The 72,089-nt window shown below is 33.4% G+C and overlaps 2 protein-coding genes across 2 annotated transcripts in view; both read left to right on the forward strand.

Moving 5' to 3' along the window:
• Nucleotides 1-887: 887 nt before the first annotated feature.
• On the forward strand, nt 888-52,671 carry LOC128031822 (gamma-2-syntrophin). Its single transcript, XM_052620283.1, has 17 exons — nt 888-1,203; nt 15,167-15,304; nt 16,427-16,483; nt 16,742-16,799; nt 18,174-18,217; nt 21,016-21,057; nt 22,866-22,953; nt 24,479-24,570; nt 26,902-27,029; nt 30,835-30,964; nt 33,348-33,386; nt 33,646-33,762; nt 36,381-36,452; nt 37,527-37,736; nt 47,824-47,916; nt 51,474-51,584; nt 51,664-52,671. The coding sequence occupies exons 1-17, from the start codon at nt 1,135-1,137 to the stop codon at nt 51,793-51,795; spliced, it is 1,620 nt and encodes a 539-aa protein (XP_052476243.1). The 5' UTR covers nt 888-1,134; the 3' UTR covers nt 51,796-52,671.
• A 3,343-nt stretch (nt 52,672-56,014) lies between these two features.
• tpo (thyroid peroxidase) overlaps nt 56,015-72,089 on the forward strand; it is a 30,504-nt gene continuing 14,429 nt past the window's right edge. Inside the window, exons 1-8 of the mRNA XM_052620281.1 lie at nt 56,015-56,100; nt 57,270-57,355; nt 59,087-59,168; nt 59,272-59,426; nt 60,901-61,024; nt 63,823-63,952; nt 65,689-65,895; nt 71,118-71,618. Coding sequence (XP_052476241.1) covers nt 57,277-57,355; nt 59,087-59,168; nt 59,272-59,426; nt 60,901-61,024; nt 63,823-63,952; nt 65,689-65,895; nt 71,118-71,618 — 1,278 coding nt within the window. The 5' untranslated portion in view covers nt 56,015-56,100; nt 57,270-57,276. The remainder of the gene's footprint in view (nt 56,101-57,269; nt 57,356-59,086; nt 59,169-59,271; nt 59,427-60,900; nt 61,025-63,822; nt 63,953-65,688; nt 65,896-71,117; nt 71,619-72,089) is intronic.

The raw sequence follows: 72,089 nt of genomic DNA on the forward strand, positions 1-72,089 counted from the left end.
GCAAACTGCCATCGTTAATCTTGCAGAGACGGAGTTCTTTGGCGTGAGTGAGCAGGAGTAAGTATTCTGATTAATTATTTTGTATAGTATTTTAAAATGTAACGCCAGTACGCCATATTAAGTTAATCGCCTGCGAGCTTCTCCTCCTGTCTGTACGGTAATGCGACAGAGAGTCGAGTGGTTATGACGCAATCGTTAGCCTATTTTTACAAAAACTGTTTCTACGGGGCAATAATGTAACATAGAAGGTAATGGAGCCCTTTATACATTGTCGTGAATCTTTAGAAATAAATAATGGACAAACTGAGCCTTTAAACGCATCAGATGTAAAGTTATTCACTGTCAAAGTTACACCAAAATGAATGGGAGTCAATGGGAATTCTAACGCAAGTGAAGTTCTGCTACAAGATGGCGGCACGCGGCCGACTTCTACTTCCGGTCGACTTCCTTGCCGCCTGGTTAAAACACCATTGAAGAGGGGCATTGCACTGAAGAAACCAGACCAATGATGCGGTGTTTTGGAAACTTAACTAAATTAAAATCGCATCGCAAAATGTTACGTTGCTCAAGTGGTAGAGCATTGCGATGGCAAGCGCAAGCTTGGGGGTTCGATTCCCCAGAACGCATAATAGGTAAAAAATTGATAGCCTGAATGCACTGTAAGTAAGTGTCTGCTAAATGCATAAATTTAATTCTACATTTTATTTAAAATGCAAACGCAGTCATCACGATGCTGCTTGATGCATCCTAAACACGCCCTGAATATCTCGACACTTCTCCCAACCCTAGCTGTGCGTGTAGAGTTCAGTCAGTGATGGGTTAAATGGGCTCGAGCTCATATCTGAGGCAGCAGGAGGAAACGCGCGCGCTCAACATTTGCGCTCCGGTCCTCGAGCGCGACGCGTCTCTTTCCAACGCGCAGGAATACGCGCGCGCATCACTCTGATCGCTTCAGCTCTGCGCGGATGCGTCTTTAAACACAGATTCACCAAGAGCCGGTGGACTCCTGAAGGGCCATTTGGATGCTGGACCCCGGAGCCGCGTCCCTCCCAACAGGCTGAGCACGATGCCCGGCCAACACTGGATATAAATGACAGATCCAAGTGTGTGTGTCAACCAGAGGCTGCATGGGAGATGAACCCAGCCGCCAAACATCAGCCTGATCTGCTGGAGAGACCCGCCAGCCTCCTGGTGCCAACATGGGTAAGACCAGCACATCCAGCTCAACTTCACGCGCGGACCACAGATCACAACAGGCGCGAAACACAGCCTGCGCGTGCACACACGGGGGGATGTCTTAGCAATGCAGTGTTTATATTACTAGAGGAACTTGCTTAACTAACTTTGTTGCGGATGAGACCACTGAGGTGCTGTGAAGTCCACGTTTTGGGGAACTGGTGGCTAATTTGTATGCATTAAATTGAAAAGATTATACTCGTTATTTATTCACAAAAACTTTATTGCAGAATGATTAAATAATTATTGCATTTTAGTCAGTTAAATGCTGTTTTTTGTAATGTTGTGGATTGGAAAAGATGGTTGGGAATGACATTTGTAGTTACAGATCTTAAATTGTGAAATGTAATATACTATACTATAAAGTGACTAATATTGACATGATTTGAAAGGATAGCTTTTTACACCTATTATTTTTTTAGGCAGCATAGGCTGTATTATTATCTATATTTTTCATATGCTGCATGCATTTTAAAAAGGTGCTTTGCAGATATGAAGGCAGCCAATTATTTTGTGTGTGAATGACACACTTGACATTTTCTGAGCACTTGGGTTTAGAGTATATTTGGGCTTTTAGACATTTTTGGTTTATACAGTATATTTATTGAATATATTGACATTTTTGCACTTAAAATAAGGTCCGAAGTCAGTCCATGCCAGAGTGTAATCATTTATTTTTATTTATGTAAATGAAGTATGGGGAAAAAAAGGCTCAGCTAATGATCTATACATGTAAAATGAATGGGATGTACAGCATTTTTTTGGTGATTAAGAAAACCAAGGTAAAACCATGCAGGAAATGTTGCATGATTGACAGAACAAATCCTGGCAGATTTGAGGTGACAGTGTAATCTCAATGCAAAATGAGTTTTTTTGTGCTATTGTTCTCATTTGCTGTATTCCTCTTTGTGGAGATAATGATGTGTGACAGCGTGGAGTAGCTTCATTCGCACTATTCTTGAGGTGTTCGGAGATGTCCTCTCAAAGGATTTCTCAGTCAATGCATTGAAACTGCTGTTAGAGATTGCTGCTTGCTTGCTTTATTTGTTTTAACACGTTCTGTCCTATATTTCTGGTGCCCGTTTGTGGTTTTTCTTAATTGGTCAATGGAGTCTTGCCAGTTGCACTGCGGTACCTTTATCAGATTGGAGGGTTTGAAGGGTTTCCCGAGGGTTTATCGATAAATGCTGGCTCACTACTTTTGGATTTGAAAAGAACTTGGAGTTTTTTTCCCCAAAAAACAGGTCTGCATGACAGAGACTGACCCAAAACTCAAACAATACCACTTACAAATTACAGATTTAAGAGTCTTTATTATGCATTTGAGCTTTCTTTCTTTTGCAAAGCTGTTCAAAGTAAAAAACAAAAACAAAAACAAAACACAACAAAAAACAATGTAATATTTATTGAGCAGTGGAGGGTTGCTTGGATGATGCAAATGCATTTTCCTGCAGATTCACACGCTCATAGAATAGAAATGATGTAAGTATAATTATTTCAAACAAATAATACTCATATGTGCATATTTTACTTTAATTTTACTAATTATATGTGGTATAATGAAAAGTATGCTTTGTCAAACCACCAAACCTTGCAAAATATATGCATTTTTTTTTATTTATTCACATATTTGATATACAATATAATGTCAAACCTTGCAATATGTATGCATATTTTTATTTGCTTATGAAACATGCAATATAATGACAAAACATAAAACCCTGCAAAGTGCATGAATACTTTTTTACTTATATATGTAATATGCAACGTAATAAATAGTATGCATTATCAAACATCAAACCTTCAGCATGCATGCATATTTTTACTTATATACTATGCAATATAAGTATTTGCATACTTTGCCAAACCATCAAACCTTGCAAAATGTATGCATATTTTTATTTTTATTTATTTACATATTTGATATACAATTAATATGCAATATAATGTCAAACCTTGCAATATTTATGCATATTTTTACTTCATGATATGTAAGTAAATGTAATTAAAGTAAGCTTTATCAAACCTTGCAGTACAGCATGCATGCATATTTTTTTTTTACCCATATTATGTTACTTTTCTAAATTGTTTGTCAATCCATCAAACCAATTGCAATATGTATGCATATTTTTATTTGTATATGAAACGTGCAACATAATGACAAAACATAAAACCTTACAAAGTGCATGAAAACTTTTTTACTTATATATGTAATATGCAACGTAATAAATAGTATGCATTATCAAACATCAAACCTTCAGCATGCATGCATATTTTTACTTATATACTATGCAATATAAGTATTTGCATACTTTGTCAAACCATCAAACCTTGCAATATGCATGCATATTTCATCTTATGTTACATATTATATAATATACTTTAAGTAATAACATGCTTTGCAATATAGTATGTATGTATATTTAATATGTATATTTACTTATATAATATGCAGTTTAAGTAACAGTGTGCTTTGTCGAATCATCAGTGCTCTAAAAACAATTTAAAATCAGTGCAAATCAATGGAAAAGCTGCAGACCTGGCAACTCTGCAAGCAAACTTGAGTATAAACTCTGTTTTTGATTTATTTATTTCATCTCTACGTCAGAATTTGTCTTGCAGCAGATGTACATTTCAGATGAACTTGCATATCTGCCGCCAGAACAAATGATGTGTGTCTTTACATGTGTACTTGTGCAGATTGGCTTTGCAAATATGTCATGTAATCTAATCAGCTCTTATTTATGTTTGTGAAATTTGACTCAGATCCAACACTGTTGGAAAGTTCTTGCGTGCTTGTCTTTGGGATTAGGAGACTCTGCTAAATACGCCCTACGGAGACTCTGATCGGCACATGAATGTGATAACCTTAAAAGTCACAAATCTTTTATTCATGTTCTGCAGGAAGGTTTTTAGCTGCTAGTTGCAGCTGTATTTCTAACAGGTTTAGTGATGAGAAAGCAATGGTTTACTGTCAACCAACGGGTCTTTATTGGGATTCATAATCCTGGTAAGAAAAAGTAGACTTTTTATAGACAATAAGAGTGATGTTTGTCTGTGTAAAACATTTCATCTGAAATGTACATCTGCTGCAAGACAAATTCTGACGTAGAGATGAAATAGCCTAAATAAATCAAAAACAGAGTTTATACTCAAGTTTGCTTGCAGAGTCGCCAGGTCTGCAGCTTTTTCATTGATTTGCACTCATTTTAAATTGTTTTCAGAGCACTGATGATTAGACAAAGCACACTGTTACTTAAACTGCATATTATATAAGTAAATATACATACATACATACTATATTGCAAAGCATATTATTACTTAAAGTATATTATATAATATGTAACATAAGATGAAATATGCATGCATATTGCAAGGTTTGATGGTTTGACAAAGTATGCAAATACTTATATTGCATAGTATATAAGTAAAAATATGCATGCATGCTGAAGGTTTGATGTTTGATAATGCATACTGTTTATTACGTTGCATATTACATAAGTAAGTAAAAAAGTTTTCATGCACTTTGCAAGGTTTTATGTTTTGTCATTATATTGCATGTTTCATAAGCAAATAAAAATATGCATACATATTGCAATTGGTTTGATGCATTGACAAACAATTTGGGAGTATTGCAACAGTAAGGGTTGTTAGCAAGGGTAGTTAGTTGCTATGTGGTTGCTAGAGTGTTTTGTGTTTTTACTGACTTCTGTGATCTTTTGGTTTCCAGATATGATTCAGGAGAAAATAGTGTGTTTTATCACTTACTAAAGCAACCTCCAGCAGCTGCTTCACGTGTTTTTCTTCTGTCAAATCTTTCCTGATTGTGATCAAGTAAAGGTCAGAATAAGGTCAGTAATGTCTCCAGATGAACTCTTCCTGGACTGAAGCAGCTCAGCTTTACTTGATTCTCCATCAATCATGTTTTAGAGTCTCAAATCTGATCCTCAGGATCTTTTGAGGAGCGTTTGTTTCACTGTTCCTCAGCGGAGGAATGATCTTCACAAGCCTCCAGAACATCTCTGCTTTATTTCTCCATCTCTCAATCAGCACTGGATTGCACTGCATTATATGTTTGGATCATCAAACTAAGCATTTAAATGACATTTACATTTACTGCACTGGGAAAATTATTACTTTAATTAAATTATTTTTAAAGTCTTGTTTTCCAAGTCAAATATCTAAACATTCTTAAATCAAGGAACATTTACATAAAGCAAAATTACATAAGATATGAAAGTTAAGAAAAAATTATTACAATTTAGTTTTGGTTTTTGCTTAAAAAATAATATATATATATATTAATTATTTATATCAAATAATGCATTTTGATGCATTTTTCATAAAATAACTTTTTATGACATTTTCTTCTCAAGTAAATATCTTTTTTTTTTTTTTTGTGAACAATTGTTTTTATTAAGGAGACATTCCAATACAATACAAAATATGAGACACCAGTCCTGTAAATATCTTTTGATTTAACAATGTTTAGACATTTCCAAGAGAAAACAAGACAAAAGTACGAAGTACGTTTTTTTTTTAGCTATATGGCATATTATTGGGGGATATAGAGTGGCAACATATTTATTATCATTATTATAATTATACTTTTTTTATTTTATCTCTGTTGCATGGTCCTCGACAAAAAAACAATGCAAACTCCGAAATGCTTCAATAGTAAAAAGACTTTCTGACCATTATTTCTTATGTCAGGTTTTATGGGTTAACACTTAGTGTTAGAAGTTTTTAATCTAGCACTGATGAACATAATGAATCTGATGCACAGCGTTTGGCCATTTTCAACACAAATCTATTACAATTGCGGCCACGGTGATTTATTTCCAGCGTGACGTGATTGATTGTAATAGAGTCACAGCCGGACAATTAGTCAACCTTAATATAAAAGTGCATGTGACGACCGGGTGTCGTCTTTATCTGTGAATGGCCACTTCGGTGTTTAATATCCCTCTCTCTCTCATCGTAATACACACTCAGCTCTTAAATTCTCCAAACAATCTATTAATACTGTCCTGATGTGTTTACTCAGTCTGTAAAAAGATGGCTCTTTTCCGCCGCATCTTTGTCACCGAGCCCAGCCTTGCCTTTTCATTTCCATTTTGATTCACGACAGAATTTTAATGAGCTGCATTTCACATTAGGAAACTTACTTTGCTTGAATGTTACTTCGTAATGCAGAGTTTGATGATTGCAGTGTTTTTAGAGAAAATGAGGATGTCAGGAGCAATCAAGGATGCGATTATTAATAAGGTTTCATTAGTTGGTTATTGATGCAGAATTGGTCAAATGAAATATTGTAGTTTAATATTGAGTTGCATGCTGGAAGCGGCTTTGACCTTTAGTGATAAAGACTCGGGAACAACTGAATGATGTGTTTCCCCTCACTGTGTGTGCAGAAAGGATTTCCAAACGAACACAAAGAGTTCGAGTTCAAAGACAAAGCCTTTATTCCCAGGAGTGGAAAAAAGTACGGAGATTTTATGCTTGAGTTGAAGTAGATGCTGTTGATTTTGCTTCATTAAAAGTCAAACTGTGTGGCCAAGAACATACTTGAGTTTAAAAGTTTTGGTAAGATTTTATTATTATTATTATTAGTAGTATTATTGTTGTTATTTTAAGAAATTAATAGTTTTATTCAGCAAGGATGCACTGAATTAATCTAAAGCGACAGTAAAGACTGTTACATTGTCGCAAATAAATTCTATTTTAAATAAATGTTGTTCTTTTGAACATTCTATAAATCAAAGAATTGTTAACCGAAATATGGTTTCAACAAAAAATTATGAACTGTTTTCAACTTTGAAACTAATAAGAAATGCTATAGATCAGCATATTAGAATGATTTTATTTATTTTCTATTTTCTTTTCTTTCTTTTTTTTATAATTTTATAAAAAATAATTTTATAAAAAAATTTTTAAACTGAAATAAAATAAAACCATACACTGGCTACTTGCCAAGGGGACATTTTTCTTTTTTTCGTTACGTTTACGTTTATTTTGAAGTAACTGCTACTAAATAAATTAGAACTAAAAACTAAAACATAATCAAATAAAACTAAATAAAATGGACAAATAAAAACACAAAATTATGAAAACACATAACCAAACCTTGGTTAATAAATTATTAAAAGTCAACTAAATTAATATGAAAACAGAAAATATAAAATAAAATCTAATTCAAAATATTTACAAAACTATAATCAACACACACACACACACACACACACACACACACACACACATATATATATATATATATATATATATATATAGTATGTTGCATATTGAAAGAAACATTTTAAAAATTTCATTAATAATAAATATCAGCATATTATAATGATTTCTGAAGGATCATGTGACACTGAAGAAAATTCAGCTTTGATCACAGAAATAAATTACATTTGAATATATATTCAAATAGAAAACAGTTATTTTAAATACTACAAATATTTCACAAAAGTACTGTTTTTACTGTGTTTTTAATTAAATAAATGCAGCCTTGGTGAGCATTTAAAAGTAAATGTTTTCTTGGCATCTTTTTTTAAATTGACTAGACTCTTTTAATTAAAGCTCTTTGCGTTAGGTCAGTGACTGATGAGACGTCTCTTCACAAGGACGACTTTATAATAACTGCACACTATTAATCATTAATTAAGCATTAGTAAACAGATGATTCATAATTTATAAAGCATTAATAGACAGTAATAAGCAGTTTATAAATACAGATATAAATGCTTTATTCTTTTTCTATATTTAAAAGCATATCTATAATGTGCTTAATAATTGTATTTTCATACTTTATTCATGATCAATTTATCATTTCTCAATGAAGTATAGAATTATTTACAAACCAGTTATTTAAGAGTTGCCAGTGATTCATAAGATCACAAGAAATTTAGTAAATTCAGGTAGTTATAAAGCATTTAGTAGTGGTCAGTTAACTATTTATGTGAGCTTATCTAAAGTGAGTCTAGTTATGCCTTGTAAAGCATTTATAAAGGATATTTAAAGGCTCAGTTATCTTCTAAACACAAAACGGAAACAAACACAACACAGTGATACAGAACATAGAAATATTAACAGCCTTTAAATCTCATTTGTAAAAGCTTTACAAGACATAAATAGTCCTCACTTTAGATGAGCTCACAAAAATAGTTAACTAACAACTACATATGTTTTATAACTACCTGAATTAACCCTGAATTACAGTAGAAATACATGTTAATAAACCATTTACTAACACTATAAGTAACTTTTACTATATGTCTGAATAAAAAGATGTATGAATGCACATTTAAATAATTTATTAATCATTTACTTACAATTTCTAAGTGATCTTATGAACCACTTACAACTCCTTAATAACTGGTGTGTAAATAATGCTATAATTAATTTAGAAACGATAAATTGATCATTAATAAAGTATGAAAAAACTATTATTAAACACATTATAGATATGCTTTTAAATCAGGTATAAAGAATTTATATCTGTATTTATAAACTGCTTATAAATGTTTATTAATGCTTTATAAATGATTAATTAACTGTTTCCTAATGCTTAACTAATGATTAATAGCATGCAGTTATTATAAGGACGAGTGACCATAGTTGTGTCTAAATGCGCTGAAACGGATGTCATTGGCTGTGTGAGTTCAGTCGGGAGTGTAATTTGATGGGTTTTGTAAGCTCAGTTTTAATGGACAAAAAGATGAAAGGAATTATGATGACCTGCAAAAACTGTGCTTCGCACTTTGGAGACATAAATGAAATTGTAGGGAATAAAATGCATCGTTTTTGACTCGGAAATGTAGCTGAGTAAAAGTACAGGGATTCAGTTTCAACGGTACTCGAGTAAAGTAAAGAAAATCCTCTGAATAATTTATATAGTTGATAGGTGAATTTAAATAAAGTGACATTTTACACACAGTACATTTGTTTCCTGAGATATGAACCTATAAATATGGAAAAAAGTCAGAAATAAAGCATGCATGATTTGAGTTTGTTAGTTTGTCAGAAGTCAGAAGAGTCTTTTTTAATGGAGCAGTTTATTAAACCTTTAGACAAAATGTAAACGAATCTAAAAAACAAAACTTTGAATGCATATGAGTATCATAATTGATACACCAGGCTGTTATGGCTCATATAATATGATATAGTGAGAATATGGAAGAGAAATCAGCTTAATTTATTCAGAGGCACAAACTATGCAATTTTGTGCAGATGCTGATATTTATATGGACAAAAAGTGATGTAATGTAAATAATGCATGAGGATTGCGTAAGTTACAGACATGCAAAAGCATCTATATTAACTCCGTCTGTCCTCAAAAGACAAAGAAAGAGAAAGGCAACATTATCGGCTGTGATCTGATCTCCAGACAACAGTTGACCTTCATTCTTCTTCTAATTATTATCTTGATTGAAGTCGTCCAGTGGCTCTCTTTGGTGCCTTTGTAGTGAATTCAAATTAGAGGCAATATTTCACAATTACAGTGGCAAACACTTAAAAGTAATCATCGTTATAATTAGATAATTGACCTTAAAGGCATTTAAAATCAGACCTAACGGATCTTAGTTTTTGTGGCTTGATAAGGTCATTTTCAGACAGCGATAGATGGGGTTTGGGCGGCGTGACTAAAGCTTTATTTTATTCTGTGAGTAATTCTGGATCGAAGTGACCGTGTGCATCACGATATAAGAGTTATCTTTAGTTAACTCTTAAATGTGATTTATATGAAAACATGTATGGTTCATGAATATTAATCACGTTGTCTGCGTTCAGTCGAACTGATTTGCTGAAATCAAAACAGGGATTGTAATAGTTGAGCGCCAGCCAATGAAATTGCCAGTTCTGCATTAGCTCCGCCCACTATCGGAGAAACTGGCATATTATCTTTTGCTTGTTCGAAAAATATGAATAATTCTAAATTAACTCCATTATTTTGACAAGAGAAGACAACAAATAATATAGTTTACATGCAGCGTGTCGACTCAGCATGGTATATGTATTTTTTTCATATGTCAGACTTTACCAGGTAAAGGAAAAATACCCACCTCAACTCTTTCATGCTCTTATGCATTGATAGCGTTTTTCATAGATGCTTCACTGGATGATCAGAACATCTTCAGATGTTTGGACACAGTTTGTGTAGTTTTTTTTTTTTGTGTGTGTGCTTCTTTAAAAAATCAGACAGAATCTGCGCTGTTTTAAAGATCATCCTCGTCTTGTTTGGGATGCGTCCCGGTCTGTTTTTTGGTTGCTCACACAAACCACTTGAATATATATATATCCAATACACTGTAGCACAGAATCTCATTCTATATAATCTTATTCCAGCCGGTCCCAAGCGTGGCTTTCTGTGGGTTTTATTCTAGAATGCACAAAAGCAAGCCAGTGCTTGATTTGAAACGGCGATGCATTTCTCCTGAGTTATTCCTGATTCAGACTTCACTGTAGGAAACATGAAAACCAATATGAACAAAAGCCATACGCCTGTTTCCCTGCAAGGGAAGATATTCAGATGGTTCTTTAGCGTAGCTCTTGTGGAAGTCACATTTATTCATATGTCACACACTGTGTTTTTTGGTAGTTTGTCTAAGTGTCCATAGAGTAGCCGCTGTCCCCAGAATGCATTGTGAAAGGTATTATAAAAACTAGATGGTTAGCAGTTGCTGAAAGAAATGTGATGCTGTTTTTCTGTGCAAGATATTTTTGGACATTTCATGAGATTTTGTTTGTTTTAAATTATAACCATGTAATATTAGTACTGTAGTATTTTTTATATGCACATATACTGTACGTATACGCACTATATTTAGATGCATTAAAAAAAAAATACCATCATGGTAATATGGTAATATAAATATATATATATATATATATATATTTTTTTTTTTTTTTTCACCTCAAAATTTTTTATGTACTAGTAATTTAAACTTTTCATAAATTTATTTAATTTAATTATGTGTGTGCATGTGCATACTGTACAGTACAGACCAAAAGTTTGGAAACATTACTATTTTTAATGTTTTTGACAGAAGTTTCTTCTGCTCATCAAGCCTGCATTTATTTGATCAAAAATACAGGAAAAAACAGTAATATTGTGAAATATTATTACAACTTAAAATAAATGATTTTAAATTTATTATACTTTAAATGATCATTTATTTCTGTGATGCAAAGCTGAATTTTTAGGATCATTATCACATGATCCTTTAGAAATCATTCTAATATGATGATTCATGATCAAAGTTGGAAACAGTTCTGCTGCTTAATATTTCTTCAGAACATGTGATACTTTTTTAGGATACTTTGATGAATATAAAGTAAAAAAAAAAAAAGCTATGTTTTTAAAAATATAAATATTTTGTAATAACAATATACACTACTGGTCAGTCATTTGGGGTCAGGAAAATTTTTTTTTATAAAATCAATACTTTTATTCAGCAAGGATGTGTTAAATTGATAAAAAGTGATAGTAAATAAAATATATTATTAGAATATATATTATTAGAATTGTTTATTTTATTTTGAATAAATGCAGTTCTTTTGAACCTTTTATTGATAAAATATATTAGACCGCAGAACTGTTTCCAACACTCATAATAAATCAGAATATTAGAATGATTTCTAAATGATCATGTGATCGACTGATGTTACATGTGACACTGAAGCTGGAGGAATGATGCTGAAAATCCAGCTTTGCATCACAGAAATAAATTATTTTTTTTAAGTATAATCAAATAGAAAACTATTATTTTAAGTTGTAATAATATTTCACAATATTACTGTTTTTTCTGTATTTTTTATCAAATAAATGCAGGCTTGATGAGCAGAAGAAACTCCTTTCAAAAACATTAAAAATAGTAATGTTTCCAAACTTTTGGTCTGTACTGTATATATATACAGTATATATATATTGCTAATAAATATTTATTGCTGATTTTAATAAATAGAAATGTGTCTTGAGTAGGTCAGCTGTAGAAACCAGCTGTTTGCATTTGCTGAAGGAGTTGTGAAGCTGTCTGATCTGATCATGTTGGACATTTCGTGATGTGTGGTGTTTTTCTCACAGTTGGCGCCCAAGGGCCGTCATGCCGAGGTGACCCTTAGCCAGATCCTTTGACCAAACCATCCGGCCGTGACAGCCCCAGTTCTGGCCTTGAGCGAAGCGTCTAAAAGCCCAGATTTCTCCAGAGTCTCTGCCGCAGAATGAAGGCTTTCCCTGATATCTTTGCAAACGCTGTTTAAATCTAGCGAGAGCTCACCTTTCCTGCATGTTGACCGTGAGCCGCGCTCTCCAACTCCAAACTTTGATTAATTATCCTCTCCCTAACGCGAGACTCACTTGACCTACATCCGGGTGTCTCCGGGGAGAAAGGGTTTAGGTGCCAGAGAGAGAACTAGGACAGAACTAGGACCATCATCATCATCATCATCATCATCACAGGATGACAAACACATGCACTGCACAAAATACAAAATACAAAATACATGACCCTTCTGCAGCTCGCTCACTCATATATACAGGATTTCACCTCTAAAGGAAAAGGAAAAAATAAGGCACATCATTTACATAATATTTAATAATAATGACATTAGGTGTGTGTGTGTATTTTTACAAATAGTGTGATGTTTTAGCATGCAGTGAATGTTGAACAACAGCCTCAATGCTCTTCATTTAATTTATGCTAAATATAATTTCTTTCTTCTTGCAAAATCACCCAGTCGTTTCATCAGCTTCATCTGCTGTATTTCTGTCATAACTTGACTTACAGTCAGTTATTCTGAAGCAAATATGAGGATTTTCTCGTCTCTGTCTCATGACGGAGTGTGTGTGTGTGTGTGTGTGTGTGTGTGTGTGTGTGTGTTCATCTGTGCGTGACCAAACGTCCCGCCGCTTGTTATTTATCTTTGGAGATTCGTGTCAGGCGATCTTCTGCTGTTTGAACGCATCTAAATGACACGGAAGCTGATGTTTGCACAGTTAAATGCCATACAGTGATGCTTTTTTCATAAGAGTGTGTTGATCTAGCCAAAGCACATCCTGCGAAGTTTATGAAGTGACAGTTGCATTGAAATTAATAATTATGTGTGTGTGTGTGAAATACAAGTCACTCTTGAGCCTGGGATTGTTCACATACTGAAAACATTAGTGATGCTTTGAACCAGTGTTATTTTAATATAATTGAGATATTGTAATAGTTTTATAAATGTTTTGAATTAGTTTTTAAATTGTTGTCCTTTAAAAAAAAAAAAAAAAAAAAAAAAACTTTTTTAATGTCTATATATATATTTTCATTATTAGTTAACATTTATTTCAAATTAGTGCTATTTTTGTATAATTTAAATACTATTATGATTTTATTAAAGTTTAAAATTTGTTATTATTTTGATAATTTCTTTTTTTATTCCGGTAAAAAATATATGTTTTTATTAATTAAATAATTAAAATTAAATTATTTAAATATATATATATATGTGTGTGTGTGTGTGTGTGTGTGTGTGTGTGTGTGTAAATATATATATATATATATATATATATATATATATATATATATATATATATATATATATATATATATATATTTATATATATATAATTATTTAAAAATATATATATATATATTTAAATTTTTTAATTTTCTGTTTTTATTTTAAATGTAGTTGAAGTTTTAGTAATATAGTTATTTTTGAAATTTGTATTAGTTGTTATTTTTGTTTGTTTTTTAATATGTTATATTTATTTGTCTATATCTTTAGTTTTAACTTTATATACCATGGTTTTAAATTCTTGTGGCTGTAAGAAAAAACTAAGTTCTCTATTTTCACCAAAGTAGTAGAGAATGTATTACGACCCTGCAGTGTTATATAAAATATATAAATACATTTCTATTATATAATCCTGTGTTTTATGCTCGTGTGGCTGCAGTTCTCAAAGCATGCTTTTGTCAGAAAGAATCCACAGAAAGCGTGATAAATAAAGATTGTTTTTGATTCCATTGTGAGGAGTGAGTATTTTTCAGCCACGAGAAGCTCCTCCGGGACTTTTTTGTGGGTTAAATGAATGAACACTTCCAGAGGAGACCGAGACATCTTCACAAAGTAGAGTCAAATACTGACAGAAAAAGAAAAGCCCGGCGTTATCACATCAGTCTCAGTCTTTTCTTGCTTTTCAGGAATAGTTCACCTGAAAAGAGAACGAGTTTCAGCGAGTTTCCTGCACAAAACTCTCATATGACTTACATTTTTACATATCCAAAGCGACTTTGAAATTGAAGAGCCAACTTTATTTATATCATGCACGAGTCAAATCTAGTACTTGTTTGTCATCTGACAAAAAACCAACATGTTTGCATGTTCACATGTAGATAAACAAATAACATATTTTTAATATCTTTTTGTAGTAAGTGCATTATTTTTACTTGTCCGTGTTGTAAAATTATTTATTCTGAATTCAAATTTAAAACTCAAATTAATTTAAAATTAAATTGTTAAAGTAGTTAATTATTCGCTTTTTATCAACTCAACTGTGGAAGAAATATTTAGGCCTAAATTTACATTTATGTATTTGAATTGATTATAAAATGTAATAAAAATTGAAAATATTATATAGATTTAATATAAACTAATAATCTTTTAAAAAACTTTTTCCTGCATGGATAAATAAATAAATATTTTCTTATTAATTATGTGCATCTATTGTGTAGATGTACTGTTCCTTTAAGACAAACAGCTTCAGTTTGAATCTTGGGTTATGCATGAATTAAGTTTTTGCATTGTTTAATTTTTTTTAACCACAGTTATCTGTCATTTTGAAATCCCTTCAGTTCTACAACATTTTTAACCATTTATTGACCAATCGAAATCTCTTAATGTCTTCTAATACATTTGTTTTCTGCTTTTTCGACAGACAAAAACCGGACTTGCCCTGTTGCACGACGACCTCACAAGTAACTCCTATGACGTTCGTCTAAAGTTAACGAAAGAGCTGCTAATCATCCAGAAACAAGATGTGGTTTGCGTGAGCGGCGGCGACTCCCATCTAAATGTAAGTACTGAGTCTTTACCTTCGATTCGATCACGATTCAGACGATTCAGCCTCAAATGTCTCATTGTGAATCACAGTTGGAAGCAGAAGAGTGTGTTTTGTTCGTGACAGATTACATTAAACAGCCTTGTCATGATGGACACGCCACTTTATTGTTTGTTGGCATGAGATGCATCATCATCATCATCATCATTCATGAATGACGTCAGTGGCTGTCAGAACACAATGAAAGTCATTATATGTGTACAATGCATGCTAGAGAACCCAATATAGTCATATTCAACATCTTTAGTGAGTTTTAATGCATATTTATTATTGTTTTATAACTACGCGTGACCTGATCCATCATTTAGAGTCACTTTGACCCACCCTTTCGATGTTATTTGACATAGTTTTATGAAATGTTCCAAATTGAAATTTTTTGTCTTTTTCAGTATTATTTAAAAAGAGTGAAATAAATGTATTTATTTATCATGACCACTGTCAAATTAATTAATTAAATAATGTATTAATTTATTAATTTATTTACCCCTGTTATTACCTGTATTTGAAATTTAAGGGTCTTTGTCTTTTTTTTAATGTTATTAAATATTAAACACATAAGCAAATACTAATTATTTATTTAATTTTATTTACTTATTTTTATTTTTCTGTTTATTTTTTTCCTGATATTACCTTTATATTATATTCCCCTGATATGAGGCTTTTTGTCTTTTTAAATCTCATTTAAAATACATTAGACACACAAACAGTAAAATACTAGAACTTCCCTTGATATTAACTGGATCTTTCTTTTTTATTTATCTATTTGTGTATTTATTTTTGCCTGAAATTACCTGTATTTGAAAGTTGATGCTTTTTGAAAAAAAAAAAAAAATGGACAAACAGTAAATTTTATTCATTTATTTATATATTTTTTTAATTATTTTGCTCAATGTTACTTGATTTTAAAATAAGTTTTTAATGCTTTTTCATAAAAACAAATATAAACTCATAAATTATTTTCTGTATATATATAAACATTTTATGTATTTAAGTGTCGTCTTATGACCTCTTCTTTAATTATGTGTCATGTGGTTGATGCTATGAATATTTTACCAATTAAATTCCCATTTTTTAAAGCACAGAACTGTTGTACTTCGAAGACAGCTGACTGGAGGTCTCGGTCTGAGTATCAAAGTAGGTCTTTTGCTACTTTTAATATTGTTCATGCACTTAATTAAACATGCTCAGGTAGTGCATGCATATCTCCACAGGCCAGATAATTATTGCATAATATTAGCCTTTTAAAGATCAAAGAGGATCTTGATATAAGGATCAAGTCTCATTAGTTTTATTCACAATAATCTTTGAAGAGGCAATGGATTTGTATTTCTGAACAGTGCTGGATGTAAGAGGTAAAAGTCGATTTCCTTGACGGCTCTTCATGTATTTCAGGGGGGAGCAGAACATAAAGTGCCTGTGGTCATCTCAAAGATTTTCAAAGATCAAGTAGGTAAGATGACAAGCGTTCCTCCCATCTGCTGTAAAGCTAAGCACAGTGCTAGCGATATCTGCTAAAGGAGTAGCTCACCCAAAAATTAAAATGTGTTGAAACTGTCCTCCCCCCTCAGGCCATCCAAGCTGTAGATGAGTTTGTTTATTTATCAGATTTGGAAAATTTGTTTTTGGAGATGTTTTTTTTTTCTTATGAACATAAATTTATTTATTTATTTATTTATTTATTTATTTATTTATTTATTCATTTATTTACTTAATTTATTTAATTAATTAATTAATTAATTAATTTTCCCTCCTGAATTCCACCTCTGATTTGAATGCTTTTTAGGAAGGGGTGTGTCTCCTGTGAGACTTCAGTGGAAACACACTGCTGTAATCGGCAAACATATTTCCATATGAAATGAGCATTACATGGGGAACTTTCTCAAACGTTTACTGCATTTTGGATGATGTTATCATGAAAAGTTTTGATTGGCTTTATAATTAGAAAACAACTCCCGTCAAGAATGCAGCCAAACAGTCATGTTTACTAATACACAAACTTACAAACACACAGCTCGTGTCTTCTCCAGATGTTAACTGATGGACTGGAGTTGTGTGGACTACTTGTGGATTATTGTGATGTTGTTATCAGCTGTTTGGACTCTCTTTCTGATGGCACCCATTAAATAGAGCATCCATTGATGAGCAACCCAGACAGCAACATAGTGTCGGCCCAGATCCGGCCCACATCTGGCCCACGTGAAATCTATGTGGGCCGGATGTGGGCCAGATCTGGGCCAAAACTGCTTGCTGTCTGGGAAGTGATGCAATGATACATTTCTCCAAATCTGAGAAAGAACAAACTTATCATCTTGGATGGCCTAAGGAAGAACTATTCCTGTTATATATGGTGTACAATCTTGTTCAGTTTTATATTTAAAATATATGCCCTGCACAGCTGAAATGTAGTCCTTTTAATATCCATATAATTAGCCCTCGTTGAACAGTATTTGAGAACAGTTTATCTTTATTGTATGCTATACAGTTCTAGTACAGTTTTAATCACAGCTAATTCAAGTCAGGCTGTGTTGCATTTTCAGTTTTATTGATTTTTATTAGCTTCCCGCTGTACTTTCTTACCTCTGAGATGCTTAGTGTAGATATATATCCACCCTTGATATCAGAAAGCATGTTTCATCATATTTGTCAAAAAACATTGAACTAAAACCCAGATTTTTGTGGAATTCATCCCAAAGTGCTTCAGTAGATCGAAATGCTCATCAAACACAAATCCTGATTCTCATGGCTTCGCATTAAAGCACTATCAAATGAGTAATTATGTCTTAATCTTTCCATTAACCTCTGGCCGGACCGTCCGGGGCTGTAGCCGATCAGACGGGGATGCTGTTTATTGGCGACGCTGTGTTGCAGGTCAGTGTTTCGGGCTTTTGCATGCTCTCGTTCCGACATGGCCCTCAGGGCATTCCCTCTGCATTTTAATGACACTTCCCTCTGATTCATTTTCTCCGGCTTGACTTGAGGTTTAACCTTTTATCTCTTTGTATGAATCAGAGGAACAGCAACAGAAAGAGGGAAAGAGCAAGAAATTGAGTAAGAGTTCCTGTGGTGCGACTGAAACAAATGGTTTTATTAAATTTTGAATGTCATCGAAGTTCTTTATGAATGGCCCTATGAATACACATACAAAACAAGTTTGAGGATGCAAGGTGAAGTAAAAATTCAAACTTTCCTCTTTACGATCACCAAGTCTGATTAATTTCTGTTAATTTAGACAGTTTATATTTAATCAATCCAAAAACTTGCAGCGTTTTAATTTCATAGTAGAGGATGTAGATAAGTACTGCTGTACTTTACTATGTTTTCAGCTTAGAGGTATATTCTTGTTAAGTTGTATTTCCTGTAAATTTACTGCTAATTGAAAGTGCAATCAGAGTTCCCTTTCATTCGGCCACTCTTGACGCCAAGTTGGGGACTGACCCGGACCGGCCTCTTCGGTGATGTGGTCGAGAGCCTGGCCCAGCAGCCCCCCACCCATCCACCGGCCGCAGCTCCCCAGCCTGTTCGTTGCAGAGGGTGGCCCCCTGCGTCCGCCCCCGCTCCCATGCCACATTCGCAGCCTCCTCCAGCAAGCGGTGCCGTGGAGCTGGGCATAGGCAGGCTGCCCCACTCGTCATGGCCACAGACCATTTTTGCGGTTTGCATTCAAAGGACGGGCATGTAAGTACAAGGTCCTGCCCTTCGGATTGTCCTTGTCTCCCCGTGTCTTCACGAAAGTTATGGTGGCAGCTCTTGTTCGCCTCAAAGAGCAGAGTATTCGCATCCTCAACTATCTTGATGATTGGATTATACTAGCACTTTGGGTCAACTGGAAAAAGAGCAAACTCTCCCCAACACAGAGGATCTCTTTTCTCGGTTTGGAATTGGATTCGGTTGAACAGACAGCACACCTTAAGGAAAGGATGGCGTTCCCACTGAAACAATTTCAGAGGCTCCTGGGCATAAGGCAGCTGCAGCGACACTTCACTACGGCTTTTGCAAATGAGACTGCTTCAGCACTCACTAGGTCCAAATTATTCCGGCCTGTCGCCAAACCTTCACCCTGTGGTCAGATCTTACATTTCTCCAGGCAGGAGTGCCCCTGGAACAGGTCTCCAGGAATGCTATGGTGTACAATAATGCCTCCACCACGGGTGGGCCACGTACAATGGGCACGCAGTATCAAGGGTATGGATACGCCCCCATCTGCACTGGCATATAAATTGCCTAGAGTTGTTAGCACTGCGCCTTGCCTTTAACCATCTCAAATGGTGCTTATGAGGTAAGCACGTGCTGGTCTCAATGGATGACACAGTGACCATTGTGTACATAACTGACAGGGTGGTCTACACTCCCGTCGCATATCCCAACTCGCAACCTTTGGAGTCAGAAGGTTCTGAGGTCACTTCATGCCATTCACTGCCTCTTACTGCCAATTGTTTTAGACTCGGCACAGATGAACTGATGCACATCTGGAGCAAGTATGCGTTTCCCCCAGTGAGCGTTCTTGCACAGATGCTGTTTATGGTCAGCGAGGACAAGAAGCAGGTCTTGCTTGTGTTGCCATATTGGCCCACTCGGACCTGGTTCCCCGAACTAGTGCTCCTAGACTAAGCCCCTACCTGGTGGATTCCTCTGAGGAAGCATCGACTGACTCAAAGAAGGGGCACCCTGTGGCACCCTCATCCAGACCTCTGGAAACTTCATGTCTCATACCTGAATGGTACACAGAGGTTCTTTTTTTTAAAGTGAAAGTGACATTCAGCCAAGTATGGTGACCCATACTCAGAATTTGTGCTCTGCATTTAACCCATCTGAAAATGCACACACACAGAGCAGTGAACACACACACACACACACACACACTGTGAGCACACACCCGGAGCAGTGGGCAGCCATTTGTGCTGCGGCGCCCGGGGAGCAGTTGGGGGTTCGATGCCTTGCTCAAGGGCACCTAAGTCGTGGTATTGAAGGTGGAGAGAGAGCTGTTCATGCACTACCCCCACCCACAATTCCGTCCGGCCCGAGACTCGAACTCACAACCTTTCAATTGGGAGTCCGACGCTCTAACCATTAGGCCACGACTTCCCCTTAAAGTCCCCTTCTTTGAGGGTAGGGTGACCTACCCCAAAAGTTAGTAGACACCCTAACTTCGGCTCTCTCCCTCCACCTTGAAAGTCAATGTCATTGCGATCGCTGCTAACCATGATCGTTTCCACAATTTCTTTCAACATTGATAATAATCAGAAATGTTTCTTGAGCAGCAAATTAGCATATTAGAATGAATTCTGAAGATAATGTGACATTGAAAATGGGAGTTATGATGCTGAAAATTCAAGTTTGATCACAGGAATAAATTACATTTTAACAGATATTCAGCTATTTAGTTTTCCCTATAATGTTAAACAAATTAATACAGCTGTAATGAGCAAAGAGACTACATTCACATTTTTCAGACGCTTTTATCCAAAGCAACTTACAGCGCATTCACGCTAACATTTTTTTTTACCTAACACGTGTTCCCCTGAGAATCGAACCCACAACCTTTTGCACTGCTAATGCAGTGCTCTGCAACTCAACCACAGACTATATATTTTTAATCATCTGATTTTGGGGTGAATTGTGATCTCAGTATGTTTATTTTAATATTTTATTTTCTTCTTTCTATGCAGGTCAATGGCATTAATGTGGAGAAGTGTACACACGAGGAAGTCGTGAGTATTTGATCGGCTCTTTCATTTGTGATCTTGAAATGACATTGATTCTGAATTAATCAGATTCCACTGAAGCGTTCGATCCTTTTATATCAGCAGTGAGTGATTCGTTTCTCCCTGTACGGCCTCAGCTGTAACTGATGGATAGCGAGTAGATTCATCACACTCAGATCTCCAGAGAGACACACTCACTCACTCACTCCAGCAGGGGTTTCTCTCTGATCCTGACAGCTGTTCCTCATATCTCCATCCGGACGTCAGAGGACGTGATTAGTGATTTCCCCGGACAGTTGCAGGCTAACTAAGACAAGATGACCAGTGACACATGAGAGAAGATGACAGAAATCATCTTGCAGGACAGAAACAGCACAAATGAGATCTGTAATGATCAGTGGAGCTTCTGATGTTTCTGACGTTATTCTGATCCCAGTGTCTGCAATCAAAATAACTCAATATGAGGTCAAACATTTCGAGTTCCTCCAAAATGAATGATCTGAGCTACTTTTTACATTCAATTTATTGGTTTATATGCTTGTTGTTGTTTTTTTTTTTGGTAACACTTTGCAATACAAACTCATTTGTTAACATTATTAATGCAAAAGCTAGAAATTTGTATTTTTCTAGCATTCCTTTAGGGCAGATCTGTTTTTCATTATTTGATATATTTATCTAGCATTCTTTGTTAATGTGCGTTTCTAAAAATACAATCACACATGGTTTGTTCATGTCAGTGTTGTTTTAGTATCGGGATACTTTTAGTTTTTTTTTATAAATATTTAGAATTTATTAAATTTTATATTTTCGGTTTTCATTTTATTTGTAGTTAAAGATATAATAATTATATTGTGTTTTATTATTATAAGTGGTTTAATAATTAAATTATTAATAATAACAAATAGTTTTTAAATTAGTTTTAGTTACTTTTGTACGTTAATTTAAACTAAATGTTGCCTTGATATCTCACTGAAAGTTTTTTTTTTTTTTTTTTGTAGTTTATTAAAATTGTATATATAATTTTTATTTGTAGTATTACAGTTAAAGTTTATTTTATATGAAGTGTTTTTTTTTTTTTTTTTTTTTTTTTTTTTTTACTCCTGAGACAAAGTTGATGCTTCAATTGAAGCAAAATTCAAAGTCTTCTTGCCAATAAAAAAGCAATAATACACATTTTTCATTCGGGATTCGAGACCAACCTCATGAGATCATTCGGAAAGATGGGAGTAGTTTCTTAAAGCAGTCTTTTAAATATGATTAAGCGATCAGAGACAGATTATAATGATGGATATTCACTCACTGAATGGTCATTATCAAGGTCATTAACACTCATTCTACATTTTATAATCTAGTTTAAAAGTCAAAATATCTCAAAAAGATTGCTTATTTAAATGAATGTCCCTGGTTTGCCCTCCAGCGATGAATGTCTGTGAGAGTAAACAGGCTTTAGATTGAAGGCATTTTGAGTTTTGAAGCACAAACACACACATGGGTTTCTTTGCCAAAGCATGGTTTCTTTCAGCATCCGCTCTCTGTGGAAATGTTGTACAAGTGTGTCATGTTTTCACCAGAGAGGAAAGCTCAGATTTGTCAAATTAAGTAATTTTTCTTGCGGTGGTATGATCAAATGAAGTCTAAAAGTAAACATGTAATCAGAATTTATCCTGTTTCTATAGCTGCATTCATATTGACTTTTGTTTTACTTGTTCTTGCATGTCATGTGACCATTAGCTGACATCAGAGGACCATAATAGGGTAAATCACTGAATCATTAAATTAAGTGAATATTAACATGATTAAATCTCTCTTTGAAGGTTCATCTTTTGCGGACGGCAGGGGATGAAGTCACCATCACTGTACGCTACCTCAGGGAAGCGCCGGCCTTCTTAAAACTCCCATTAGGTAGGTTTGCTTCACATCTGAGCTCTGTTATAAACCTCAGTGTCTGGATAGGAAGCTGCCTTCAAAGTAAGCATCCTAACTGAAATGCAACCTCATTAGTAAGTGATTTGGATGCTGTCCATAATCAGAAAAATTGCATTTAACACAAATTGCATGGCAAATGCATGGGAAACTGTTGCAATGCATTCTGCGATAGTTTTCTCTGCAAAGTATACATGTGATGCTACCCTTGTAAAGTAATGAATTATGGTTGTATTTGTCATAATTAAGTTTAATTTGTACTGTAAATTTTGCTGATGCAGTTTAGTTTTGAATGCATTTTGTGCTCTGTTGATGACGAACTGCAATAAATCTTGCCAGACGATGCCACTAATTTAACCGGTTTATTAGGAAACCGAATTTCATCTCATCATTCTCTGTAGAAACACAATAATGAAAAATTCTGCAAATATAACATTAAGTTCCAGTGTTATTTTAACAACAGCTTTTATTAAAAATTTTAATTAGCATTTTTATATTTTTCAGGTTTTTTAGGTAATGTCTTTTTAATATATTTTATGTATTTTGTTATCTTTAAGTTTTAATAATTTTTAAAAACATATTTTTATTTCAGCAGTTGAGCATTTTAAATGTAAGCTTTTCCCCCTTTATTTGCCAAAGCAAAAGCAAATTATTTTTTTCGTTTAAGATTTGAAGGTTTAGGTTTTTCATCTAATATTTGTATTTTAAAATACACAAATGTGTGTACTGTGTATATATATATATATATATATATATATATATATATATATATATATATATATATATATATATATGCATAATATTTACTTCAGATTTACTTCAATTGTATGCAATATGTATTTTAATGGATAAATGTTTTTTTATTTTATATTGATTTGATTTTTAGTTGACAATAACATCACTGTCAGTTGTACACCTATTTTTAAAGTTTAGTTTTTAGTTTTTATGTTTTTACATATTTATTTTCATGTTTGTGTGTGTGTGTGTGTGTAGATAACTCCTCTTTGTTATGTCATCATTTGAAAGCATCCTGGGTATTTGTCATGAAGTGAAAAATAGATTTTCCAAGTCATCCCTTTTTCTTCAGACTAGAATTACTTGAATGCACATCACATTTCTTCTAGCTGGATGTAGAAGTAGGAACTTCACAGACGAAGGTGAATCTCTCGGGGCTGAAGCGAGCAGCTGTGTGCTGCATGAGACAGAAAGACAACTTTCAGAATGACATGTTGTAGATTCCCCTGCATCAAATCTACTTTTTGCACTCTGCAATTTTCCAGTGACGTCCGTGTCAGAGCTCCTGCGTCTCGTGCATTTCACACTCACCTTAAACCCATAATCTCCTGTGACTTTGGTATCAATGGAATCATGACAACCCAGAAAGCAGCTTGCCAAGCTAATACATGTCATATCTCGCAGATTTATAGAGTCAGTAGAGTAGATTTGCACACAGTATCAGCTCTGATGTATATAGAATATGTAATAATCTGCCGTATTCCCTCAGGTTCACCCGGACCGTCCAGCGATCAGAGCAGCAGGGCGTCCTCGCCACTTTTCGACAGTGGTTTGCATTTAAATGGGAACTCGAACAACACGGTAAGTCACCTTTTGAATCATTGTGAGCATCACTTCCTTTAAGAAGCTTATTCATAAGCCTCGAAAGTGAGACAGATGACAGAATCGGGTTGAAAATGCCTCAATGTCAGATAGAAAGGCGAAGTGGCTCTAGTTTGAGCGCTGTAGATTAAGTCGAGCATCACTATTATTTTTGCTCATAATTAGGGTTTTCAGCCATTAGTAAGTTCTTGTTTAATTTGGAATATAAAGTCTGTACTAGAAGCTTAACTGTTTGCTATTTAGTAATTAAATCTAAGTGTTGCATCACATGTTCTTGAAGAAAACATATCTAGTAGGTTGTAGGATTGAAAAAAATACAAAAAAAAAGGTAATTGCAACCTTTTTCTCTCAGAATTGCGGGTTTAAATCCCACAGTTGCAGAAATAATACTAATAATAATAATAATAATAATAATAAATTTAGGTTGAAACCCCACTAAAAATATATTTTTATATATCGTATTTTTCAGACTATAAGTCGCACCTGAGTATAAGTCGCATCAGTCCAAAAATACGTCATGATGAGGAAAAAAACATATATAAGTCGCACTGGACTATAAGTCGCATTTATTTAGAACCAAGAGAAAGCATTACCGTCTCCAGCCGCCAGAGGGCGCTCTATGAGTGTAGACTACAGGAGAACTGAGCAGCATAGAGCGCCCTCTGGCGGCTGGAGACGGTAATGTTTTCTCTTGGTTCATTTCTCTCGGTTCATGTCAAATTAATTTTGATAAATAAGTCGCACCTGACTATAAGTCGCAGGATCAGCCAAACTATGAGAAAAATAATGACTTATAGTCCGGAAAAATACGGTATATATAATGTTAATAAGAGTAAATATCAACATTATCATATACTGTATGTCTAAATGATTCAAATCTTGTCAGGTAAAACAAAAGCATATTGATGCAATTCAGTCTGTTAATATTTAGCTTATACATATTGTTAGATTTAAACTTAGTTTAGTTGTGCAACAAGCAATAATTAGTAGTGCATAAATTGTAAGTTACATAAAACTAGGCTAAATTCAGCCCAAGCCCCAGACGATCTATACGTTTTTTTTATTTTTTTTTATACTGCTAGTTACCATTCATAACACTGCTGTCCTAAAAAGAAGCCTCAACTACACCAACGGCCCATTCGGCCCTAAAAATGAAGCTCCTCTAGACGCATCGTATGTAAAAGCTTCCAGGCACATTGTACACAGATGCAATGATTCAGATTCATTCAGTGTCATCTCTGAGCTCAACATGAAAGTCAAATCAAGTTTAATTATCCAGCCTCAGTCCGAATAAACAGCAGAGTGGAGAATATAACTGGAGAAAGACCTTAATCTAAAATTGGTGACTTTTTAAAACAAACCTAAAATGCCCTGTACATTACATCTAGCATCAAGGTCAGAAATGACTCAAAAAAAAAATAAAAAAAAAAAATAAATAAATATATATATATATATATATATATATATATATATATATATATATATATATATATATATATATATATATATCCTCATCTTAAGCATCCTGCAGCTACTGCGAAGCACCTTGTACTGATGTGTTTTGCAGAAAAATATGATTTTGATTTGATATGAGGAGATTTATAAGCTTTTGTGTATCCAAGAGATTCATGCATGTCATGCATAATGTTAATACTGATATGACTTATGGGATTTTGCATTTAAAGAGAGCATTGCACAAATGTAATAGGGATGCACATTTTGAAGACTATAAACTGTATATATATATAATATATATAATTTATATATAATATATATATATATATTTTTTTTATTGCAACATGTAAACTTAGAATTCTCAAGGGGCAAAAATTAAAAATTGCATCAAAAAGGTGTTTCTTTGTTTTAGAATAAGAAAAAAAAAAAAAAACGTAATTGCATGTTTTTATCTCACAATTTGTGAACAATTCAGAATTGCAGTGTATAAGCCCAAAATGTTTTTTCTGTAATAAAAATGTGCAGTAATTTATTTATTTTAATTCTGTGGCTGAAATGCACTCCCGTAGCTTTCAAAGTCTAACTGTGTGTATAAAGCGACAGAAACGTTCATGTGCTTTAGACTTTTCATCATGGTGCGCGTGTGAATATGCATGAAACATGCCATGCATGCTGTAATCCTCATTAATTTGTAAAATACTGCAGGATCATGTTGAGCCGGAGTTATTATCAGTCAGGTCCGAGTACCTCGGATGCTTTTGGATTGTGTCCTGCGGCTGTTGTGATCAAAGGGCACTAAAACGAGATGTTTCTGCTCCGGCCTCTGACTCTCTCCCTCTTATTTATTCCGTCCAGGCCCCGTCATCGCCCTCCTCACCTTCGGCTAATGAACCAAAGTATGAGAAGCGCTGGCTAGATGCCCTCAGCCTCCCTCTGTTCATGGCTCGGATCTCTCGACACAAAGCTGGAACCGACAAATTAAGGTACGGTAATCTGCCGTGATGCCACACAAGCTTTAAGGTTTGCCCAGTGTTTTGCATTAGGTAAGAGGATGTTAAATCCAATATCTATGCAGTGGCATGCTGTGTCTGGAAAGGTCTGCGATGCATCAGCCGCGGGTCGAGAAGAAGTGGCTCTATCTCTAGTCATCTGCTATTGAAATCAGAATTATATCACATCACATCGGCGATAAAAGAGATATCCCCTTTAAAACTCGAAGCTCGTGATTGCAGCAGGTGGAAAGCAGATCCTTAATTAGGCAGAATGCATAATCTGAATATATTTCGATGTGCGCCGGGCTCGACTCCAAGTGGAGTTTCAGGTCTGACACCTTTGATTCTAACCTTGTAAAACCTACTGCACATGTCTTCTGTCGTGCATTTTAATATAACATAATTCAATATAATGCAACATTTACTTTGACCCACAGCCCTCAGTCAAATTTGATGTTTAGCCTTCAATGTTAAAAAGTTTGGGTCTAAAGTTTCAATAAAGTATTTTGGACTATTTAAGTACCCTATGTTGTGCTATTGATCTCTAGGTAGTAATTGATTTGTTTTTCCGACCATCGACTTTACTACTTTTTTTATCTAGCAGAACTTCAAGCAAACCCCTCGAGTGATATATTTTTGGAGCGATTGAATGCATTTTAAAACTTTTAACATCTAAGAGTCCATCTTTCATGAAGGATTTTCAGCTTTTAATCTTATTAATACTCAGTTTTCACATCACAATACCCCATTCCCACTGAATGTAAGAAGTTCCCAGAAGCCGAAAGCATCTTCAGTCTCTCGTCCTTTCCTCTCGCTGCTGTCATCTCTCTCTATGTATGCGATGGCCGATGAAGACGTGCGCTCTCCAGACTAATAGATTTTTTATTGTGTTCTGTCAGTCACTCAAAGCGCTAGGCTACAGTCTGCTGCTAGTTCAAGCAGAACATTACAGTCTCCAGGCAATTTCTATCTGAAAAAGGCCAAGCGCTGAATGGACGCATCTCACACATGGTTGGCATTAATTGATATCATGCCATTTATTGCATTGCTTTATTGGAAAAGTTGGAAGCTGCTATAGATGTCGTGTTTTGAGAGCAATGCTTTAGAAATGTTCATCTCACTGCCTTTTGCCCTCTGTAGCCCTTCATAATCACCTGCACTGAGAAGGCCACAATGGAAAGGACGCACAATATTTTGACGCGACAGTCTTTTTGACAGCTATCATTAAATAGTCAGTCCTGCAAATCAGAGTGTTATTCATCTGCTGCACGCTCCAAACACACACTGAAATTACATGTCAAAGCCGCTCATTACAGACAGTTGAAGGTGGACTGAGTGTGACAACACTGTCTATCAACGAATGCATCTCATCACTGAGAATCTGAAATGATAGCTTTGAACATTTAAAACAAACGGAAATAAGCAGGTAGCAAAATCTGAACTGAAACCATGTTTGATGTCAGTCTTTTGATAATGCTGGGAGATTTGAATGCAATCTGATTCAATGGCCTGATTGATTGATTGATTGATTGCATCATCATTTGGGAATTTCTAATGGGAATACATGAATAAAAATCCCATCTTTATTAAAATTCACAATGCAATACACTTCACAAATCTACTTTGCAGGTTTGACGTTGCTATGGGATTTTTATACTGTTTGTTTTTATGACCCATTTATTTTTTATTAGTTTTGATATTGCTATAAAATTTGTGTACAGTCTATCTATCCATGCACACACCCGCTCACCCATCATCCATAAATCCATCCATCCAACCATTATCCATCCATCCATCCACACACCCACCCAACCACACCCATCCATCCTTACTTTAATCCATCCATCCATCCAACCTTCAATCCATCCATTCATCCATCCATCTATCCATCCATCCATCCATCCATCCATCCATCCATCCATCCTTCAGTCGATCCATCCATCCATCCATCCACACACCCACCCACCCATCCATCCATACTTCAATCCATCCATCCATCATTCAATTCATCCATCCATCCATCCATCCACACACCCACCCACCCATCCATCCATACTTCAATCCATCCATCCATCATTAAATTCATCCATCCATCCATCCATCCATCCATCCATCCATCCATCTATCCTTCAGTCGACCCATCCATCCATCCACACACCCACCCACCCATCCATCCATACTTCAATCCATCCATCCATCATTAAATTCATCCATCCATACATCCATCCATCCATCATTCAATTAATCCATCCATCCATCCTTCAATCAATCCATCCATCTATCTATCCATCCCCCCATAAATCCATCCATCCAACCATTATCCATCCATCCATCCATCCACACACCCACCCAACCACACCCATCCATCCTTACTTCAATCCATCCATCCATCCAACCTTCAATCCATCCATTCATCCATCCATCCATTCACCCATCCATCCATCCATCCATCCTTCAGTCGACCCATCCATCCATCCACACACCCACCCACCCATCCATCCATACTTCAATCCATCCATCCTTCAATTTATCCATTCATCCATCCATCCATTAATCCATCCATCCATCTTTCAATCAATCCATCCATCCATCCATCCATCCATCCATCCATCCATCTATCTATCCATTCCCCCATAAATCAATCCACCCACCCGTCCATCCATAGTTCAAACCATCCATCCATTAATCCATCCATCCTTTAATCCATCCATCCATTAATCCATCCATCCTTTAATCCATCCATCCATCCTTCAATCGATCCATCCCTCCATAAATCCATCCATCCAACCATTATCCATCCATCCATCCATCCATCCACACACCCATCCATTCATACTTCAATCCGTCCATTCATCCATCCATTCATTCATCCATCCATCCATCCATCCACCCATCAGTTTTGATGTTGCTATGATATTTGTATCCAGATATTTGTATATATATATATATATATATATATATATATATATATATATATATATATATATATATATATATATATATATATATATATTTACAATATATATGGATCACCATCTGGTAATTTATAATGGGAAAACATTAATGCAATGCAAAAAAATTAAATTCTCTAAAAGAGTAATGTACACTACACAGATGAACTGCACATTTTAAAAGTAATTGTATTTTATTATAATTTTATAGTTTTTTATTATTGGAAATTGGAAGGAAAGAGTACATTTGAATTTGAACAATACAATTAAAAACAATTTATATAATCTGGATTTATGGAATTTATTTGGAATTATTATTATACATTTATTTCGTTTTCAAATAGAGCATTTAAAAAAAAAAGTGTATATTGTTCACCTCACCGGTTTAATTTTCTTTATGCATACTTTCTATCATCTATCTACTAGCCTATTTTTTTTTTTTTTTTTTATTAATGTGAATCATCTGTGATTTTGTACTGTAAACCACCTGTGACCAAAAGCACTATAACATCATTATTATTTGTATATTTAATTGAATGATGATATTGAAAATATAAATAATAATAATAACAAGTATTTTTGCTAAGGTATTTGAATGTATTCATATTAATGCATCATTATTAGTATTATTATTATTAATGTATAACCATTTTAATAATAACAATTGTAATATAATAATAATAATTGTTATCAGTTTAATATATTATTATTATTATTATTATTATTATTATTATTATTATTATTTGTGTTTAATTAAACAATTACAATACTAATAGTAATTTGAAAGTTATTTAAAACAGTTGTGCTGTTATCTGTCAATTTTATTTGTATGTCTCTTTATCCAGATCGAACAGTTTTGAAGTCATTGCCTTAGATGGAGTTTGCACGCATGCTCTTCAGTTTTGCACTGCAGCTGAAAGCACAGACTGGCTTCAAGCAATATCAACAAATATCAACGATTTGACCCAGGAGAGCGTAAGTGACATGCATTATCTGCCGCGGCATTAGTGTAAGTGAAACCATGAGACATGTAATGTGGAAGAAGACAATTAGACCCGATGCCGCTTGTGATGCACTGATGTACACTGGACTAGAAGCCAGTGAGATTTAATGACCGGTTTCACAATGAAATATGAATATGCAACTGGAATTTGCCTTGTCTTGACATTTTCTTTTATTATAATTATGAAAAATTGTTGATTGATTGATTAATTGATTAATTTATTTAGTTATATATTCTTAAAATAGACTACACTCACATATGTACTTCACAATTTAAAAAGTACACATTATTATTATTATTATTATTATTATTATTATTATTATAAAAGAGATGTATTCATTTATTAATTTTTACTTACATTTATGATTATTATGATTAACATTTTTGTATACTTGACAGATGTTCTTTAATTTTAAAAACAGTTATTATTAACCAAATGTATTTATTATTATTTTACTTTAATTTACTCTTTTGTACTCTACACAGATGTAGTTTACAATTTAAAACAATTTAAAATAATACTTTTTAGATTATTATTTTAGAACTATAATAATATTGCTTTGTTGGGTTATTATTATATTATATTTTTTATAATAAATATTGTTATTAAACCATTATTATTATTATTATTATTATTATTATTATTATTATTATTATTATTATTATTATTAGACTGGTATAATATGGAATTTATTTCCAGATTATTATTCTATTTTAATTATTTATTTTCTCCTTGTACAATGATCTTGAGCTTGGGAAAGGCGTGTTATAAATAAAACATATTATTATTAAAATGTATTATTAATTTTGATAATTACCTATAACTATAATGAAGTGAGTTAATAAGTCACATTGAAACATATATTTATAATAAGTCATAATTTTTAGTGTTTTGGAGGCTGTAATAATGTTTCTAAATCAATCTGTTTGTCAGCAGTGATTGACAGTAACCTGGAGCGCCAGTGAATAGCAGCCAAACTCGTCTTATCAGCCCATAATACGCCAAACGACACTCATCTCCTGCTCAAGCATGTGTCACTCGCTCTATTTATAGGTTATAGGTCAGCACAATAACACATCCGCTTCCACGCGCACGTACAATCAGCTGGTAATTGGACGTTTAGCAATCAGCGTCTGTCTCCATCATTAGCTGACGTCAGCGCAGTAATTGCACGTAAAGCAGGCAGCTGTGTGACAGCTTCAGAAAAAGCCCATTGGATCATCAGCGCATGCACTAATTAAAACAACGCACAGGAAATGAGATCGTTAGGCGATATTATTTGAGAGCGCTGGAATCAAGGCCAAAGAGCAATGATCTAGAGAAACTCAATAGATCTGCATGCTGCATTTTTACAAAAACAGAGTGAAACTCTCCCTCACAAGGGTGAATCGCCCAAAACATTTCTGCTATTGTGCTGGCAATATTTAACAATGAAATAAAATAAATAGTTTGCATAAAAATTTACAGTTTTTAATACTTTGTTCAAAACAAATTTAAACCTTCCCTCTCATGCTTAATAGCATAATGTAATGCAAAATAAATGAATAAATACATTTTTCCGTTGTTGTTTTTATTATTATTATTATTATTATTATTATTATAATCACAATAATCATATTATAACAATTGTAAAATAAAGTAAAAATAATTTAAGTAAAATGAATCTGTTTATAATAATCATATAATAATAATAATAATAATAATAATAATAATAATAATTAAATGCATTTTCCTGACAACATTTAACAACATAACAAAATGTTAATATATAGTTGGATTAAAGCATTTTTAATACTTTTTTATTGCTTTCATGACAATGAAGCAAATTTAAACATTCCTCTATTTTTTTAAAGCATTATGTAATGCAAAATTAATGAATTAATTAATTAATACTTCTGAATAAAATAATATTACATTATTAATAATATATAATTAATTATTATTATTATTATTATTATTATTATTATTATTATTATTATTATTATTATTATTATTATTATTATTATTATTATTATTTTATTGTGAAGAACATCTGTGAAGAAAGTGTACAACTTTAAGCATAAAATAATAATAAATAAATAAATAAATAAATTTGATACTAATTGTAGTGTATAATAAAGTGTATAATTAAGCTAAAAAATCAGTTATTAATAATCATTATAATCATATATATATATATATATATATATATATATATATATATATATATATATATATATATAGTATTATTTATTATAAAGTGCATTTGTGAAAAAACTAATAAAAAAAAAGAATAAATCAGTTAATTAATTACTTGATATATAAAGAAAAGTTTGATACAATTATTGATTTATAAATGCTTTTGTTCGTTTCAGATAAAAATGACAAATAAATTCTGTTCTCCTGATGATCAGGTAGGCCATTTCTACAATGACATTCATCTAAATCATAGGACAGAAAGTAATTATTAATATTGTGCAGCATCATCATATTTCACCATTGCAGTATGAGAGAGATATCATAATCTCAGAGCAATCGTGTCATGACTTCTGGCTCTCTGTTGTAATATAATTATTAATTCATAAGCAGCAGAAAGTAATTCAATCATATTTACTTCAGCAGAGGAAGGGCTGTGGATGTGAGCTGAACACACACACACTGTTTTCTCCTCAGGTCGTCCACATGGGCTGGGTGTGTGAACACCTGCAGGGCGGCGACGTCGAGCTCCTTCACAGCTGCAGGTTCCTGGCTCTGAGAGGATCTTCTCTCCTCGTCTTCAGGAGTCCTCCTGTAAGATCATGCATGTGTCACAAACACTCGAACAGACTGAGAGAGACGGGACATGTGTGATGCAGGCAGCGCTTCTACTGCCACAAAACCAAGCCTTTATTCAAGTTATTAATGTTGCTGTGTCAGGAGAATAGAATAGAATAGAATAGAATAGAATAGAATAGAATAGAATAGAATAGAATATTGCTATGTCATGCTATTAATGGTTCCTGCAAGTTTTACATTTATATTATGTTATGTATGTTATATTATATTATATTATATTATATTATATTATATTATATTATATTATATTATATTATATTATATTATATTATGTCATATTATATCATGTTATATTATATTATATTATGTCATATTATATCATGTTATATTATATTATATTATATTATATCATGTTATATTATATTATATTATATTATGTCATATTATATCATGTTATATTATATTATATTATGTCATATTATATCATGTTATATTATATTATATTATATTATATTATATTATATTATATTATATTATATTATATTATATTATATTATATTATATAATGTTATATTATTTCATATTATATCATATTATATTATATTATATTATATCATGTTCTATTATATTATATTATATTATATTATATTATATTATATTATTTCATATTATATCATATTATATTGTATTATATCATGTTATATTATGTTATATTATATTATATCATATTATATTATATCATGTTATATTATATTATATTATAATATATATTAGATTATATTATGTTATATTATATTATATTATTTTATAATATATTATGTTATATTATATTATTTTATTTTATTTTATATTATTTTATATTATATTATTAAATAAGTAATTTCAATAATTATACACAAACACATATATAATAAAAAAATATTATTTACAAACAATCTATTTTTAAAAATAATCATACACATTAAATTATATTTTATTTGATTTGATTTTATTAATAATTTCACCTGAAGTATATATATATATATACTTTTGTTTTATCCAAACTTCCATAGAATTCTGACCAATCTGTACATTTATATATTATTATTATTATTATTATTATTATTATTATTATTATTATTATTATTATTATTATTATTTGGTCATTGTGGGAATCGTAAATAGCATGTGAAACACATTTCAATCACTAGTGTACTACTGGAAACTAGTACACACTGCAGAACTAGTACACATAGTATGGCAGTATGCTAAAGCTCACCTGTCCTCTGCTGCATCCATTCTCATCATATATAATCAATCTATTAGTATCTAATGGACTGCGGTGAGGAGAAGCCATTACCGCCGAGTCCTCGTACAAATGCGTTATTGGTGACAAATGTTTTATCTTTGCCATTAAGCCTGAAGACACAGGTTTCATCAGTTGTGAAATACAGCCCTGCACTTTGGGTTGGCACTGTTCTGTGTGTTATTCCTAATGCAATGCGATATTTAGCTCGACTCCAGCGCCGTCCTCTACGTGACTCCGTTACGACTGCATTCATGTTACTGTAAGTGGTTTTAACCAAAATAATGCTGTGCTGACATTTCTCGCCATTGCATTAAATGTGCATTACTGCATTAATAAAGAGAGAAATCGGAGGAAACATAGCATTTAACATGTCTTAAAGCCTAGAGAGACATTCAGCAGATTCATTAGCATCTCATTATGTTTCAGATTTACGTCTGTGCTGCTTTAGAGAGAACTGACTGTTAAATAAGCCTTACGTCTCTGTAGGTCACGACGAGGTAATTACTGCAAACGTTTTCATTTTAATGGAAATGGGAGCGTTGAAATCTATTTCTGAAGGCAAGAAATACAACAAATGACCATTGCAACTAGTGAATTCATGAATTAGTAGAATCTGAATCAGTGTCTGCGTTACATTGCATTTCTTTTTGGTTAACAGACTTGTGTTGAATGATTGTAGGATTGATCCACAAACCTGGACACCGTGCACTTGTTCTCTTAATGGAGTAATTCACCTGAAAATTAACATGTGCTGAAAATGCCATCACTGATTGTGCTTTACGAGATGTAGATGAGTTTGTTTCTTCATCAGGTTTGGAGAAATGCAGCATTGCATCAGTGTCTCATCAATGGATGCTCTGCAGTGAATGGGTGCCGTCATAATGAGATAAAAACATCCCAATAATCCACAGCACTCCAGTCCATCAGTTAACATCTGGAGAAGACAAAAGATGAAAGAAATCCAGCATTAAGATGATTTTAACTCAAACACATAGAGTCTATAATCCATAATAACACTTCCTCCAGTGAAAAAGTGTTCTGGTCTGAATCAGGAGAGAAATCTGCACAGATCAAGCAGCGTTTAAACAGCTCTAAACAAATATGTGGCTGTTTTTTAATGAGAGTCTGACGGCACCCATTCACTGCAGAGCATCCATTGATGAGACACTGATGCAATGCTACATTTCTCCAAACCTGATGAAGAAACAAACTCATCTACATCTCTAGTGGCCTTAGAGTGAGAACATTTTCAGCACATTTTCTTTTTTGGGTGAACTGTTCCTTCAACCTCAGGTTTCTTCATGGATGTGTAACAGTGAGATTTCTTTCTGTGTTTCTGAATCAGATCTTGGCATCAGACTGGGCTCAAGCAGAGGCTAGTTTTCACCTCTGTGAGGTTCTCTTTAAGGTTCATAAGGTACGGCTTTTATCACTAGATGCTCATTATTACTCTGGATTTATTTGGTTTGTTATTTGAAATCAACATGAAATCAAAAATCATGTTCTTGGTTTTACTGATTCATCAGTGCACGTTATTCAAAAGAAATGAAATATGTGTTTACATAATATATATATATATATATATATATATATATATATATATATATATTTTAAATAAATATAAAAATGCATTTATCTATTTGTTTTAATGAAAAAAAAAATGAAAAAATGTGGAAAAAAATATATGTGTATTTGATAATATTTTCAGCTTAACAATATATATATATATATATATATATATATATATATATATATATATATATATATATATATATATATATATATATATATATATATATATATATATATATATATTTATTGATGGCCAATGATAAATAATAATAATAAATACACATTTTATATATATATATATATATATATATATATATATATATATATATATATATATATATATATATATATATATATATATATATATATATATATATATATATAGAAGTTATATAGAAGTCTGGACTTGGATTTCTTTTTGAAGAATTGAATACTTTTATTCAGCAAGGATGCATTAAATTGATAAAATTGTCAATAAAGACATATGTAAAGTCACAAAATATTTCCCTTTCACATAAACACTGTTCTTTTGAGCTTTATATTCATCTGTGAATCCTGAAAAATAAAACGTATCACAGTTTACACAAAAATCTGAAGCAGCACAACTGTGTTCAACACTGATAATAATCAGAAATGTTTCTTGAGCAGTGAATCCTCATATGTTCATGCTTTCGGAAGATCATGTGACACTGAAGACTGGAGGAATGATGCTGAAAATACAGCTGTGCATCACAGAAATAAATAGCTTCTTAAAATATATGTAATTAGTGAATTGTAGAAATAGTTCACAATATTGCAGTTTTTACTGTATTTTGATAACATTAATGCAGCCTTGTTGAACAGAAGTCTTACGGAAACTCTATTGGTGTTTATAGTAATACAGGAAGCATATAAACGGTGTTTGTCTGACTGTGTCCAGCTGTGGATAGCTGAAGACTGCTGGATCCAGAGCAGGCTGTATGTGGGGCTCCAGCAGGACGGTGAGCTGCGGGACAGTGAACTCTTCTGCTTCAGTGTGCTGGTGGGTCACGGACAGAGCTTCTGCTTCAGCGTGGAGCTGGGCTCAGAGCTGGTGCTGTGGGAGAAGGCCTTCCAGAGAGCCGTCTTCATGGAGGTGCAGAGAGTCCGGGTGAGCACTAACCTGGGCTTTTAAAGGGCTTTCATTGCTTTATTCTTTTGATAATGTTCTCAACAGTTTTGTATTTGCTCAGTCAATATTTTTGTCAAATAAACACTACTATTCAAAATGTATTTGTGACTTTTTCCTCACAGTTCTGACTTTTTTATGTCATCATTTATTATTATTATTTAAATGTATAATTAATATCTTATGTTTTGACTTTTTTTCTCATAATTGCGTGTTTATATCTTATATTTTGAAGATTTTTTTTCTCTGAATTGCATGTTTAATATTTCATTTAGGACTTTTTGTCTCAGAATTACGAATTTATGTCTTATATTTTTAGCTTTTTTTTCAGAATTGCACATTTATGTCTCCCCTTTTGGACTTTATTTTCCAGAATTGCTAGTTTATATATTTTTTTTTTCTCAGAATTGCATGGTTATATCTTCTATTTGTAACTATCTTTCTCATAATTGCATATTTATATCTTTAATTTGGGACTTTTTCAGAATTGTGAGTTTATATCTCAAATTTTAATAGTTTTTTTTCCCTCAGAATTGAGTTTGTCTTAAATGTTAGATTTTTTTTTACATAATTGCGAATTTATTCCTCAAATTTTTAATTTATTTTTAATTTTTAATTTATTTTTTTAAAAAATACATAATTGCAAATTTATTTCTCTAATTTTTAATTTATTTTTAATTTTTAATTAATTTATTTTTTTATAGAATTGCGAATTTATTTGTCAAATTTTTTATTTATTTTACTTTTTTTATTTATTTTATTTTTTTACATAATTGCGAATTTATGTCTCAAATTTTGGATTTTTATTTTTTGCATGTTTATGTCTTGCATTTTAGTTTTCTCACAATCGTGAGTTTATATCTTACATTCTTGACTTTTTACTGAATTGTGAGATGTGAAATTGGAAAATAAATAAACATAAATCACATCTGTGAGGAACAGTCACAATTACTTTTTAAATTGTATTTTCCTTCCAGAAACAAGCTTCAATAGAAATCAATAAAATGGCATTTAAGGGGTTTTATTGCTTTATTCTTATTACTATAATACAATAATGAAAACCATCTTGTTCTGACGATATCAAGTAGCAATATTTTCATTATTTAACAGAATTATCATCTGTTTTTCAGTTATGCATTACAGTAATAAATAATAATAAGTCAATGCGGTTCACTTTTTGCATTTCGGCAACAAGAATGAGGCTTTTAATTTATAATATATATATATCTGTCAATCAGCATCAAAATGCCACTTCAAGAGACGAAGCACAGAGAACGTGGGATATGACAAGTGAAGCATTGTCTATTATGAAGTATATGCTAACATAAGTTCATGGGATGAAGGGGATTTAAGTCAAAACGTGCGTTACTCACATTTAAGTCGTCTTAAATGCCTCCCAGGGTCAAACGGAGAGCGTCACATTGCTCGTTTCTCCAAGTGTACATTGCTACAGCATATTTATTTACGGCTCATGAGCATTAAGTAGGTTTAGCGCTCTGCCGGTGGCTCTTCAGCGTTGATTCGCTCATACTTTAGCTTAGAGGAGCAGATGAATGGCTCTCTGGAAAAACTGTGTATCATATTCCATGCAAGAAATCAAAATCCTCATCTAACACAGCACTGATGTTTTATTCGAGGCTAATTGAATGTGTAAAGGCCACAAAAAGGCCTAATAGACCATCGTGACGTGCTGCCAAGTCATGACAGAGAAATTTACTACATGTGTCCGTTTGCTCTTTATTTCAAGGGCGATTTTCAGATGGCATTTCGGTGTCTTTGAAGGGCACGTCATGAACGAGACGGTCTCTGACGGATTTCTTTGTGTGCAGTGCTCACTTTATAACATGACGCTCGCTTTCAAATGAAATTCGCTGCAGAATTACAGCTCGTGATGGGATGGGATGAGTTTGACCTTTGTAGGATGGTGGAACAATATTGAAAATAAAGAAAATAAAAGAAACGGGGATTGTGATTTTTTTTTTTTTTTTTTTTTTTTTTTTGCAATATGCAGTATATTGAATTTATCTTTCTAGCATGCTTAGGGTGATCTTGTTGAAGAGTGTATGTGCATAGAAATTAAAAAGTAGCTTTAAAAAAGGCAGATAAATGGACTTTTTACTTTTTAAATGTGAACCGTCCTTTAAGGGCTGAACAATTTGGAAAAATAAACTACTATTATACTTTTAATTCATATTTTGCTTTTATTTGTATTTTCCATTTTCTTTTTCATTTCAAAGTTTTTATTGTGTTTTTTATATTTTTTGTAGTTTTTTAAACGTCTCTATATTTTTTATTTATTTTTTATTTTATTTTATGTTATTTATTTTATTACATAATTTTAAACTAAAATAAAATGATATACAGTATGTCATTTTTTTTTTTTTTTTAAATGTGTTATTCTATTTTAGTGACCACATTTATTTCATTTCAAGTACTAAAAATGTATTTTTTTTTTTTCATGGCTTTAATTTTAGTTAACTACAATAACCCTGGATCGAGCTTTTATTTTGGCGGTTTGATAAATGTAAATGATTTCTGTAAAGGATGTAAATAACTGCATTGTGTTCATTTACACACTACAGCTCTTGATTTGTTTTTTCAGCGTCTCAGAGCGGCTCGATTCACAGTAAATCAACTGAGATGTCGAAACTTGCACATTGCCATATTGCAATATGAATTAAATTTTCATATATTGTGCAGCCCTAATTTTTAGTTATTTTGAGGGCTGATTGTTCTAATTAAATCTGTTAAACTGTAGCAAATGATTTAAATAGCCACTTTCACACATGAAACCTTTTATATAAATATAAAATGATGCTGAAAGACTTCTTTGGGAATGATAGCTTTCCTTGCGCTGCACCATGCTTTATTTTTTTATTATGCACTAGTAATATATTGTCTACATGTCTTCTGTAGGTCTTTTATTTTTATTTTATGACATTTATTTCCACCACTAGCTAAATGAAGGTAATAGGTTTCTTGTGAAGTGCTTTCAGACTCTTTGATAGCAGATTTTTAAAAACCTGACCAGCATTTTTTATTTTCTGATTCATTGCCATTTCAATAAGAATTGCAAATATTTTTCAAGCAAATTGCACAGAATGGCTCTTATTCCTGAGACACTGGCTGATTGCAATTCTGGGTAATTTGTTCATGAATCCATCCTTATGTAAGCTCTTTCATTGATATGAATGCAACAGCTTGTGACATGGTTTATAAAGAAGAATTTCATGAATTTGTTCCATTTTTATAGCTAATAATTGTAATAGAGGATATAAATCCAGACTTATTAAGGCCATCTGTAACTTTTTCCACGAATCTCTTCTCATCAAGTATATTGGATTTTATCTCTGGGCTGTAGCACATGTCTATTCAAGGACTTTGGTGCATTTTTCCCCTGTTTGCCGAAAGGCAGAGGGTCTGAAAGCAGCTCTGAGCTCATGAGCTGTATTACTGACTACCCTTAACCAGACATTTATAAATAATACAAAGGAACGAAGCTGTCAGAGACGATTTAAATCACTGCAGTGCACCCATACAGAAAGGGCAACGTGCAGAGCTCCCAGATTCAGTCTGAAACACGCAGCAAACGCAGCGCTGATTATCTGCCACCGTCCGTCCAGAACGCTCACCGTACGCCTCAGAAGCACTTAAACTCTGCTCTGTGCTCAGTACGGACTGGAACGCCACAGCGGGACGGGTTTATGAGGCAGCGTGAAGGATTGTGTAATGGTTTTATAAGACGGGTTCATGTGAGGAAGTCTGTGGGAGTTCAGGATCACGAGTCCTCGGGGCTCAGGACGCTGAGATCTGGTTCAGATGAAGAGACTGTCAGATCTGAACCAAACCAAACCAAACCACATCTGATGTGAATGAAGACTGTAGTGCTCTGAAAGAGCTTAAGAAAGGAGGATGGATGGATGGATGGATGGATGGATGGACGGATGGATGGATGGATGGATGGAAGGATCAAATGACGGATGGACGGATGGATGGATGGATGGATGGATGGATGGATAGAAGGATGGACGAATGGATGGAAGGATGGATGGATGGATGTATGGATAGAAGGATGGACGAATGGATGGAAGGATGGATGGACGGATGGACGAATGGATGGATGGATGGATGGAAGGATGGAATGACGGATGGATGGATGGATGGATGGATGGATGGATGGATGGAAGGATGGAATGACGGATGGATGGATGGATGGATGGATAGATGGATGGATGGACGGATGGATGGATGGAAGGATCGAATGACGGATGGACAGATGGATGGATGGACGGATGGATGGAAGGATGGAATGACGGATGGATGGATGGATGGAAGGATCGAATGACGGATGGATGGATGGATGGATGGACGGATGGATGGATGGAAGGATCGAATGACGGATGGACGGATGGATGGATGGAAGGACTGATGGATGGATGGATGGATGGATGGATGGAAGGATGGATGGATGGATGGATGGATGGACAGACGGATGGATGGATGGAAGGATGGAAGGATGGAATGACGGATGGACGGATGGATGAATGGACGGATGGATGGATGGATGGATGGACGGATGGATGGATGGATGGACGGATGGAAGGAGGGATGGATGGATGGAAGGATGGAATGACGGATGGATGGATGGAAGGATGGAATGACGGATGGATGGATGGATGGATGGATGGACGGATGGAAGGAGGGATGGATGGATGGAAGGATGGAATGACGGATGGATGGATGGATGGATGGATGGAAGGATCGAATGACGGATGGATGGATGGATGGATGGACGGATGGATGGATGGAAGGATCGAATGACGGATGGACGGATGGATGGATGGAAGGACTGATGGATGGATGGATGGATGGATGGAAGGATGGATGGATGGATGGATGGACAGACGGATGGATGGATGGAAGGATGGAAGGATGGAATGACGGATGGACGGATGGATGAATGGACGGATGGATGGATGGATGGATGGATGGACGGATGGATGGATGGACGGATGGAAGGAGGGATGGATGGATGGAAGGATGGAATGGCGGATGGATGGATGGATGGATGGATGGATGGATAGATGGATGGATGGACGGATGGATGGATGGATGGATGGATGGATGGAAGGATCGAATGACGGATGGACGGATGGATGGAAGGATGGAATGACGGATGGATGGATGGAAGGATGGAATGATGGATGGATGGATGGAAGGATGGATGGATGGATGGATGGATGGACGGATGGATGGATGGATGGATGGATGGATGGATGGAAGGATCGAATGACGGATGGACGGATGGATGGATGGACGGATGGATGGATGGAAGGACAGATGGATGGATGGATGGAAGGATGGATGGATGGATAGAAGGATGGACGAATGGATGGAAGGATGGATGGATGGATGTATGGATAGAAGGATGGACGAATGGATGGAAGGATGGATGGACGAATGGATGGATGGATGGACAGACGGATGGATGGATGGATGGAAGGATGGAAGGATGTTCTGTTTTGTGATGGTTGTGCATGAGTCCCTTGTTTGATCTGAACAGTTAAACTGAGAACTGTTCTTCAGATTCTTCAGGCTTCAGGCTTTTTTTTTATATATATATTTTTGCATATTTGAACCCTTTCCAGAAGTGACTGTATGATTTTCACAGTGAGGACAACTGAGCCACTCAAACACAACTATTATAAAAGGTTCAAACATTCACCGATGATCCAGAAGGAAACAAGATGCATTAAGAGCTGGAGGCTGGAAACTTTTGAACAGAATGAAGATGTCCAAATTTTTCTTTTGTTGAAATGTCTTTTTTTTTTTTTTTTTTTTTACTTCTCCCCTTCGTAAGCAACAGAAGATACTTGCATGTTTCCAGGAACACAAATGAAGTACAATTTACCTTGATCTCCAAATTCCAAAAGTTTTCACCCCCCCCGCTCTTAATGCATCGTGTTTCGTTCTGTGTGTGTGTGTGTGTATGCATGTACACACACACACACACACACACACACACAAACATACAGTATGATGTAAAGGCTTTTATATTACCTGTAAATATTAAAATAAATATGGAAGAAAAAATTGCCATAATTAATGTTGCACATTTGTTCAGACCCTAGTGTTGCATCTCTGAACAAAAACGACTAATTAAGATGAAAGTCACATTCACTAAGTATAGTTGCAGACTCAGTGATTTGTGTCGCGTTCCTCCGCTGTTGATGTTATTATCTTTCATCAGTTATTCTGTGATTGTCCAGCTCTGCTTTAGGACGCAGTGATTGACGGCGCTGAGAGATGCATGAGTGTTTTAAAGAGCGGCGTAATGCTAACATTAGCTCCAAAAGCACATAGGTTCATTCTGCGTTTGTCAGCATGATCTCAGACTATCCGCAGAGCGGTTTTAGGCTTCTTCAACACATCAGGAATGAACAAATATCTGCTGAAATTAGATGTTGTCCTTAGGGATGCAACTAAAGGTGACAGAGAATTTCAATTAGTGCTTGATTAGTAGTTTGTTCTGTAGCCAGCTAGATTTTGTCTTGTGACAGAACCATCTTTTAGATAAGCATACAAACAGACGATTGGCTAATGCATTGCAAACACATAACAGAAATGTGTGTATTTTATGCAGTTGCATGCATGTTTGTGTTCACATACTTGTATAGAATTTGAGTACATTTTCTTGAGATGCAGTTAAAATGAAAAACAGCAAACCATACAAATTAATGAGCCTTTGTTTGTCCAGATGTTGTAGTCATGCATCCGTTGCAATTCATTAAGATCAGCAAACACTACAAGGGGTTAACATGATTTTATTTTCAGACAGAAAATATCTTGACTATTTTTAGAGTTACCAGTTCAGTGTTGATTATAAAACCAGTTTAATTCAGCGATCAGCAGCTCAGCTGGAATATCTGTGCCATTAAAACAGATGAGTTAAATGAAATAGTTAACTTACACTGAAACCATAAAAGAACTTGAAACTAAATATTAAGAAGTCTTACATTTATTTTAACTTGATATTAAAATGGTACTAAAACTTAATGCATAAAATTGTTTATGTTTATGTTCACAATATATTTATATCTCCATAAAATGCTGTATAAATTAAATATATATATAATTAATATATTGTCCAGATGTTTTGGAGATGAATTTGTTGCAATTAAAAATAATGCCTCATATATTTCATGATACAAAAGTATATATTTTTTTTAATTAGTATTTTTTCTGATATATATTTTATGACATACATATATATATATATATATATATATATATATATATATATATATATATATATATTTTTTTTTTTATGAATTTTTAATGTAAAATTCTTTGTAATTTTTTTTTATGTATATTTTTGTCTGATATTTTATGTTGTGATATTTATTGACTGGATACTAAAATGGTAATGTAACTAAAACTGAAATAAACATTTATAAAAACTACTTATACATTAAAAAAATCAAAACAACAAAAACAAAATTTTTATCTAAAATAAAATATAGAATTAAAATTTATTCAAAATATGAATAAATGAATGTATTCGGGTTTACCTTACCTTTAATTCCATTGCCCTTTCTTCAAAGATTTTCTTCAAACTGCATGACAGTAGTTTACCTGAAACTGTTAATGCATGTTAAACCTTACAGCAATGTACTTGTGTTACATTATGAATTAAAGTCAAATGCATTTCAAAATGCAATGATGCATAAAATAAAGTTAGCATAGATAGAAGTGTTTGGGTTTGCACTTACAGAGAGCATGTTTAATAACGAAACAAATTGTATAAAAATATTTAGCAATTCATTAGATCGACTAAAACAATACACATTTGATAATTTTTGTTTATTTTTTGGGGGGCAGCCTTGTGTTTTTAGATTCAGAGGGGTTTTGTATGACGAACAGTGTAGTGTTACATGTTTGACCGTTTATGTAGCGTCTGCATGTGGTCTCAAAGAGTGCAGAGAAGAAATGAGGCACATTTGCAGCGTGCTGGGACTTTCTCTTCACTCAGCGTGACAAGGAAATCCTCGACAAACCTCGCTCTATGTTTTTCCCATCCCTCAGGAGAAGCTCTCCAATTAGCAGTGTGTATTCAGTGCTTTACATGTGACAGGCACCGTTTACGCCAGGAGACAGTAAGCACTGAAAATCTGCTTCGCTGGCGTTAGCTTTCCTCTGACAGCTGGATTTCGTGCACTGCTTATAATGCGACGGCACGTCTGTGCAGAGAGTAAACACTCCATGCTTTCTGTGTTCTATAAGAGTCCCAACTAAAACTAAAGCTGAAATATAAAGATACACTGAACAAAATTATAATTACTGTTGTTTTAGCCGCCATTTTTCATGAGCTGAACTATTGAAATATTTTTTCTACGTACACAAAAGGGCTATTTCACTCAAATATTGTTCACAAATCTGTCTAAAGCTATGTTGGTGAGCAATTCTCTTTTGCTGAGACAATCCATCCACTTCACAGGTGTGGCATATCAAGATGCTGATCATACAGCATGATTAATGCACAGGTGTGTCTTTATTTACAATAAAAGAGCACTCTAAAATGTGCAGTTTTATTACACAGCACAATGCCACAGATGTCTCAAGTTTTGAGGGAGCGTGCAATTGTCATGCTGTCTTCAGGAAGTCCACCAGAGCCTTCGCCCGTGAATTGAATGTGCATTTCTCCATCATGAGCCATCTCCATTTTATCATTATTATTTTTCTGACTTGATACTAAAATGGTACTGAAATAAAAAAGAAATGGGAGATGGGAGAGTTTAATGCAGAGAGAAATGCTAGCAGGACAGCTGTGAATAATTCCCCTGCTCCTTCTATATCAGTCAGAGCTGTGTTGACGAACTTTAATCGTTTCTTCTCCTGCTCAACAGATTGCATGATGATGGTGCAGAATCCTAATGTCACTGCTCTCCTCTTCATGCCTAATTGATTTCAAGAGCCACTTACTGTAATACTGTTAACATTACTGTTGCATTTCATGCATATTTAACTACAAATGTTTCCTCTTTTGAGGATTTGATTTGGAAAAGCAAAGCAGACGGCTGCGTTTCTCAGATCCGCTCATACTATTAACTACTTTTGCATTTTTATTTAGAGTGTGCATTTTTATAAATAAGTATTAAGTTGTTGTAAATATGCTTATCAGTAGTCAGTCAGTTTCAGCATAAATGTGTTCTGTAGTATCAATAATAATCAGTATTGCACTCACATTTGACAATGATGCTTACAGTGATTTAATTTGAAATAAAAATATTTAAATTATTTTTCATAATGATTATATTTGTATGCAGGTATGTTTTTTATGTTTTACATTTATTAATTAATTAATTTATTTATTGCTTTAATGCAAATATTTAAGCAATTAATTGCTAATTAAATTTACATTACAAAAAACTTATTTCATTTTTACTTGCATTTTTATTTAATTTTAATTGTCTATGCATTTGTATATATATATATATATATATATATATATATATATATATATATATATATATATATATTAAATGTTCTTACTTATTTACTGTACCTAAAAAAATAGGCATGGCCTGCAGAAGTGTTTTTAATGTACGCATTTAATTAGTTAATTGGGTTTAATTGAATTTATTAGGGCTTGAGCACTGTGAACCCTCTTGGAATTGTTCTGTTTTTTATTATTATTATTATTATTATTATTATTATTATTATTATTATTATTATTATTATTATTATTATTATTATTATTATTATTATTATTATTAGGGCCCGGAAACCATACATTCAATACATTAGTATAAGAGTACCATAGTATCAAATGGCACTGGAGGATTATTGGACTGGATATTGATTTTTCTTCAGAAAATGTATTGATAGACATAGTTTCTCTGTGTAAGTGCAGTGTGTCCATCCGTTTTTATCCCAGGAATATAAAGCATGTGAGTTCAGGAGTGTTGATTGCGCGGGGATTTAAATATGAATGTCGGTCTGTTGTTTTTAAAGTGTTTACAGCAAGCAATGTTCTGCTGTAAATATTCCTGTTGTTCTTCTTCTGCAGTCGAAGAGCTACATGTGCAGCAGTCAAGGGAAGATCCTGTGCTTCACACTTGACTTTGAGTCGGGTTTCTCCTGCTCCGACAGCTTCTCAAAGGTAAGGAAATCAAACTGTGGCTCTGTGTTTGCTGCTTATTGTCCTTGTGAGCAGAAACTCACTGTGAACTCAGAATGAACCGTCTTTATATTGTGCTCAGTATTTCAGCTGATTCACTTCTGCTCGTTTCGAAGCTGATCTGCTCTAATTAGTAAAACACTATTGAGTCATTCCTGCTAACAGTACCACCAGATTAAGAAGTCTTCCCATCTTGTTTTAAATTATTTATTTATTTATTGGTACATTTGGTTTTGATTTTATTTATCCATTCGTTTTATTTATATAACCATTTTCATTTATTTAATGAATATCCAGTTTATTAAGAATTATTCCCATTTTGTTTATCCAGACATCCATGTTATTTATTTATTTATTTATCAAAATAAGTGGAAGTCTTTTCCATTTTATTTCATTTTTTAACCATCTATATATATTTATATAGATTTATATATATATATTGCATTTATATTTATTCATTTTTATTTTCATTTTTATTTATTTTCTAATGAAGTATCAAATGCTATCAATATCAAACTGTTTAAAATAAAATAAAAATTATTATGAATATTGTCTTAATAGGTGATCAATAGTAGGTTTTTTTTCCATCCATGTTTACCTGTTTTTGTTTATTTTATTCGCTATCAAAATATTCCATTTATTTTCTATTGAAGTATCAAATGCTATCAATATCAAACTGTTTAAAATAAAAATAAAAATTCTTATAAATATTGTTTTAATAGTTAATCAATTAGTATTTTTTCCCATCCATGTTTGCTTGTTTGTTTATTTGTTTATTTTATTCTCTATTAAAATATCTGAATGTTATCAGAACATTGCAAACAAAACATATTTTCTTGTGCATACTGTTTTAATGAAAGTCATTAAAGGTGCCATCTGTAATGTTTGGCAAAAAAAATAAAGTCATACTCCACATTCCATACCAGATGGGGGCAGTATCCCTCAATAAAGTGAATTGGTCTACTCTAGAGTAACAAATGAGAAACGGCATAGTCTCTATGCTCCGCCCCTACCTTCACAACAACACTACAGCCATAGCCGAAACCTAAGAGGACGTTTTGCCTCCAGAGGATGTCAAGTTATTTTGAAACATCTTCAAGCTACTCCCCTTCACCTTTACCAGTCAATATGTTCCTATTCGTTTTGTTCATATTACATTTTGAGTTGTATATACACATTATTTGAATTAAGTTAATTTGACAGACAGCATTCTGTCAACATCATTGGTCAACATCAGACATCTGATGTTGACCAAGCTAGCGCCAACCAATGTAACCAGAGCTGCCAACTCTCAAGCATTCACCCCGAAACACACGCAATTGACTCTTTTCACACGCTTTCACGCCACACATCAATTTTTTCACGCACGGAAAAACCACGAAGCAAAGAGCACACGGAGACCAACAGACTAGACAGAGCAGGTTAGTTATGATATAATAAAATGGGTAACGTTAAGTTATAGCTAGCTAATTATAAAACACAGCTACGGTTAGCCATCGCTAACATTAGCACGTTTATCGAACAGCCTTCGATACATTTCTGTTATAACTTCTCGAAAACAAATACACAAACATATAAAACAAACTTCTAGCGAAATACTAACAGAATCTTACTTAACAATCCAAAAGAAATTGTTTCAAGTTCGGAGTCGAACCTCATTTCTTTCAGGTCCATCAGTTGTCTCCAGCGATTAAAAACAGTGCCGATGTTTACTCTGGTTCGGCTCCTTTTATTATCGGATTTGATTTGTGATTCTGAGCGCAGTTGTTTCCCTGTAGCGGGTGGTGGTCTCTTGCCAAGGGCTTCAGATATCCTTCCACTCTCTTCCCTGAACTGAAAGTAGTCGGCTGTACTTTCTTCATGATTGACATCAGGTTCAGGTACGCCCACAAGCCGTGCGAGTTATTCGTGTATTGCAGGTTGGCTGGTGGTTATGTTGTCCGCATACCGCCTCCCATGGCCGAAACTGGTATTACGATACCTGTCGGGCCGGGGCTAGTAATGCTAATGCTAATTAAGGTTGATATCTCTGTAGCACTATAACTTGAAATTTTTTTTAATGACATCATCGCCCTTATTTCTTCTCATTTTTTGATGCGTGTAGGTCATGTTATGGATATTTTTACCTCAATTTTTGCATATGGCACCTTTAATGTTTTTCCATCCAATCTTTTTGTTTTATTCATTTATATTCAATCAAATTGTTTTATGTATTTATTTATTTATTTTTATTCTTTTTATTCTTTCAAAATAGTATCGTATTAAAATGTTTCCAGAAAACGTGGTTCCTTGAGAATATTATTTTATTCGCTGATCGATTAATAGGTTTTTCCAGTGTTTTTAAAATCTCTTTACATTCCTTTTGTCTGAAAATAATTTTTAATTTCAAAATCCAGTTCCTCAATGACATCATCATCATCATACAGGAAGTGGCATTTTGGAGGGAAATCATTAGCAGTTTTTAATTTATTTATTTACAGTGTATTATGGGTGAATCTGGGACGTTTTATTTTAACATATAATTCTATTCTAATCCTGTTCTGAATTAATTTATTTTTTGAATGTTAATGATAATAAAATCAGGACTGATAAGAATAACCCGAAGGATGAGAAAATCAGAATAAGTCTGTTTAAACAGTGTTGTGATGGTTATGTTTAAGGCACTGTAATAACATTTGTAGATAAATACTGTGATAACAATAGTTCAAAGTATGATTGTTTATTTTTTATTTTTTTTGTCAGATAACATAGAAAAGACAAGACTCCTCGACATGCTTTCAACAGCAAGAACAAAAGAGAACAAGCATCTTTGTTTATATTGATTTGTGTAGAACTACGTTAAAAATTAAAAATATATATATATCAAATGTAAATTAATCAGATTTCTAGGTTTCTAGATTTAAAATCTAGAATTTAATTAAAAGAGACAGTGCTGAATATTTATATATAAAATGTATATTTATATATATTTAATTTTTTAATAATCGCAGGTTTCATTCATACTCGGAGCTAGAGGGCGCTCTAGCGCAGAAAATCCAAAACAGATTTAATAACTTGTGACATGCAAGAAGTCGTCTAATGTGGACAGAAACTGAATCAAAATCAGAAACATTTTTACTGCACAAAAACATGAAGACAATAAACACACAATTCTGAAAACATATGGTTTGTGCGTGTTTTTCTCCACATGATAAATTATCAACTATATGGAAAATGCAGTACTGATTGAAATATCAATTAATATAGAAACTATATTTCTCCTATATATCCACACCACTCCAGTCCAACAGTTAATGTCTTGAGAAGTCGTGTACTGAATTCGATCCTCAAGTATCACTGTTTTAGCACATTAAGCTTTTTAAAAGCTTTGTTTTTGAACAAAGCACTGACTGCATTTCTTTATACTTGAGTCCAAGTTCACAACAAAGCACTTTCAAATGCTTAATTGTAAATGTGAATGACCACTTTAATTCTCAAGTGCACAGATTTTGCATGCTTTACATATTTTTATTTTTATTTTTTTACCCGTTTTTCCACAGAAAACCATCTGGAAATACAAATTCTCCCAGCTGAAGGGTTCATCGGATGACGGCAAGACACGGGTGAAGCTCCTGTTCCAGAATTCAGAGAATAAACAGATCGAAATGAAGGTCAGATTGAGTTTACACGAGAATATTAGGATGAAATGTCAAGTGAGAGACATTTTCCTGATGGCTTCTTTTCTTCCAGGAGCTGGAGTTTGCGAATCTGACGGCTGTGCTTCATTGCATTCACTCGTTCATCGCTGCTAAAGTGGCCACGGTGGATCCCGTCTTCGTCAACAGTCAAAGTCTGACGCAGAAGTACATGTGCAGCAGCTAGAAACATCACACACTCGCGCCTGGTTCTCTGATTTTATGCACAATATATCTACTTCTTCTTATTTTTGTACGAATCTTCTAAATTCAGAGCGACGTTTAAGGAGCACTTAGATGATATTTTGACATGCCTTGAGTTATGATTTCTTTCCTACCTACTAACACGATCGATCATGTGCTTAAACTGATGATGTAGCAGAGCAGATCTGCCCTACAAAGCAAAAAGGCAGTAACTACGCAGAGTGCAGAACTGAGAGAAATGACTTAAAAGTTATCCTGTCATCCAGCCTAAGTAGTTACTGTACAAACAACTACCATTTTTCTCCAAAACGACACACATTTCAGATAAGATGTTTTGTCACGTAACAAAGGATGCCTTGAATGTCATGAAAATGACAATAACTAATTTTTGACCAAAAGCGCAGTTACTGCCTTTTTGCTTTGTAGGGCAGAGATGTTGATGCATGAACTGCATTTGACAATTTACAGAGCGAAACGGGTGAAACGGAGACTTCCAGCTGTAAAATCAACCAAACTAAGATGTCTTTGTGTTCTTTTGCCCTTTGTTTTCTATCCAGCGACTCAAACCTCTTCATTTAGAACAAAGAGTAATAACAGCAAGACATATATATGATTTTGATTTATGATAAAGTCAGTTCTAATGTTTTTCTCCTTTTGAATTAAAGTGCTACCATGTCACACAGATTTGACACGTGTTATAATGAAGTAGTCATTTCATTAACAGTGAATAGACAGTCGTGCAGCTACTGTCCTCCAAAACTGATCTTTTCTAAAAAGCAAGGTCCCTAAACTATTGTATTATTTGGTTTGATGTTATTCCAGTTCTTTTTCTAAATAAAGGAATGATTAGTTCACCGCTGACGGAATACGACTTGATTCTTGTGTGGGTTCAGATGCAAGAGAGAAAAAAATAATAATGTGTAAAAATGCATATATCTGATTATAGTTCATTAATCCTATATAATTTTGTATATTTATTTATTTATGTATTCATTGATTTATTTTAATAATTAATTTTACATAGTCCCCCAAATAGCTTATTTATCTATTATCATTATTATTATTATTATTATTAATTACATTTATATTTACAATATATTGTTATTATATTTGTCCCATTGTCATTCCCAAATGGAAAACAATATTACTTTACCCTAAACCGGTAATAAAACTTTTAATAATTAATAAACCCTAAACCAGTAAAATAAATCAGAATGTTTTATAGTTCTAATTTTATATAATCCCTCAATTATCACATTTATTTATTTATTCAATTATTATTATTATTATTATTATTATTATTTTACAGTGTGTTTTTGCAAGAGTAAAATTAATCCTAAACTGAGTAACATATTAAAATCATTTGAAGGCAAAATAACATGTTCATTTCAATTAATGAATTAAAAATTAAATTAAAAGTTATTATTTTTATACATGCAATCAATCTTCACAGAACATGAGGCATAATTACAATTATGTCAAATAATACACTGTAATGAATTATTGATTGTAGTCTTAATTTTATTTGCTTAATTTTATTTTATTGATCTACTTCAAATGTTGACACACATATATTATGCAAACAAATTATTATTGCATATGCGATTAATCACGATTAATCATATGTTTTTTTTTTTTTTTTAAGTTACATTTGTTAAGTGGTTTTATTTTTATTTATTTATTTAAAACAAGTATAGGCCTAATTAAACATGCAAGGTTCTATACACTTTTTTTTTTAAATTTTATTTTAATATTTGTAGCACTTGAACATGCATTTATATTGCACTACCAAATTGCATAAATCATTTTACGAGATTTAAATATAGAAATTGGAATATAGAAATTTGAAATGACAGAAAACAATAGAATGAAATTTTTTAAATATGAAATTAAAATTACTAATTAGTGGTGTCAAGTGAGTCGCTGAGTCATTTATTCAGTCTATTCTTTCTAAACGACTGATTCATTCAGGAACGAAGTAAGAAATTGCTTTTAAGAATGGATCAGTGAATCACTGACTCACCCGATTTGTTCAAAACACAAAATTCATTCAGTAAGGAAACATGTGTGTGTTGCTGCAGAGATGCACTCATATTGTGACATACAAGCCAATCTGAAGCGCTGGACTCGAATACTAAAACAGCATTTCTGTCCTCTACTCTGAGTACCAGAGAAGCGGATCAATGCTGAGTCGAACTCCAGAGATGGCGGAAGAAACATTTAGAGTGAAAGTCTTGATTGATTCAGCCAGCAGTGCTGTACTGTGGGTGAAACACGTCATTGCTCAATTACTGCCCCGTCTAGGGCACTTGAATTGCTGTGAAGAGCTTCAGGAGCCGTGGCCTTGCGTCAGATGAGATGCTGCTTCTGTTTCTGTCGAGTATCATTGACGCCAGTCGCTCACAGTTTCACTCTGAAGTGCAGGAACATCAGACCCGTGAGATGGCAATATTTACACATCATTAAGGTGTTTTCTGGGCACTAATTAGTGGTGTTTACTAAGGCAAGCATCAGTGACAGTGTTGCTCTTAAGATGTGGTCACTTCGCAAAACTGATTCATTTCTATAGGATTCAGAGTTGTTATGTCTGATCCCAAAAACATTTTTGCCGAGGTTAAATTGACCCCAAGCATATTAAAATAATCAGAAGTCAATATGAGTGATTGCAACTGGATTCCAGATGTGGGCGTGAGAGCCGATGATTTCCCCACGCAGGTTTTGCTAATTTATTACATTTAACCTATTTGTTTATTTAACAGTTTTGCCATGGTCTATTCGATCCCTAGTAGAATAGCAGATAAAAAAAATTCAGAATGACTATTATAATTTTACAAATTTTTCGGCAAAATTAAATAAATTCAATTGGAATTAATCTGCGAAATTGGGGATTCCACGTGAGGGCGGAAGTTTTATCTAATTTATTACATTTATTTATTTAACACTGTGCTTTTGACAGGATCAGTGTAACAGTAAAATAATAAGTTAAAATATTTTTTGTTGAGTATCAAAATTTGCAGCCCTTTTAAAATGAGTCCCCCCGATCGGGACAATCGAGCTTCGCATGAGGGCGAAAAAGTTCCCCATGCACATTTTGCTCATTTTCAAATTGTTTTATTTTTTTTATTTTTTTTTTAACATGACTTTTGTGTTACCTGCACTTTATTATGGAAGCCCATTCCCACCATTGAATATATATATATATATTTTTTTTAATTAATGGTGACTCTTTATTTTGCAATTTTGACTTTTTTTCGTGCAATTGAGTTTATTTCTCGCAAGTCTGACTTTATTTCTCAGACTTGCAATTTTAAATCTCTGATACAAAAATAACTGTGTGATAAAAAAAAAGCTATTATTATATATTATTATTATTATTATTATTATTCAGTGGTGGAAACATGCTTCCATACTTGATAAAACATTGTCAGAACTTTTTTTCCCGGTGAAATTTTGTTGAAACATCGCTAATGCGACCACATGTGATTTCAACAAAAGGACAGGAAGAAGCCACCTAGCAACAAGTCAAAACACCCTAGCAACTGCGTAACAACACTCTGGAATTGTATCTGTGAGTGTTGGAGCACCTTTCTCCAATGTAATGTAAATGTAGTCACTATGTTTTCTATCTATGATATTGTTATAGTATGACACGAACTCTTATAAATGAATGATTTAAACCCTCTTCACAGGCTTTTAGATGATTACTATAAAGACATCAAATCAAGTGCAATTAATCTGTAACATCCTTTGTTATTAATCTAATTAATTACTTGACTTACTTTGATTACACATCAGTGTCCAGCCAAAGATCTGACTATTCAGATGAGTTATGCCAAAAGCATCAGGTCATTCCTCATCTACCGCAGACAGAGAGAATTGAGTTCACGAGCTCACAGACAAACCTTTTCCTGAAAATGTAATGATGTCAAGAAATAACCATGTGTCATTTATAGGAATATACCAGACAAAAATCAAAATATAGCTCATAAATGATAACAACATGGCCTGTTTTAGATGAACTATTGCAATATGGTTGAGAAATGTCATGTTTTAAATCTCTTGCGAGCAGATAATGATGATTTCAGAGGCCTGACAGATGCTTGACGCAAGCTTGTGTTGTGTTTAAAGAGGGCCACTCGAACGACACGCTTCATGAAGCCGAAGCCTTGAAAAGTCAAGGGTTTTGTTGGAATCAGCAGAGTTTGACTGTTCACAGTCAGTGAGAAAAACCCAGAGACGAGAACACAGCCGACTGGAGACACACAGACAAACACCACCGAGACTACAGGTATGAAATATACCGGTAATATTGTCAAATATTTGTACAGCTTAAAATAAGTGTTTTCTAATCGAATATTCTTTCAAATATAATTTATTCCAGTGATCAAAGCTTAATTTTTTAAAAACTTTTAAACAATTTAATGCATTCTATATATATATATATATATATATATATATATATATATATATATATATATATATATATATATATACATATATTATTTTAAATTAACTATATAAATTTGTTAGCTGTCAAGAAATATCTGCATCATAGTTCACTCCAGAATCAACAGAGTATATTTAGCATAAATATAATTAAAGAAGGCCAAATTAACAGCATCCTATAGGATAAATCTTACACAAATAAGGATTGTATATCTGTAATGTACAATTGTAAATGTAGATCATATTTGTTAAGATTAATTTAATTGGTGTTGAAATATCAGCTGAAACCAATGCTGAAATTGAATTAATATACAATGGCAGATTATATCTGCAGAATATTAGATAAATTGTATTCTTTTGACTCCAAATTAATTTCAAGTTCTTATGCTTTTGGAACCAGATTATAGAGTTTTAGATTAGATTAGAATAAACTTTATTGTCATTGCACATGTATGGCAACGAAATGCAATTAGCATCTAGCCAGAAGTGCAATTAGCAGTAAGTACACGATATTCAGTGGCTATGTTACAAATGTACATTAAATAGATAAGGCTTTGGACATAATTTACATATTTTTAAATACTTGCGACGTGATATAAAGATAGGTGTACTATGAGCATACTATACAGATGGATTATGTAATAAGTGTGTGTACACCATAAGCAGAAACTATGAACATATGAACATCATTTACACTAATGCATTGGACATTAAGAACGTGCATAGAACAATATTCCAGTGTGCAAATGGTTTATTCTGTATTCTGTATGTTTTTTTTTTCTTCTCTAAATTCATATTTGTAAAAAAAAAAAAAAAAAAAAAAAAAAAAACACATTTATTAATCATAAATTATCACTATAATAATGTTTATCCTATAGCGTGTGCAGTAGATCACATAGAGTACAGAATAAATGGTGTTAATTGGTAAATATGACGCCTGCTCTCAAAATCAATTTTTCTGTCATTTGACATTTATTGCACTTTTTTTATAGCAATTCTCTTCCATTGCAGCGGAGACATGGCTGGCGTCCTGATGCGTTTAACCTCTGTCATGATATACTGCGGTCTGAGCACAGATTCATCTGATTCATCTCAGTGTACGTAGCGTTTTTCGCATGCATTTCAGCTCATATGTGATGCTGAGACGTCTACACCAGTGTTGCGGAAAGTAACTTTTAAAAGTAAAAGCATCATGATTTTGCGTTACTCTCTAAAAAAGTAACTTATTGTGTTACTTAGTTACTTTTTATGGAAAGTAATCCATTACGGTACTTTTGGATTGCTTTTTATAGTCTGGTTGCTTGTTTGTTTGGGATTAAATATGCAAAGGATTTTTGTCTTGACATTTAATTATTGCACATTTCTGGCGTTACTTATTTGAAAAAGTACAGTAAACGTACAGTAACTCTTTCTTGTAAATTAAAAAGTAATGTGTTACTTGAAAGTATCGGATTGTTCCCATTACTTGTATTGTGTTACACCCAACTCTGGTCTAGAGATAATAAGATGTTCTTCAGATCGATGATTTGTGGTTAATTGCCATCCATTGTACCCAATAAGCAAAGACCTCCAAGTTTTCTTCGCACAGACAGCTGGCGACAGATTCATCATGGGTTATTTTGTACCTACTGACATTTAGTTTGGACATTTCCAGACCTAGTGTTCCAACCACATCTGGTCCTTGAAATCTGGTGCCAAATTTCTGTAATGACATCCCCTTGGGATATTTCCCAAGAAATTGCAGGTCTAGAGGTTATATAGTGAGCGGGACAGCATTGTTAATCGGCTGTCTTCATGTAAAGAGTAGATGTGTTGTTGGTTTGAGTTAGGATACGTGTTATGTAACGACAGAAGATTCCCAGTGGGAATGTCGTCCTGAGGTGAAATAGGGATGTGTCTCACAAACCCCATGTTTTTTAAACTAGACACGAATGGCAAGACGTCAAACTATAGTTTACATTTGTAAGCCCACCCTAGGGACAATATATTAATGTAAAGCCTGAGTGAATCTGAATGTTTTACATTTCATACAACAATTTTTCAATTTTAAACACCAACACATTTTTTTGCACACACACACATTCGCACAAACACACACACACATGCACACACACACAAAAACATTCACACAAACACACACGCACACACAAACACATACACACACACACACATGCACATACACACACACACATGCACATACACACAAACAAACAAACACATGCACACATGCACACACATGCACACACACACAAAAACACACATGCACACACACACACGCACGCACACACACACACGCACACACATGCACGCACACACACAAACACACACACACACACACACACATGCACACACACACAAACACACACACACACACACACACAAACACGCATATATCCACACACACGCACGCACACACACACAGACAATAATTACAACAATGTGTACTCATATATCATTAATTAATTAAAGATATACTGTATACATGTGTGTGTGTAAATATATACACATTTATTGTTAATAACATTATTATTATATTATTATGTATATACTGATATATGTATATAATTAATGGTAATCATGAAGATAATTATTACTAATAATAATTATATTAAAGTATTTTATTATTATTATTAAAAATAAAAAAATTAAAAAAATTAAAAATTTTATTATTATACTAAACAAAAATATTAAAGTATTTTATTAGTATTACTGTTTAATAATAATATTATTAATATTTTAAAATGTTAACCAATCAGATTCTATTACTGGAACTTTCTGTTTAATATTTTATTTCTAATCCTCACCTTTGATTTTCTCTGGAAAACTAGTTGTTCCTGAGAGCTTGATTATATCGTCCTTTCAAGAGAGTCTTCAGATGGTCAATGCTGCACTGAATCAAACTTCACAAGGGTGAACAACAGTCTATAATTGTTTTTTATTATTATTTATAGTCATTTGATCTCCTAATAAAGACAGTTGAGACAGTTTTTCCCTCTTTTTCTCTGAGTTGCAGGTTCGATCCTCAGCCTTTTCACATGTACACGCTCTCCAGACGGCCAGCATCAGAAACACAGCACATCTCCAAATCAGCAGAGATCTTTCACATCACTTTAGGACTTTTAAAGGAGAAGGCGAACAGGAGATATAAAAGATCACTGTCTGTGTCAGGTGAGGCTCTTATACGTTCATTATTTCTTCAGATTATTGAGTGAATTTAAAGGGACAGTTCACCCAAAATGAAAATCTGCTGTTAATTCACTCAGATCAACCAAGATGTAACTTTTCCGCGAACTGATTATTTCTGACTGTTCATTTATGTAATCACTTATGCATAATTATGTTATTAAAGCACCTAATAATGATCTAATAATAATGTGAAACGTTGATGTTTTACATGTCTAAATCGGAATAAACTAGTCTTCATCAGCTCGCCTTTATATGTGACCCTGGACCACAAAACAAGTTATAAGGGTCAAGTTTTTTCAAATTTTTTTATTTTTTTTCATGATCTGAAAAAAAATCTGGAATCTCAAAAAAAAAAAAAAAAAAAAAAAAAAAAAAAAAAAAAAAAATATATATATATATATATATATATATATATATATATATATATATATATATATATATATATATATATATATATATATTATTTTTGCATTTTTTTGCATTTATATATATATATATATATATATATATATATATTATTTTTTTTATTTTTTTTTATTTTTTTTGAGAAAATCACCTTTAAAGTTGTCCAAATAATCTCTTAGCAATGCATACTACTAATCAACAATTAAGTTTTGATATATTTACAGTAGGAAATTTACTAAATATATTCATAAAACATGATCTTTACTTAAAATCTTAATGTTTTTTTGGCAAGACAAATCTATAATTTTGACCCATACAATGTATTTTTAGCTATTGCTACAAATATACACCAGAGACTGCTTTTATGCTCCATTGTGCTCCGGGATCACATATATTATAAACCATAAGAGACCATAAAAACATTCATTCAAGCTTCAACTGCTTCGAAACAATTATTTGTTCACAAACTGAACATTATATCTGACGCTCTTGAATGTTCAGTTAATAATGTTGTAAATAATGTTCAGTTTCTTGCACGGACTGATCATTTCTCTTCATAAGATCTCAGTATATCGCCAATAGTCACAGTTATTCATTTGCTGTTCCCTGATATGTTTTTTTGCCGGAATTTTAGTTGCATTTTATAAATCATCTAAGCAGCACGGTTTCAGCTAAAAAGCTTCTTAACTGTTCTACTGAAGAAAAAAGTCAACAACATCTTGGATAAGCTGAGTGAGAGTAAATTAACAGCAAATGTTCATTTTTGCATGAACTATCCCTTTTAATAAAAGCCCCTGAGCACCGATGACACTTGATCTAATGCATTGACATTTTTTAAGTGTCTAAACACTTCATGAGGCCGCTGTTATTTTGCACAACATGTACTAGAGAGTATTCAGCTCTGTAAGTGTGGAATAATGCAGTAGCATCATCTCAGAAGAGCTTTAAATGTCAGATTTAATCAATAGTGTCGCATCTACGGGAACCACAGCGGACGGTTTACCCTTCAGTGTTTGAGTTGCATTCGTAAACACATTGACTCCTTTTCAAGAGCTCCTTTCTGTGGAGGCAGTGGAGCGGATAGCAAACCTGTCTGGATGCCCTCGCACTCTCCATCCCATCACCTGCGCCACAGACGGAAAGTACCGCAGCATCTCTGGAGTCTGCAACAACAGGTATCTGACTCTCGTCTTAATAAAACATCCATAATGCAGCGGGAGGCACAGACATCAGACCCTCGGTTAACAGCTTCGTGACATTTTGTGGAGAGGATCAGGCTGATATAATAAGATGACCTGCGGGTCAGAGCTTCAACCAGATGGGAATATCACTAAACAGTATAAAAATAATGTCTGAACCTTAAATATTCATGCCTGCTCATGCGGGTCATGAAAGACGTCACAAACCTGTGCATGCTTTCATCTGCTGCAACTGCAAAACATGTTCCTTATCAGTATTTTTGTCTTGTTTTCCATTACACATATCTAGCATGTTGCTAGCATGTTGTTAGGATGTTTCTAGCATAACTAGCATGTTGCTAGCATGTTTCTAGCATTATTATCATGCTACTAGCATTTAGCTAACATGTTTCTAGCATGATTAGCATGTTTCTAGCATGATTAGCATGTTTGCTAGCATGTTTCTAGCATGATTTGCATGTTGTTAGCATGTCACTAGCATGTTTCTAGCATGATTAGCATGTTGTTAGCATGTCGCTAGCATGTTTCTAGCATGATTAGTATGCGACTAGCATGTTGCTAACAATCAACTTATATTTATATATTTTTCTGTAAATGAAGTAAACTGAAGTAAAATGATATTAAGTCTTGTTTTCTGAAAATGAAGTGAGTTTAAGCTTAACAAGAAGAAAATGTTTTTGAAAAGGGGCAGAATAATAATATTGTTTTCTATTTGAATTAAGTGAATTTTTTGATAGTCTCACTTGATGTTTATTTTATGTATTTATTTATTGCAGTTTGTACTACACAATGTATCAGAATTAAGTGATGTTATGCATAAAACAAGAAATTTTTTTTTAATAATAAATAAAATAATGTGTGTGTATATATATATAGTCCTGTTTTAAGCTTAAACTCGCTTATTTTTTACATATTTTTAGAAAGCAATACTTAATACCTTATGTAATTTGACAAAAATACAAAATCTGAAAATCATTAAGTTTAAGAAAAACAAGAAAAAAATACTTTTTTTGTAGAATGGACTCCAAAAAATAAAATAAAAAAACTTTTATAAAACACACTTTTGATATTTTTTTCATCCATAAAACAAGACTTAATACCTTAAGTAATTTTGCATCTCAGGTAAATGTATCTTGATTTAAGAATGTAAAGTTATTTGTGCTGCAAAACAAGACAAAAAATACTTAGAAAGAAAATCTATTTTGCAATGTGGATTCATTTGCATTGTGCTGATAGAGCTGTCTGCAATCATATAAACACATTTAAATCAGATTAAACTCAAAATATGTGTATTTCCTTATCTTTTCCTTTATGATGCATATGATTGATTTGGCTTTGGGGAAATTAATCTGAGTTCTCCACATTGGCTCATCTAGCTAGATTTATAGCATTTATTTTTACATGTTTGGGAGGAAATGTACCATATCCGTCCAGTCCAGATGCATCAAATGATATTTTTTTAATGCAAAAACATTAATCATTAGTTCTGATTAAATCTATATTCTGTGAGTATTTGAGTGTGGTGTTACATGCATCTATTACTATTTTAAACATTTCTCCAAGATTATTACTGGGGCTCCACAAACACTATCACTATCACTTCTGTTCATAAGAGAGGATTTGTTCTGAAATTAAAGAAATTAAAATAATGTAACACATGTATGCAAGCATGCACCATTTTTTATTTATTTTTTTATTTTTTATTTTTTTTTGTACTTTAGACAATAAAAAAAAAAACACTTTTTTTTTACATTCTTATGATTTCAGTAATTGTTAATAAGTGTTATATTTTGACTGTTTAGTAATACAATATTTATTTATTTTTATGATTTAATCTAATCTATGCTTTTATTTTTGAAATAATTTATTAAAATATTTCATTCGTATGATTTAACATTTTTTTTGTGTGTGTGTGTTGTATTTCGACCGGATTTATTTAAAAAGTATTTATAATAATTTTGTATATTCATGGTTAAACACATTTTTAGTGTTTAAGTATCTTGATTTTATGTGCTTTTATTTGTAAATTATTTATTAGTTTATTATTATTTATTATAGTGTTGAATTTGGACTGGTTTTATTTAAATTAAAGTTATGTATATATAAATATAAAGGTTTATGATTAAATTTAGCTAAATATTTTAGCTGTTTTGCAGCTAAAAATTACCATATAAATTTGCAGCTATTAAAATTGAATTTGTCTTGTAATTGATTCATTTTGCTCCTGTTTTTTCCTGTTTTGTAAAGCTGCTTCGAAACAATCTGTATTGTATAAAGTGCTGTTTTCTTCAGAAAGTGTAAAAGTCTAGTTATACATGCAGTTTTTATGAGAGACCAAATGGAATATTTCTACTACATTTGTGACTAAATAATTGAAGTACATAAAAATCTGGAGAAAGCCTCTGAAATGCACATATCAGGTGTGATGTTATGATTTGCCAAGTAATTTTAGCGCAACTAAGTGCTTATAGTGAAAGTGCTTGTTATTCTAGTTTAAACCCAGAATGTATTGACAAAAACATTTAAAGAATGAGCATATTTGTTTAAATGCAATGCATTGCATTGAGCCGAAATGAAATATACAGTATGCAATGCCATTATCAGGCAGGTCATTTTTGAGATCATGCATTGTAGAATAACAAGGAAAATGCATTGAACATTAATTGCAATAATGCATTGACTGTGAGCTCTTTGTAAACACTTGTTCTCTTATATTCTGAGACATATGAGACATTTTTGATCACATGCATTTATACTGTGGTTTTTTTTTTTAGGAAGAACCCGCTTTGGGGAGCAGCCAACATCGGCTTGGCCAGATGGCTTCCGGCGGAGTACGAGGATGGAGAAAACCAACCCAAAGGCTGGAACACCGGACGCCAATACAACGGCTTCCAACTTCCTCTGGTGAGCTGCACGAGAATATCCTCACAATTCATGAAAGACAGGACTGAAACAAAACGAGTCACTGTGGGGAGGAGTTACTCAATGCAACTGGAATGAAATGATATGCAAATGAGCACCCTCATATGCTAATGAGTTCATATCTAAAATTAATAAAGTCGTGGCTTTAAATGATGCATGCATGCACAAATGTAAATATCTAAAAGTCAAGATGCATTAACTTGAGATGCAAACTGAACAGATAAAGTCTTGTTTTCTGAGAAGCTGAATAAAATCAAGTGAGTTTATGCTTAAAATAAGAACAAACATTTGTCAGCGAGGTCAGAAAAATCAACTTGAATTAAGTTACATTTTTCTGAGCTCAATGGAAGATATTTGTTCTTGATTTCACTGTAAACAAGACTTTCCCAAATCTTTACTTCTCCAGTAAATGTTTCTTGATTTAAGAATCTTTTGCATTGCAGTTGCACTGGAAAACAAGACAGAATAGTCATTGGGAACATAGATATTCAAGCCATTTTCATGTAAATTGAATGCCAATTTACATCATCAAATCACTTCAATGCATGATTATTTGATTGATTATTAGATGAAATATCTGTGAACACCTGCTAAATAAGCTTGAGGAAACGGTGCCAATTAAAAACCACCTTTCCCTGCTCTTTTATGGCAGCAAAAATGCAAGTTTTAAATATGCACAACCTCTTCTTCCTGAACGCAGAGAAACATGAGCGTCACGCCTCACTGAAACTATTTTTGTAATGAGGAGAAGGCTGCAGCACTTCAGTGCAAGATGTTCATTTTGCCACATCTCACATTGGCAAGAGTGCAAAAACACTTCCATCTAAATTTGGCACATAGTGGTTTAATTGCTAGTGGTTTTAATGATATTTTAACAGGTAAACAAACACTGAAGGAGGGGTATAAAGAGATTTCCCCGACTGCACACACACACAAAACAACAATTCATAACTTACAATATATCAACAGGGTTCTTTAAGCTAAAAAGGCAATGCATTAGAATTAATAGTTCAAATAAATAAATAAATATTTTAGATTAATGCTTGAATTTACCAATGTTAAGTATTCAATTCAAGTATGTTGGCATTAAAATAAACCTTAAATCCATCCTTACAAGATTGTAGTTAATATAATTTTACTGTATATTTTAATTTTGTTATGCGCTCTTGTCATTTAAAATCTTTGGCTTAAGTTTATTTTTATTTTGTTATTTTTAGTTATAGTATTTTTAGTATTCATTTCAGTTATTTGCCTAGTTTTATTTTATTTATATAGCTTATTAAATATAATATTGTTATTTAATGATACTAATAATATGAATTATTTTTTTATTATATAATATAAAATATATAATAATACTTATTATTATAAATAATAATATAATCATACATATTTTAGTTTAGTTTACATAAATTATATTGAATAACCGTTACATATAATAATTTGCAATATAATAACAGGGTATTTTTACGCTAAAAAGTAATTAAAGAATTAAATATCTTAGGTTTTACCTTCTGAGTTGGAAAATTCATATTAATCAGATTATATGAGCCATTAAAGCCTGATGTATCATATATGATACTCAACAACAACAACAAAAAAAAACACACATGCATTTTATTTTATTTATTTATTTATTTATTTTTATTATTTGTCCATGTCCATTGTAATGGTCAGAAATGCATCTCGTCTGAAGTCTCTCTGGTTTGCTTTCTAAGGTTCGAGAAGTGAGCAATAAAATGATGAGCGGCTCTAGCACGACCGTCCTGGAGGACAGCACTTATTCCCAGATGCTGGTGGACTGGGGTCAGTACATCGCCCACGACATCTCCTTCACTCCTCAGAGCTCCAGCCGAAACACCTTCGCAGAGGGACGAGACTGTCTTCACACCTGCACCAACGCAGACCCCTGCTTCCCAATGCAGGTAACCCGTCAAATTTTTTTTGATGATTCCCCTCATCCCCTGAGGTAACAACAACTATATTGAAGGGCTTTTATATACAGCAGTCAACAGGCAACCTTAATAATAAATCCTTTTATTAGTTTGTGGATTTGCTTGAGCTAGAAAATACTACTGAACATAAATAAAATGTGCAAAAGGATTTTGAAAAAATACCCTTAGAAAGAGCTACTGCATTACTGCATTCAAACTTCCAAACTGACTCAAATGATTCGCGAACCCGCTACGAACTCCCGAACTGACTCAAATGATTCGCGTTCCACAAACTGACTCAAATAATTCACGAACCCACTTTGAACTCCCGAACTGACTCAAATGATTCGCGTTCCACAAACTGACTCAAATAATTCACGAACCCACTTTGAACTCCCGAACTGACTCAAATGATTCGCGTTCCACAAACTGACTCAAATAATTCACGAACCCACTTTGAACTCCCGAACTGACTCAAATGATTCGCGATCCCGCTCCGAACTCTCGAATTGATTCAAATGATCCGCGAATTAGCTCCAAACTCCTGAGCTGATTCAAATGATTTGCCATCCCCAAACTGACTCAAATGATTCACGAACCAGCTCCGAACTCCCGAACTGACTCAAATGATTCGCGAATCCGCTACGAACTCCCGAACTGATTCAAATGATCCGCGAATTAGCTCCAAACTCCTGAGCTGATTCAAATGATTTGTGATCCCCAAACTGACTCAAATGATTCACGAACCAGCTCCGAACTCCCGAACTGACTCAAATGATTCGCGAATCCGCTACGAACTCTCGAATTGATTCAAATGATCCGCGAATTAGCTCCAAACTCCTGAGCTGATTCAAATGATTTGTGATCCCCAAACTGACTCAAATGATTCGCGAACCCGCTCCGAACTCCCAAACTGACTCTAATGATTCGCGAACCCGCTCCGAACTCCCGAACTGACTCAAATGATTCGTGAACCCGCTACGAACTCCCGAACTGATTCAAATGATCCGCGAATTAGCTCCAAACTCCTGAGCTGATTCAAATGATTTGTGATCCCCAAACTGACTCAAATGATTCGCGAACCCGCTTCGAACTCCCAAACTGACTCTAATGATTCGCGAACCCGCTCCGAACTCCCGAACTGACTCAAATGATTCGCGAACCCGCTCCGAACTCCCAAACTGGTTCAAATGATTTGCGCTCCATACTCCGAACTAGGAAGAATTAGGAAGCGTGCATTGTGAAGGGCGCTCTGAAAAGCGGCAGTGAAGGCAAATGATTAAAACCTCTATTAAAACAGATGTCCAAATGAACGTACCGGTACGCTAAAAGCACGTTCTGGGCGCATGGAGAGGTGGTGGCACGCTCAAGAACTATATTTGGAAGTGGTGGTACTGAGTACCTGTGCGTACTGGCCCACTTAAAGCACTGGTAATGATCCGTATCAATCCACAAATAACACGTATCTTAGATTTGGTTCTGTAGCTCCAAAGTCTAGTTCCTCGCACTGCGCCGGTGTGGTCTTCGTCCACTCTTCTTCATAGTTCGCTGATTGTGGTCATAACTTTGTCTCCAAGGATTTTCCAGTGGCTTTCAATCAGGTTTAGAGCAGGACTCTTATCTGGCCATTTCATTAGTTCAATGTCTTGAAGTGTGACGGGGGCATTTTCTTGCATGAAATTTGCAGGAAGATTGGGAGATAAATGCAGGGAAGGATCCCCGTGTTGCTGAAGGAAGTTCTGATAAACATTTGTATTCACCTGCCATTCAGTATAACGTCCTCCTCCACCTTTCACTGACTTCTTTACGTGTGTGTGTGTGTGTGTGTATAATGACATGGGTATGACACAGGTATTACAAGGAGAGGGAGACTTATGAGGACATAACCCATGTCCCCATTTTTCAAAACGCTTATAAATCATACAGAATGAGTTTTTTTGAGAAAGTAAAAATGCAGAAAGTTTCCTGTGAGGGTTAGGGTTAGGTGTAGGGTTGGTGAAGGGAGATAGAATATACAGTTTGTACAGAATAAAAACCATTACACCTATGGGATGAACACACTTTACACAAAAACAAACGTGTGTGTGTGTTTTCAATATTTCTGTAGCTTTAATTTATTTATATGTCATTTGCATACTTATTTCAGTTAGTTGCCACTGTAACATTAAGTTTCATATTTTATTTTATTTCATTTATACGTCTATAATAACCTACATCATAACACCATGATTCTTTAGGCTAAAAAATAAAAATTGCAATAATTTATACTTGAAATATTTCAAATACGTTGAAAGAAATGTTTCAGCGTTAAAATATAATTTATGTCCATCTCTACAAGATTCTAACCATTTATTTTAAGTTTTAGAAATGTTGTGCTTGTGTTTTTTCTTATATAGATTTATTTTTGTTTTAGTACTTATTTCAGTAGTTAGTTTCAAATCAATTCATTTTATTTTATTTCATCTTTATTCCAATTATATTTACATAATTACCTACAGTATAATATAACGGTTCTTAAAGCTAAAAACAAGTAAAGTGGATGTGTTAAGAAATGTTTTGGCACTAAAACAGAACTCTATGCAGACGGTGTGTCATAAACAGAATCTTACGAAAGGTTCTAAATAATAGAACTGTTTCTATTTTATAGAACCTTTGCCAGTTATGTGATTGGCTCTTTTGATTTGGGGGCGGGGCTTCGCTGTTTTGAGCATCTCAATCATTGCTGTCCTAGGGCTCCGTATTGTGTATTATTAATCATAAGCAACATCTATTTTCATCCGTGAGTCACTGGTAGCTATTGACTGGATAAGACATTCCCCCAGACATTTGATTAGAATTATCTCTGGCTTTGACATCCCGTGTCAAGGAGCAGGTTACAGTGCTCATTTTTCACCTTCATTGACAGAAGTTCATTTAGTTGAAGCAGAAGCTTCCTCTGAGTCATTGTCTCGCTCTCTCTCTGTCTGATCCTGACGGCCCACGATGAGTCAGACGTGGGAATGTGTTCGAGTCGGAGGACAGTTCAGGACTCCTGGTTCGGAACAACGGAGATGAATCTGGGAACGTGGCTGAACCCTATAATTAAAAAGAGAATATATCTCATTGATTGCTTCTTTATCTCCGGCGAACCTCAAACGCAGTTGAAAATGCGGCTCACGGCAGCAGCTTTTTGTTAGTGGTTCTGAATTCTTCTGAGTGTGAAATGCTCATAAAAATGTGTTGGTTTGTAACTAATCTGTCTCTTGCCAGAAGCAAGGGACAATTCCATAGATATACAAATAGAATTCTATTATTGTCCACCCACTGCATACTAATACTGAGAGCTTCATGATGGACCGGCCGCTCTCAGGATCCACAGAATAACAGACGGGGAACAGACAAAAAGATCTGTGATCAGGCTTTTACTCAAAACTCAGGAGACTTGATGGAGTTTGACTGAAGTCTACATGAAATTGCAGAACTTTATTTTGTACATTGAGATTAATTGGACAGGGAAGATGAATGAAATGAAAACCATTCAAAAAATATTGTTGTTACTTGAAAAAAAAAAAAAATAAAAAAAAAAAAAAATATATATATATATATATATATATATATATATATATATATATATATATATATATATATATATATATATATATATATATATATATACTTAAATATATAAACATATATATGTGTATTTTTATCTCAATGTATAATATATATATATATATATATATATAAATATATATATGAATGATATAATATGAACATATTTGTATTTATATGAATATAAGATATGAAAACTTTTTATGTATTTTTATTACAACTTTATTACAACAACAGTTTTAAATCATGAAATATATAAACATTAATGAATATATTTAAAAAATAAATGTTTTAAACAAAACATATTTTTATTAAATATAAAGATCCATGTGTGTGTATTTATATGTACATAATAAATATACACAGTACACACACATATATAAAAACAAAATCTTTCAGTTTGGATTTGATTAAATATATTTCACTTTTTTTTTAATCAAATAAACAAAGCTTTGGTGAGCAGAAGAGACTTCTTTTGAAGCATTTCAGCACCATGATTTCACTCTGTGGACAGTGCTTTATTTCAGAGCCATTTCTACAGCTTGGGTTCACGATCACTTCCTCAAATCTGTGCTTGAATCCAGAATCATGACTTGTACATGCTCAAGACAACAAGAGAAGCTTTAGCCATGACAACGTTCAACATTCAGAATTTAGTCTGCTATTCTTGAAAATTCAGAATCTTGTCTTCAAAATTCTAAATCTCACATTTAATTAAAAATGTCACTTGCTGTGTCATTGTAATTTGTGAAACTTACTAGTAAATATTAAAAATAAATGTTTCAATGTTGATCTTACAGCAATCTAGTGTATGTTTATAATGCTGTTTATCTATACTTATATAATGGAAGTATGTTAAATAATTATGTATTTTGCTCTTTTAAAAAAAATCAAACAAGAGAAGAGAATTTTAACATGAAGTCCATTTCCACCACTTATAATATGATCATAAAAGTCTAAATGACTGGTGCACTAAAATGTAACATCTATGAGGATGACTAACACTGATTTTTTTTTTTACTTTTTTTATAATTGGGTATTCTGATCCCTTTTTTTTTTTTTTTTTGCTGAAATCGTTTGGGCTTTGCATTTACATGAATATGTAATAATTTAGGTTTAACCCCTTAACTGTCACTCGTATTTTTGAACATAGACTTTATAGCGCATAATTCAAACTTAATTTTTTATTATTCATGAATGAAAACATTTTGTAACATTATATTGATGTACCATTTACATGGTAGTGCAATGTCTCATTTTAAAATGGGTTTTAAAGGAAGAATTTTGAGATTTTAAGTTTTCAGTCGATATATAATTTCTGATGATTTCTAAAATGTGATGAAGAAGTCTTTTTTTAAACAAAGGTCAAAGCTCCTGTTATAATGTAGATTTTTGAGGGTGCGCTCTTGTCATAAATGACTGTATTACTTTTTCTACATAATTTTTCACAAAAAACATTGGTAAAACATATATTTGGGAGTCTTCCAATGATATATAGTTTGTCAAGATTAGATTTAATTGTAATATAGTAAAGTAAATCTAGGAGTCCCATGACAGGGTGACAGATAAAGGGTTAAAAAAATCTGAAAAACTGATGAACAGTAATTTATTTTCTTTCACAGACTCCGAAGGATGGTAAACTGGTTAGCAATAAAAGCTGTCTTCCATTTTTCCGTTCTTCACCCGCCTGCATTAACGTTCAGACGGACGAGCATCCCACTGGACAGCGACAGCAGATGAATTCAGTCACGTCCTTCATCGACGCATCGTCCGTCTACGGCCATTCTGCAGATCTGGAGAAAACCCTGCGAAACCTGTCCAGCGCTGAAGGTCTGTTGGCTGTAAACAGTGAATACAGCGATGGTGGTCGGCCGTTTTTGCCCTTCGTGTCCGTGCAGCCGTCGGCGTGCCTCCAGGAGCCCGGCTCAGAGACAGCGGTGCGGGTCGAGTGCTTCACAGCGGGTGACAGCAGGGTGAACGAGATCCTGCCTCTGTCTGTCCTGCACACGCTCTGGGTGAGAGAACACAACCGGCTGGCCGTACGCCTGACACGACTCAACCCTCACTGGGGGTCAGAGGTCATCTATCAGGAGACGCGCAAGATCATCGGGGCGCTGCATCAGGTAACAGACACCTGTGAGAAAAACCAGTTTAACAACCGGCTCGGAAATGTTATTTATTTTATTTTTATTAAATAGCAAAAAAAAAATAATATTTATAATTAAATTAAAATATAATTTAAAATATTAAAATATAATTTAAAATATTAAAATTTAATTAAAATGTATATTAATTCATAATTTAACATAAAATATGTGTTTATTAATTTGCCATGAATAATAAAAATCAATAAATAAAAATAATTATCTTTTAATTATGAATTATGGGGGGTGAATAAAGGTCTCCTGAAGCAAATCGATGCGTTTTTGCAATAAAAATATCTGTATGTAAAATTTTATAAACGTTCTTTCCAGCAGATTACGGTATAAAGTAAAAGTGTAAAGTAAAAGTATAAAGATCCGCTGCTTAAGAACATTGATTTTGAAACTTGTGAATCCATTAGAACTGTTAGAAGACAGAATTGGAATTCATAT

This window comes from Carassius gibelio, chromosome A17 (assembly GCF_023724105.1).
Source record: "Carassius gibelio isolate Cgi1373 ecotype wild population from Czech Republic chromosome A17, carGib1.2-hapl.c, whole genome shotgun sequence".
In the NCBI taxonomy this organism is placed as follows: domain Eukaryota; kingdom Metazoa; phylum Chordata; class Actinopteri; order Cypriniformes; family Cyprinidae; genus Carassius; species Carassius gibelio.

Bases quoted from the DNA above. Each gene is read 5' to 3' on its own strand.
- LOC128031822 (XM_052620283.1), top strand. From the start codon at position 1,135: ATGAACCCAGCCGCCAAACATCAGCCTGATCTGCTGGAGAGACCCGCC. The intron at 47,917-51,473 runs GTAAGGAAATCA...GTTTTTCCACAG, and splicing joins GCTCCGACAGCTTCTCAAAG to AAAACCATCTGGAAATACAA. The intron at 51,585-51,663 runs GTCAGATTGAGT...CTTTTCTTCCAG, and splicing joins ATAAACAGATCGAAATGAAG to GAGCTGGAGTTTGCGAATCT.